Here is a 72,089-nt window from a genome sequence, read left to right on the forward strand (position 1 = left end):
CTCCTGCCTTCAAAGTGCCCTTGCTGCTAACACCTCACCTCTCACTTGGAGGCTTGCCCTAAGGGATTCTGGAGTGAGCCTCTCTATTCAATGAAGGAAGCAAGAAGCCCTGGGAATTTGTTCTCCTATGCAGCCTTTAAGCAATGACTGCTGGGCATATGGATATAACAGCCTCTGCTCCTTTGACTGTTGGGACAATTCCACAACTATAGTCCAGATTAGCCTATGTTGGGTTAAACAGAAGATAACTTCTGTTGGACTTGAGACTGAATCCTTACTCCCTAGTTTCTCATGGAAGCATTTTTTCTTTTCTAAAAATGATTCATTTATTTTTATTTTACATGTATGTATACATATGTAGATTATTTGCATGCCTATGCCTAGGGAGGCCAGAAGAGGGCACCAGATCCCCTGGAACCAGAATCACAGCCATTTGTGAGCTTCCCCGTGGGTGCTGGAAACTGAATCTGGGTCCTTTGCAAGCACAGCAAGTGCTCTTAACTGCTAAGTCATCTCTATGATTCCAAGAAACCTTTTTAAAATTTTTAATTGTGATACTTTCATGTATGAGTACTATTTACATCGTTTCTACCTTTCCCTCTACCCTCTAACCCTCCTGTGTCCTCAGCAATCCCTCTCAACTTCATGACCTATTCCTACAATTATTGATATATCAATAATATACTATATAAAGTATATGGTATATATGCAGGACACACACTCATATATATTATATTTTGAGGCCATCTAGTGTTGCTTGTATGTATTTGTGTTTAGGGGTGACAATTTGGGATTAGATAATCTGAGGTAGACTGACTTTTCTTTTCTCTGCAGCCATTGATTGCTCGTCATTTAGGGGTGGGGCCTTGTGCAATTTCCCCCTCTTAAGTTGGCATGACATCTGGCATTGTCATTATACAGGTCCTATTAGGCAACCATGGTGTTGAGATTTCATAAGTGCAGCATGCCTGTTATATCTAGAAGACACTCTCTCATAGCACCTACCCTGGTCTTCTGGCTTTAGAATCTTTCTTCCCATTCTTCTTCCATAGTGTTCTCTGAGCTTTAAGTATAAGGGTAACCAGACCCAGAAAGACAAATATCATATGTACTCACTCATAAGTGACTTTTAGACATAAAGCAAAGAAAAACCAGCCTACAATTCACAATCCCGGAGAACCTAGACAACAATGAGGACCCTAAGAGAGACATACATGGATCTTATCTACATGGGAAGTAGAAAAAGACAAGATCTCCTGAGTAAACTGGGAGAGTAGGGACTGTGGGAAAGGGTTGAAGAGGAGGGGAGAGGCAGGGAGCAGAGTGGACAAAAATGTATAATAGCGCAATAAAAATAATTTAAAAAATTAGGGGGCTGGAGAGATGGCTCAGCAGTTAAGAGCACTGACTGTTCTTCCAGGGGTACTGAGTTCAATTCCTAGCAACCACATGGTGACTCTCAACTACCTGTAATAAGATCTGGTGCCCTCGTCTGGCCTGCAGGGACACATGCAGGCAGAACACTGTATACATCATAAATAAATAAATCTTTAAAAAATTCTTAAAAATGTTCTTAATGTCCAATAAAAAAAGAAAAAGGAAGTCAAACATAAAAAAATATAAGGGTAGCATTGTAGGTACATCATTTAGAGCTGGGCACCCCATGGTCACTTATTCTTTGCATTTTGATCAGCTGTGGATCTCTGCGAAAAGAAGTTTCTTTGATGAGGGTTGAGTACTGCACTTATCTGCGGGTATAAGGATAACTATTTAAAGGTAAAATTAGAAAATATACTGGTTTAGGAACATGGCAGTGGTCTAGGGTCTATGGCCTCTCCAGCTCCAGATATAGGTAGTTTCCAGTATTGGGCATTACAGTAATGGGCACCTGTTGAGCAAACAGTGATTCCAAATCGACAACTGTTTGTTACCCCTCTGATAAAATGCCACTATTGCACTATTGCTATATAATAATTTCTTATATTTTTGGTTGTGAGTCTAACTTTTAATGGCTGAGCCATCTCTCCAGTCCATGAAACAGAGTCTGGGGACCCCATATCCGCTTCAAGGGCATTTTTCCAATGATTTAACTTCCTGCCTTTCCTAGGCTCACATCTTTAAGAGTCAGACCCTTCTGCGCTAGGCTGCATCTAGGGGTATCCCACCTTTGATAGTATGACCTGATATCGTAGTCTATAAATATGCTTGGTCCATTCATAGCTATTCTGGGATGCATGTGGCCTGCAGGCTGAGGGTTAGACACACCTGCTAGATCAAACCTAAATTTAACACATGGACCTTTGGAGACATTCCAGACCCAAACTACAGCAGAGCTTCATAAACTTTGTGTCGCCTGCCTTCCTAGCTCAGCTTTTTAACCGGAAGAAAGCACATCTATTTTTGCCTTTAGAGGCTGTATTTCAGTCCTTCCTCTATGTTTTACTTCTTATTGACCTCCTCTTGACCTTTCCCACTTTCCTCAATCTGGCTTAAACCAAACATTAGTGGTGCTCAGATGGGTATTACATATACCTACCCCCACACATATATTGGATAGCGCCAAACATAGTAATAACTTCACTCCCTTCTTTCTCTGTTTTCTTAAAAGTTACTGAACTTATTTATTTATTGTATATGTGTTTATGTGTGAATGCACGCATGCCATGGTACCCATGAAGAGATCAGAAGACAATGTTGAGAATGAGTTTTCTCCCACCATATAGGTCCCGGGAATCGAACCAGGGTTTTTAAGGCTTGGCTAGAAGTGCCCTTACCTTTTGATCCATCTTGCCAGCCCTCTCTCGGGCTTTTGCTTTTAAGACAGGTTTCAGGGTCTCATGCATCTCCTCAGGCTTGCCTCCCATTTGCTCTGTAGCTGAGGATGACCTCGGCCTCCTGATTCTCCTCCACGGTCTGCGTGTCGTGAATAGAGGTATGTCCTATTGTGTGAGGCTTTTTATTTTTTATTTATTTATTTATTTTTTTGCTTAAGACAAGCTCTTGCTATATAGCCTAAGGTCTCCTCAAATTTGTAATCCTCCTCCATCAGCCTCCTGACTACGGTACTGTAACCGGTCCTCTTACTTTCTTCTTAATCAAGGGTGTCACGAGAGCTGTTTCTACATGTTGCTTCAGTTCTTTAATCACACTGAGTGTGTGTGTGTGTGTGTGTGTGTGTGTGTGTGTGTATGCATGCTCGTGTATGGAGGCTAGAGATCAACCTTGGGTATTGTTCCTCAGGAGCTATTTACCTCAGTTTTTTTCCATCAGGGTCTCTCACAGAACCTAGACTTCACCAATTTAACTAGGCTGACTGGTTAGCAAGTTCCCGGGATCCCCTGGCTCTACCTTCCTTGCACTGGGACTCCAGGATGTGCTAACCATGCCTAGTTTTTTCCCCATGGGTACCGTGTGTGTGTGTGTGTGTGTGTGTGTGTGTGTATGTGTGTGTCTGTCTGTCTCAGGTCCTCATGCTTCCTCAGCGACACTTTCCTAATTGTGCGGCCCTCCCAGCCATGGCCTCGCTTTCAAGCAGCACCCATGATCTATTGACACTTTTATCTCTCTGAGCTTAACAGTGGCATTTTCTGTTTTCATTTCTGCAAGGAAAATCTAACTCCAACTCGCATTCAGATTTTGCCAGTACATATTAACAATACAGATAGCTTCTGGGACCTCAAAAATGCGTGGGGTTTGCTCACCACCAAAAAGCAAGCCGTTCTGAAGTGGATGCCAACTGAGTGTCTGTCTTCTGGTTAGTTTAGTTCTGACACCGTATACTTGGAGATACATCAGAGCCCGTGGGTCGAAGGTTCAGTTCCCATGATCCCCACTCCATCTACTTTAGATGTTTTTACCCGGGTTTCTGACCATGAGATATGAATCAGAATGCTCACCCCCTATACTTGTTTAATTTGTTTGAATGTCTCACAGGTCTCAGGGCAAATGCACTTACTGACTTTGGGTACAGATGATGCCAGGCATAGTGGAAGGTGTGGGAAGAGAGCAGAGCTTCCGTGTCCTCCCTGGGAACCCCACACGTTGAGCTAGCTGGAAGTGCAGCAAACCTTAACCTTTGGAGTTTTTCTGAAGACTTCATTGCAAATTCCTGCTTGATAGGAGGCCGACGAGGGAAACCCAATAAAGCCTGTCTGTTCAGGTTCTCCTCAGCCTTTGTTTGTAGCCACCTCCCTCCAGGTTCTGGGGCAAGATTGCTCTGGAGAGAACAGGGTCTTCTGATCCAACATGAGACAAGGTAGATCAAAGGAGGTAGGTTGAGCCAGAATCCACGGTCTGTTATCTTAATGTCCTAGAATAAGAGCATGCTGTGTGCCAGATCTGATGTCAAGTATGCTCACATTATGGTTACTGCTCTCTTCACACCTCCTCCCCTGTACCGGTTCCTTGAAGTCTCATGACCCAAGCTTTTGATCCAGGTTCAGGAGACACTTGTCTTTGGCATTCTACCACATCTAGTCTGTTGACAAGAGATCATCTTTTTAAAAATTAGAAAAAAAAATCATGTGTATGGGTGTTTGGTGCCCACAGAGGCCTGAAAATGGCATCAGCTTCCACGAAAATAGAATCACAGGTGGCTACGAACTGGCCATGTGCATGCTGGGAATTGAATCTGTGTCCTCTGGAAGAGCATTTAGTGATCTTAAGCACCGGGTCGTCACTTCTGCCTTATAAGACATCTTTTGAGTGTATACCTAGGGCACATTTTTAATTCTCTGCTCCTCTTCCTTCAGCTTACCATCACCTGCAGCCTTTCCATCATTCTCTATTCCCATACCCACAGAGTTTTCTATATAGTAATAGCAGCAATGGTGAACTTATTAAGGCTCAAGCCAAGGCAAGTCTGCTACCTGAAACCTTCTAAGGGTTCCCAGTGCACTAAAAAAAAAAGAAAAAAGAAAAAAAACAACCCAAAAACCTAGCATCTTTTGCCAAAATAGCCTACAAAAGCCCACTAGTCCCTGCCTACCCTTCTGACTTCATCTCATGCCAATCTCCCGTATGTTTAGGCTTTGTGTCCTGGGGTCATATATTCCTATCCCAGGGCTTTGACAGACATGCTCACGGCCCTCTGGAATGTTGTTTTTCTTGGCCCCTTCTCGCCTTATCAATTTAATTTCTTAAAGAGATGCTTGTCCCACCATCCCTCCCCTCATTCTCTTCTTCAGGTTTTGTTTTTTATAAATGATTGAAGAGGATTTATTAATTCCAGTTTGTTTGCTTAGCTCTGAGGGCCGACGGTGGTGAGCAAGCTATTCGGTCTTGTACCTTGTCCCCTACCCCAAGAGTGGGGAAGGAAGAATGGTGACACTTGGTAGACATTCAGGATATTCAGCTGTAACTTTCCCCCCTTGTAAAGCCCTTATCCTTTGGGTGTGAGCATCAGGGCACTTTCCTATGAACTCTATAGCAGTTTGTGTGGTCAGTTTTCCCAGAGCACATGAAACCTACAACTAGGTTGTTATTCGTCTTCTCTACAAGACTGGTGAACAGGTTCAGAGAAGCATATCTTCCTCATTTCTAAGTCCTCAACTTTTAGAACAGTTCCAGGATCACAACAAACAACATTAATACAAGCGATGAGTGAATGAAGTTATTCTTCTGTTAAAAGGTGACTTGGGGCTAGGAAGGTAGCTCAGTGCTTGTGTGATACAAGATGGCTTGTATCCTATCACTGAATTCCGCAAGGGAGGTGGAGACCCAACTCCTGAGAGATGTTCTGTATCTTCCACATGAACTCTGTGGCATGTGTCCTTGCATACACCCACATACATATATACACAAAATTAATAAAAAATTAAAAGATAACTTAGTTAAAAGCACAGGACAACTGAGAGTTGGTTGTTAGTCATTTCTTTAAGGACAGAAGGCAAGGTAGTGTGTTTTTGGAGATGAAAATCTGAATCCCCTTCTGAGGCAGAATACTCATTTATTACATAAGGAGAATATTTTGGGGACGCCAGTTGTCAAATTCTATAAGGATAAAGCAAACATTCCTTTTGCAAATAGATTTTGGAGGAAGGAGATGCTCAAGTTCTGTGCAAAACTACATGAAAAGCATTTTGCTTGTGAGTGCAGTTCCAATTCTACACATTGCTTCTTTCTAAAAGAAAGGTTTCCTCTTTGTGGGTGCTTGTGGAATGAAGCTAAGGTCTAAGGAGAGAGACTACATACGGCCACTGAACAAAACCAGGAGCTAAGGGAAGAAGTGGATTGGCTCACAGTGTCCCTGACAAGATCCAGTTTCCACTTCCTGTCGGCCTTGGCATTTGATTCTCTACCATTTTTTCCAAATCATCCATTAGTTTTTGATGAATATTATAATTTCATTTGTGTTTTGACTCAGCCACACTCTAGGAATTTGACCGGAACTTTTTCAGTGCATTCTGTCACTTACAAAATGGAAATGAATACACAGCATTTTATACACGTGCAGAATTCTGAAATTAAATTATTATATACTTTGGAAAATTGGTTATTTAAACATTTTTATTACATTTATTTATTTATTTGTGGGGGACATGTGGAGGTTAGATGGCATGTTTGTGGGGTTGATTCTTTCCTGCTGCCATGTGAGTCTCAGGGACCAAACTCAGGTCATTAGGCTTGACAGCAAGTTATTTTACCCACTGACCTATCCGGCTGGCTCTGGATACTCAGATATTTGTATATCTTCCTTTTGAAGGTTTATTTTTAAGTGTGTGTGTGTGTGTGTGTGTGTGTGTGTGTGTGTGTGTGAGAGAGAGAGAGAGAGAGAGAGAGAGAGAGAGAGAGAGAGAGAGAGGAGAGATTTGCACACATGAGTGCAGTACTCATAAGGACCAGAAGAGGGCACAGGATCCAGAACTAGAGTTAAAGGCTCTTGTGAGTTGCCAAACTTGGATTCTCTGCAAGAGTGGTATGAACTCTTAAACTCTTAGCCATCTTTTCAATCCTTTGTGGTCCATATCCAAGTTTAGCATTGCTTTTCCTCTTGATTAGAAAGCATGTTTTATATAAACAGGTTAATTCTATGACAAATGTGCATACAGAAAATGTACTTATTTTATTATTCTACACAGGCCCTTTAAATTTTTATTTGGAAAGGGTATCAGTATTTATTCTATGGACCCATTTTTTAGTGCTAATAGTATACTTTAAAATCTGTTCCATATTTCAATATTCCTTATATTATTATTAGAATTAAAGCTATGCATTGGGACTGGAGAGGTGCCTAGCAGTTAAGGGCTCATACATCTCTTGCAAAGGACCTGACTTGGAATCATGGTTCCCATGGTAGGCAGCTCACAGCTATCTTTAATTCCAGTGCTAGGTAATCTGACACTTTCTTCTGGCTTCCATAGGTATGTAGGTGCACACACGTGATGAGACAATATAATACATCTTCAAACAAAACAAAACAGCAACAACTACAGCAAAAACCCTATGTCTTTAAGTTATGTGTGATTCATTCTTGTATATCCTGTGAAGTGTGATTCTAGAGTTTTTACACTGACTTTTTCCCCTTCATATTTATTTTAAAAATATGTTGCCACTTACAAAATACACATTTGTTTTGTAAGGTGGTGCATATTGCATGAGGTCATGTGTAGGAAAGTACACTTATATGAAGCCTTTTATATGTGTGCAGACCTTATCTACATCACTAGCATTCTGTCTCTTCATTGCTAAGGGCATGCCAGTTTGTAGGATGTTTGATTTTTGTTATCATTTCTACTTCATTCACCTTTGTCATTTATTTATTATCTATCTATCTATCTATCTATCTATCTATCTATCTATCTATCTATCTATCATCTACCTATCTATCTATCTATCTATCTATCTATCTATCTATCTATCTATCTCCTTTGCAGCTATTGCACCCATTATCATTTTGTTTGTTTGTTTTAAAGATGTAAGGGTAAGTTGGTTTGGAGAACTGAGAAAGCATTTTCTTTTGTGGGAGAATAAAAGCCTCATTTTCTGCAGCCACCGCTCCTCCCCCTTTCTGCAGCCACCGCTCCTCCCCTTTTCTGCAGCCACCGCTCCTCCTCCTTGTTTGGATGTACGTGACAGATCCTGATTCTTGGAGTTATGGTTGTCATATTGAGACCTTGCTGATAAAATACTGACTTGTTCAGGGCGGCAAGGTGACTGAACTTGAAAGAGCCTGGGTCTTTCGACATAATAGAATTTCTGCATGAGCCCGGAATTGCATCTCTTCACTAGTGCGCAAGGATGTTTCCTAACCAGGTGCTGTACTTACACGCGCCTATGTGGAGGTGCACACGTGAGCCTGCTTCCTTGAGGTGCTTTTGTATACTAGGAAAGAATTTGAGAGTTGAAAGTTAGGAATAGGCTAAAGGTGTGGAACGCACCATTAATTCCAGCACTTGGGAGGCAGAGGCAGGCAGATTTCAATGGCTTTGAGCTCAACATGGTCGACTTAGTGAGTTCCAGGCCAGCCAGATCTGCCTGAGACCTTGTCTAAAAACTAAAAGTTAGGAAAACTGACTGAGTCAGTAGAATGAGTTGTCGCCTGCTTTTTTCCTACGATAAGCACAATGGCACTAAACTCACAGAAGAATTGAAAGGACTCAATAAAATGATTCCAGAGAAAGCACTTTTAGCTGAACAAGGGATTTGCACATGTATTGTGTTGTTAGATAGCCTGCAATTCCTGGACTGTAATGTGTGTGTGTGTTGGGGTGGGAGAGGTGAATGTATGCAGGTAAAAAGGACTTTGGCGAACTGTGTTTTTGTGAACAACGCCGTTCCCTTCTCCTCTTAAGTAATTTTTACTGAAATACGCCCCAAAGTCTTATGCTTTCCCTTCAATGTCTAGTGCCCTCTGGCTTCGCATTTTCCACACTTTGAGCGAGACCCATTGTCTCATTTACCTAGTCCTCATCTTGACTGTCCCCGTCAGAAATAGACAAATCTCATTCCCTGTCTCCTTGCACCTCCTCCTTAACTGTCACTCATCACCCCAGTGGGTGCTTGAGTGTGCCAGTGGGCAGCTGCGGACTTTGACGGGAGCCTCGAGCTGACAGGAGGCCTGGGAATTTGAAGGGTCGTGGTATGAGGTCAAGTAAGGTGCTTGTCTTCTTCGTGCTTCTGAGAGGCCCCAGCTGGGACTGATGGTCAGGTGACAACTACTCTCCACTCCACAAGTTTGGACCCCGTTGATGTCCACCATGCTTGGTGACTTCACCCCTGGCCAGGAGGGGGTGGTTGACTCAGAACATTTGAAGCTTCTCTTCCTCACATAGCAAGAATGGTTGTTGTTGCTGCTGAGAATGCCCTGTCTCCGTGGTCCCAAGTGGGCTCACCCAGGGGCTGGGGTTTAAGTCTATTTACTCGGTTGAGTATTTCTACCAAAGGGAAGTTGTTTTGGGTTCTATTTTGTTTCGGAGGCTTTTTGTTTGTTTGTTTTGGGTTTTTGTTGTTGTTGGCTTTTATTTTATTTTATTTTTTGAGGCAGGATCTCTTTTCATAATCCTGGCTGCTTGGAACTCACTACGCAGACTAGACTGAGCTTGAACTCACAGTGATACATCTGCCTCTGCCTCTTGAGTTCTGGGATTAAAGGTGTGATTTATATGAGTTTAATTTCAGACACTGAAGAAGTTCAACAACAGAGCCATGTTCAAAACAGTGACCGTGAGCCTTCGGATTTGAAAAATGTTCCTCCAGGTTCCTAATCTTGGCCCTTGCCAAACCTAAAAGTAGACATCTCCCTTCTTTTTGTTCTCTTCTGTGTGCCAAGATCTAAGGTCAATGCATCAATAAAAGCAGTAGAGCCAAGTTAGCAAGGACTCTGAGCCCGGCAGCCATGCCAGCCCATCCATTTTTAACCATGTTCGACCTACAAGCTAGGACGGTGTCCTATAGTTTGCTGTAATGGTATAATTCTATTATTTGGTGACTGCTTACCGAGTGCCAATTATTAAATAACTTTAACAGCTCCCAAGCGACCAAGCTTGGATTCAAGCAATGTCTGATATCAGCACCCCTGCTTCCCCCGGTTTTTAATGAACCTTTTCTCATTTTCTGGCCTCTAGATAATACAGCTAAAGATAGACTTCTACGTTTTGAAGTTCGTTACACCCCTCAAAAAATGTGAGAGAATGCAGCCAGCCTCCTCAGGAAGATTAGGAGGTCAGTAAGATAACACAGCCACCTCCAGGCTGATATCTGAGCCCTGCTTTCTACACGGACAAGCCTTTCGGAGGCAGCCAGCCTATGGCTTGTATCAAACTCTATATTTAGGAAGAACAACTGTGAGCTATGACAGGAATTCTCTTTAACACTTAGCCTTAAACCGAGTTCCCCTCTAGCCCCAAGCCAGGAGCGGCTCTCAGGACCGGAGAGACACAGAGCACTCCAGCTATTCCAGCCACCTGAAAAGCACTGGAATTGAGATCGCAGCTCAGACGACACCGGGAGTCCCTTCTACCCTCTAAAGAGCTTTGTGTTTTTGCACCTGACTGCCTGCGACTGCCCTTAGGCAGTAAACAAATCCAGAGAGCAGGTAAGCAGAAGGACCCAGCATTGGCTCTTAGCTTTCTAGAGGAAATTTCTTCAATCCCTCATAACTTTGTAGTTTGCTAAGTACTGGCTGTAGCTTCTTTGTCAATTGCCCACTCACTGGTGGTCACCCTGATTCTATAAAGTAAATGTGTGTGTGTACGTGTATGTGTGTGTGTGTGCATGCGTGTGTGTATTGAACTAAAGGGGTTTTCATTGACAGGCATGTTAAGAAAACGTCCACAATCCAGATATGATAACTGTGACCTTGAGGCTTTGCTGGGTAGTGTTACAGTCAGCTGCAGACTGCTAACAGGCTCTGAGAATTAATCAGAGCTGTGGGCAGAGGAAAGCTGGAATGTTAGCTTTTTGTGTGTTTGTTTGCCAAATGAAAACCACTGTGAAAGAGTTAGACGGCGCTAGTTTAGAATCCTTTCCTCTTTTCCTTAAATGCCGGGCTTGGTCTCAACAACAAACTTGTGTAGACAGAATCATCCTTTCGAGACCTTTGCTTTCGTCCCTGTTTTCCTGTACCCGGCAGGGTAGAGGGCAGCACTCAGTGTCCTTATCTCTGTGGGCACCAGCTTCCAAGGTATGGAACTGCCGACTCTCTATTCCCTCCCAGCGTAGTGAAGTGGTCAGAGCATCGTTCTCCCCACTCCTTGAGAATTATTTTTAGCTTCAGGATAGAAGATAAATACCTTTGAGATAGAGCTTTACTCATTTTCCTGACCTTTCAAAAGAACACACACAGCTCTTCTTTCCAAACAGCGATTGATTTCCCCTTAATCTCTTCTTGTGAAATTAGTGATATTAATGTTCACCAGTTTTAAAAAGTTGAAGGGTTTTATTTAGAAGCTAGATATTAGGTGCTGCCCAATCAAAAGCAAAAGGGGGGGGGTGTCTAGCATCCATGACTCAGCAAACAGACCATTAAAAGTTCCCACAGACTGTCAGGGAAACTTACCTGTGTCCAGTTGGCAAGCCTCACCAGCTTATTAAAGTCAATATATGCCTTGTCAAACTCGCAGTGTTTCAAATTTTTTAGCCAGATCCGGGAGACAGACATAGCAAGTGCATGTTGTAAAGAGGACCTATTTGGATAAGAAGCACTGGCCCTGAAGTGGGTGGTGATGGGCTGAGTTTAGAGGGCATCGCTTGCCATTCCCATCCATGCAAGGAGCATGCGGATGTCGAGGGAAGGTACACTCCACTCCGCATCCTGACGGAGGTGAATGCTCGACCAGGGAAACAGTCAGGGAACACTGTCTATTTTTATTCCCCCCTCTGCTTTGCCCTGGTTTCACTGCAAATAATGAGGACAGCAGCAGCTGCTGCTGAACTGATTTATACAAATATTCTCTAGCCTGATGGTGAGAAATGAGAGCAAGAAGTGAACTGACTTTCTGGCGATGTCTCTACCAAAGAGGGACAAAGATATTAAGAAGAGATGCACACACAAATGAGAATATGCCAAAGCTGGAGAGGGGAGACAAGGTTCATGCGTTTGTTAGGCTCCGGGCATCCCAGGAAATATTGCAATCCAGTAGTTAGTGCAAACTGTCTGTGAAAAAAATAAGTCCCAGACAAAAATCAATGTAATCTAAGTAAAACCCCTCATTGTTCGCTGCCTTGCATTTCAACTTAATACTGTAATCACATAAGGGCATTTCCTAATCCTCATGATTTAAATGAATATATAGTAACTTAAACAAAAAAAAAACAAAACAATGTTGCCAGGTGGCGGTGCACTTGGGAGGCAGAGGCAGGCAGATCTCTGTGAGTTCGAGGCCAGCCTGGTGGACAGAGTGAGTTCTAGAACAGCCAAGGCTACAACAGTAAAACCCTGTCTCAAAAATATGTTAATTCAAGTCTAATTGTGTTGTACACATAGTGACCACTGGTCAGGCCCTTAAAGTCTTAGAATAATAATTATTTTTGCATTATTTTTCTTAACTTTGCCAAGTGGAAACCTCAAAAATGAAGCTATTCTAAGCATATCATTTTGGGTTTGAGCTGTGGACCCTAGAATGAACGACAAATTAGAATGTTCTTCACGTCTCTTTGATGCTGAGTGGAAGGTAGCAGCCAACTTAAAACCCATCATAGAGAAAATGATCCTTGATTGTTCAATCTGTTGTTCTTACTTAATTTTTAACTTTGTTAAAATCGGTTTTTCCTGGACCCTTATTGTGGAAGAAATACCTATATCCTAGCAAAACATTTAGATGAAACTTTAAAAGTGCTGCTGTTTTCCTGATCATATCTCCCAAGCCTATATATTGACATACAATAATTGTAGATATTTTAAAAATAAAAATACACTTATTTATCTTCATAGCATGGAAGCTAAGATCTAAAATAAAAACACCTGCATTTTTGCCAAAGTTCTCTGGTCATTCATTTCTCTGTTGAAGAGCATCCTTCGCTTCTTCTCTATACTTAAGGCTGCAGATGAGCATAACGCCCAGAAGTCATCAGCTGTGGCCATTGGCAACAATGCAGCAACACACAGTCACACCATGCTTCAGCGTTCAGGAAGCCTTGCTGGAGGCATTGTGGCACTCAAATATTCCCATCAGCTGTGAAGGGGGGCCATTTTAAGGAAGAAGAAATATGTCTAGAAACATTGAATGACATTGTCCAAGCTTCAGGTGCCTTGTGTGAAGCAATAGTACTGCTTCCTGTGTTCATTCCGCCACATGTCAGCACATACATATACATAGCTCCCAGCAGATTCAGTTAATTCACTTAAGCTTTGGAACAGAGAATGTTTTGAATTCAATGAGTTTTTAACTTTTTACTTGGTCTAGTTGATGTTTAACGACAGTTATAAAAAACCGGCCAGAACTGGGTTCACTGTTATTCTTTGTTCTTTTGGCTCCAGCAAAGCATAGCCCACATCCCTAGATGGGCTTTGGTTCCAGTGCTCAAAGTTAGGTTTCACACGTTTAAAGAAGGTTGGGGAATGCAGGGTGGTAGTGGCACACGCCTTTAATCCTAGCACTAGGGAGGCAGAGGCAGATGGATCTCTGTGAGTTTGAGGCCAGCCTGGTCTACAGAGCAAGTTCCAGGATAGCTAGGGCTGTTACACAGAGAAACCATATCTAGAAAAAAGAAAAAGGAAGAAAGAAAGAAAGAAAGAAAGAAAGAAAGAAAGAAAGAAAGAAAGAAAGAGAGGGGAAGAAAGCACTTCTACATTTGTGAGGTCCAATATGTAGTCAGTTCTACTTGTCTTCTAAGATAGTTCTACTGAAAGAAGACAGTTCTAGAACATTCTCATTTCTAGAACCTAGGCTTTAGGCTTGCTGGGAATGTTAGGAAGGATACATGTGAGGATTAATCAACTCAGTTCTTCAGAGTCTCCAGGAGAAGAGACATTTCTATAGCCAAGAGAGGGCATTTGGAAGTGGAGACATCTTTGAGTAGCCTACTGAGAATACCTGCTCCTGGGGAACTGAGTAGCTGCCCCGGTAACAATGAGTACAGATCAAAAGTTCAGTTTCAAGCCGAGAGCCTCTGAGGCCGAACAAAGGTGTTTTATTCCCACCACCTCTTCGGTTTGCTGTTCTTGGCAGAAGGTCAAGAGGGCAGGGAAAGAGATGATAGGGCCTTTCAAGTTTCTCTTCACCTATCATTTGCATCAGGGGCAAGGCGTCTCAGTGTATCTCCTTCTGAATGATTTATCAAGGTGCGCTAGTGTTCGCTCTCCCTGAGGCATTACGAAGGAAAGTCTCCAAGTAACTGCAGAAACTGAGACTGAAAGAATATATGGCCAGTGAAAGGGGCAACTGCTCAGTTGAATCATGAGTTAAAACTCTAATTTATCAAGACCTTGAATCTGAAGGCTGCCACCTCTAACAGTGTCTTATTTTTTTTTTAGGGATAAGATCTTGTGAATATGTCGAAACAGCCAGTTTCCAACGTCAGAGCCATCCAGGTAAGTAGGTATATTTATGCTTTACCATCAACTTTGTGGCTTCTGGTCTGATTCCTTAACAAGTCACACCAACTGCGATTGTTCATCTCTAACTGATTATTAGCTTTAAGAAGAAAAGGAAAATCCCCCTTTATAAGACTTAGGGGGCAGAATCGACAAAGGGCTTTAAGACTGAAAAGGTATAACTAAGAGCCGGAGCTACTTTTGATTGCTCTGAATTGTAAGACAATCTGAGTTTATAAATGAGAATTGCAATCTGCAAAAGGCACTAGCTTCCCAATATCTTATTCTATCCTTTATGAAGAACCAGATAGAGACCCCAGAAGGCTCCAAAATAACAAGGCATAGAAAACACTACTTAATCTGATCTGACCAGTATATCTGGTATGCATGTATTAAATATACTACTAAAATAAGGATATATAGCTATTAAAAGTTAATTAAAATATATTATGCTTGTCTATATGGTATTTTTATATGCTCATTGATAGAGAATAGAGTATCCAATTTTCACTTTTATAATCAACTGATCTACAGATCTAACAATAGGTCACAGTATGCTTGACTCATTTGTTTCAAATGCATCTTTGGGAGCAGGAGGTTTAGCTCAATAGTAGAGCACACAAACAGTATGCGTAAGGCTCTGAATTCAATTCCCAGTACTAATAAAATAAAACAAATCTTTCTTTAAACAATAACCTTTTAAAGCCAAGTGTTCTTCTAAAACCTTGTGAGTTTAAGTTCCTATGTTATTCATTTTCCCCATGCCATTCAAACAAACTCTTGGGTTGCTTAAACTGACTTAAGTGCCATCCACAAAGAGGACACAGAGAAGCAGGCATTTTGCAATGTAGATACAATATGAAAATATCTTCCAGGATTTTTTTTCACTCAAGACTTAATCTGCTATTTCTTTCGAGGGCTTTGAGTTTTGACTCTCAAATAGCTCCCACCCTGAGACTCTGGGCACAATACTTTACTGTCAAATTCTATTTGCCTTTTGTCAGCACAGAATCTAGCTGTGCCTCCTCTGAAGAAACCTCTCTTCCCTTCCTGGACTTTGCTGAATGCTACCAGGCCTGCGATGGCTCTTGAGTATTGTAATTCTAATGCACCAAATACAGCATAAACACAATCAGGAAAGGCTGACTGAGCTTTGACGCGGCAGTGAATGTTTGGCCAGGCTGAGAACAGGTCATTGAAGGTTTAAGAAATCCTAGTATACAGCAGTGAAGGGTACTGGAGAGACAGACCATCACTGGTCATGCCTAATGCATCCCCCTAAACTGATGGAGTTCTTGAGTGGCAGGATGTATACCAGTGTCTGGAAACCTGTCACTGAGCAACTCAAGGAGGGGCCAGCGCCTGTGGCAAGGATTGCCTTCCACTTGTTGACATCCAACATTTTGGTAGCTCTGTCTAGTGAGTTTTTCATGTATGCTGACATTGCCAGTGGGCATCGCTTTGTTGCCTGGACCTGTGAACCTTGAGCCTTTGAATCTTCTCTTTTACATGGTATTCAAATTGTAGCATGGACTCTGAAACAGCCTGCAGCCCTGAATCCATCTTGTGCTGCTGCAGAAACATGGACAAGGACTTTCTACTTTTTTACCCCTCTGGACCTCCATTTCCAGCCTGTGAAATGGAGCTAATAGTAGTTTTGTTTAGGAATTAACAAACAAGACCCCAAAAACACCACAGTAAGCTGTCATTTGGAACAGCCACTATTCTATTTCTGATCTCAATGGTAGTTGGTATCAGAGTTTTGATCACTGCACTCCAAGCTCTTGAAGAGCTACACAAAAATTTCCCTTTTTATTTTTCAAAACACTATCAAGCTGCCTTCTCATCCCTTCCTTTTAAATCTGAAAGTGTATTGATTTTTCTTCCTTAGTGCCCTCTGGCTCACACCAGTCTCTGCTGAAAATTCACTAGCATTTTATTTACTAAATTTGACCTTGATGTATTTTAAGGTCTGAAACATTCAAAAAGCTCCTATTGACCCTTTTCTATGGCTTTTATTATGCCGCATTAAGGAAAATCCATCCACTTTACCAACAAGGGCAATCAGTGGTTCCTTATGGCTGTGATGTTGTCTCTTTCCATATATTCGGTATTTCACTGAAAGACCTATTTTAATGCACTTTCAGATGAAAGATTTTTTTTGTTGTGGCTAAATAGTGCCGCACTATCTGATATTTTTCTATCATCTTCACATTAACCTTAAACCGGCACATAAAAACCAAATATGAAAGTGGTGACACAATACAAAATGGTTCATAGTAGGAATATTGCATTGTGATTTTCTCTGGCGCAAACACAAAAACGGATGAGAAAACACTCTGATTGTGTAAATATCATTGGATGCTCTTAGATGGTCTAATCAATACACTTCAGTCACTTCAAATTCTTTAAAAATTACTTTCTTTTTATGTGTGTGGATGCTTTGCCTGGGTGTATGTACGGGCACAACATGTACCTGGTGCCCAGTGCCCACAGAACCCAGAAGAGGGACTCACACCCACCATGTGAGTACTGGGAATGGAACCTGAGTCTTCGGAAAGAGCAGCCCGTCTAGTGTAACTTTTTTTTTATTATACTCATCTCCAATCTATTCAAGTGCCATTTTCAGGGGGCATGGTATGCGCCAGGAGGAGGGTGCACAACAATTGGTTGATACCTCACTGCTATACTTGATAAGCTCCTAGCCTGCAGTACTTACTAACTACATGACTTTAGGCAAATAGTTCATCCTCTTTGTCTTTCATCTTTTGGTTTATCTGTTAATGGAGTGAGTTGCAGGACTTGTTTTACAGTGTTTCTGCAACTATGAAATGAATTTAATCCACGTAGATGCTAGCCTAGAACGATAGTATTGCTTAATAAATGGCTGTGACACTTAATAAATGGCTATTATGATCAGTCATCATCATCACTATTTTTATCAATTACCAAAGTGTATGCCATAGGATACCCTAAGTTTCATGGGATATTGATAATTTGATTAAGGGTTTCCATAACTGGCTGGGCAGTGGTGGCACATGCCTTTAATCCCAGTATTCTGGAGGCAGAGGCAGGCAGATCTCTGAGTTTGAGACTAGCCTGGTCTACAGAGTGAAATTCAGGGCAGCCAGGGCTACACAGAGAAGTCCTTTCTTGAAAAACCAAACCAAAACAACAACCAAACAATAAAAGGAGTTTTCATAACTGTTTGGGAAACTTTTTCAGAGTTTATTACTTCTTAACAGCATCTAATTCTTCTCATGAAGATAGAGCTCTCCGAGCATTTTCAACTTTTCCCTGAGCAGTCTTGCAGAACAGTGATTTACAGTGTAAATTTCTAATAGCTTAGATTGAGATCTCTATTTCATCTGGGCTGACTGACTGGAGCCACTGTGAACTGCTTCTCATAGGAGGCAATTTTAAGCGTAGGGCAGAAAATATAGAGTCAAGTAGTTAACAAACCTCTGTGACTTTAATTGTCCTTAGTTTACTTTCCCATGGAAATAGGAACAAGTACTACTACATAACAGGGTCTGTTACAATGAATAAGCTAGACAGTTTATGACAAATCCCTGACTTCTCGTACACACACCCATTTAAAGATACGTCTTCGGTCTATGCCTTGTAAGGAACTCCATTTCCCCCAATGTGCCAGAGTAACAGGGAGGTTAGACTTCAGTTCATCCTTATAGAAGGTAGGTTATCTTTCATGTCAAACATATCTTTCATGTTTGCTGAAGATGACCATTGAACTATCCCAAGAAACCAGTTGACTTTTCCCAAGACTACAGAGAACTCTTCAAGGCGTTTGTAAAGTTCTCTATTAGATGTTGGCAAAACATTTTCTAGAAAGGACCAGATAGACACTAAAATATATTAGATTTTGAACTATTTGGTCGGCTTCAACTGTCATGTCTGCTCTTATTCCCTGAAGCAGCAACAGGGCCCTAAGTGTATGAATGTGCCTGTTTCCTGATCCTTGTTTAAAATTGAAGTGGGGGGTTGCATTTGTCCTGTGGATTGCAATTTGACAATCCCATTGTTGATTGTAACGGAGCTGCAACCAAGGCGACATCAGCACACTCTGTACACTGGGTCTGTTCCCTTCAGTTGAAGGGATGTGACATGACAGGTGGCAGGGAAAGTTAGAACTGCTGAGAAATCTAATGCCGTCAGCCATCTGTGCAGTGGCTTTCTCTAATGAGACCAAATGATACCACAACCATTGGCTGCCTCTTCTGGCCCTCCTGAGCACACCAATTTTGGGAGTCCTCACAGGCCTCTCCAGGGCTTCAGCTCACACAGAACCAGTCATCTCCGGGTTGACATTGATCCATTCTTTCTGATACTTGTTCTCTCCCTTGAGATCTAAGCATGTCATGACTAACTAGAAACGTGTCTGACGCCCTGGTTGTGGCTGTGCTATGTGATTTGACTAGAATGGTCCTCATGGTTTGTAACTAGAAGATGTTGTGCGAAATGACCTTTAAGAGCCCGGCCAGTCTCTAATAGCCCATGAATCTCTTGTGAATAGCTTTTAGGGCTTAGCTTTTGTATGACAACATTAGTTACAGTGATTCAACAGTTGTGTACCTGCTGCAGTGCAGTGTAACTTTCATCCATCACCAGTTAGGATTGGAAAAATTAACTGATGTCCCTAGGGATTACCTAGGGCTGAGTCACATGACTCAGGCATTTACTGTGATCCTAAGATTCAGTGTCCTATGGTCTTATTGCTAATTTTCTCCACCCTTTATATAGAGATGAATGACTGTGGATCGTTTCAAGGATAAAACCACAAGTGCCAAGGTCACCTGAGATGTAATACTTTTTCATGGATGACTTATGTTTTTCTCTTAAAGAATTCAACTCACATTCATAAATGCTGTCTTTGGAATGAAGATGCTGATAGCCACTTACAATCATATTAAAAGCAAGTTGGTTTGAAGTGAAAAGCACAAAGAAAAATAATTCCATGATGAATGTGGTCTTGAAATATAAGCAAGTATGGCCACTGTAATGCCTCTGGCTTAACTGACTTAATCAAGCTTCATGTGATCCTAAATCTAAGCCCTTTATCACACATTCAAAGGAATGATTGTCTGAGCCCTGCCTTGTTAGGGACGTGTGGTACCTTATTATGGGAAAGGTTCCCTTGTTATGCATTCCACATGCAGAATGGAATATTTCCACACCACACATTTTAGTACTTCTTTATTTTACCCACCCGTTATCATAGCTCTCTTACTTTCTATAGCCCAGGGCATTAAGGCCCCGTGGAAGCAGAAAGCAGCTTCTGTCAAAGCAAAGGCTGTGTATAGACAGGTCTTGTAGATTGTTTTTCCTGGGTTGGATTTCCAGTTTAAGAAAAGGATTCCAAGTGTATGGCAGTCCTTACTACAAAGGAGCAGACTACCAACCTGCATGGCTGGTCAGCTAATCATTGATTAAGCTCAAAATCTTAACAAGGACACATACTTTCCTTCATATTTTCTTAAGTTTAAAACAAAAAGTTGACTTTCATTTGATGTTTGTTTTACTCTTGAGGCAAGCCCTTTTCTTTGATCATAGATATATTGTTTCTTTCTCACATAAACCATAAACATAAACATGCGGTTTATGATTTCCAATGCTGGTTTCTTTAAAGTGCAACAAGAACTTGAATATAGCAGTCTAACTCCCAAGTGGGTTTGGTGTTTCTCCAGCCAATGCTCTCTGATGCTTTGATGAAGGCTCCAACATTGTGACATGAGGCAAGTAGTCATACCCTGACTACAAGATGTCATGGTTTGAATTTACGAGTGTTCCAGAAACACAGCCCGCTTCCCCGAGCACTTCTGCACACTGTCTTCAGAGCTGTACGGGACATTCTTGAAAGCTGCTTTACCATGGCTGATGAGATTACTGTTGAGTCACGCAGGAAATTACTGAAGAGAACAAGAAATGTTGAGAACAGAGTGTTTGGGTGGAGCCCTTGCAGAATGAAACAGTATGGGTGAAGAGCAGTGGCTGCGTGGGAGTTTCTCGAAACTGTTGAGTGGGAAAGTTTGGTGTTTTGAATCAATTCCACATTTCAAAAGTCCCTAGGCCTTTCTGCATTCTACAGCTGGAGAATTTTATTTTAAAGCCTATCAACTGTCTTCTAGTTGGTAGAGGTGGGTTTCTTCTCTCCGCTTAGTTTAGGCTAATATAGCAAAAAAAAAAAATTATCTCATTTTCTAGTCTAAAAGCACACTTCTTTCTGCACCTCTTCAGCAAAGATGCCATAAACCTCACAGTGCCATGTTGTACTTCATGGAGAGAAGGCCAAAGCCCGAGAACAGGACAGAGCCGAAAGAAATTCTGAAATATCTAAACCGACAGGATTTCCTGTCTGCCGCAGGAGAATGGCACGCAGGAGGCCACTGATACTGGCAGGACGTGCTGGGACATTTGAAAGCGAAAGATAGAATCAGTGAGTGTGGGAGTCCTTGCAAAACACACAATGTTCAGATAAATCACAGTAGTTTCTGTAAACGAGCTAGTGAGTGGGGGACGAGAAAGGAGGGGTGGATAGATCAGTGGCCGTGGAATGAGGTTTAGTAGAAATTGCCAGAATCCTGTGAGCAGCAGCTATCAAGATCTAACCCATTGGGGAAAGAAGATGTCAACCCACTGTAAGTCACGACTCAGGGGGGAATATTGTTTCCAGAATCCTCCTGGCTCAAAGCCTAGAGCCAAGGAAGGAGAACAATACAAATAATTAAGGGAGTGGTGGAGTTAACTTACAGGGAATTCTTTCTACTTTTCTTCACCTGGTGAGATCAAGGGCAGTATTAAATTCACATCAGATAGGTCTTATATCAGGAAACAGTATCCTGCTCTAGCCAGAATGACCTGTTAGATTTTTTTCCATTCCCAATTTGTAGAATGTAACCAATTATGTATGGCTTCGGAAGGTGATGACCCAGGTCTACTGCATCAGGGGCATATTTCAAGATATGTGACATGCATAAACTTCAGAAAGGAACAAGGAATAAGAGTAGCAAGCTTGGAGGTGGTGGCACACACCTTTAGTCCCAGCTCTCGGGGGGCAGAGGCAGGGAATCTCTGAGTTTGAGGCCAGCCTGGTCAACAGAGCAAGTTCCAGCACAGCCAGGAGCACACAAGAACAACTCTGTTTCGAAAAACAAAAGAAAGAAAGAAACAAACATAAAAGAAATAAGAGTCGCATTGCAAAAGGAAACAAAAATCCCAAGGACCCTCTTCCTTTGGACTTATAGAGATTGTACATAAATTCACACCTTAATATTCATTTTGGTTTATTCATGTCAAGCCTTTTCTGTGTTTGTTTGTTCTATTATAAAAAAAAAACTATAGCTAGCCAGGTGGTGGTGGTGCATGCCTTTAATTCCAGCACTCGGGATGCAGGGGCAAGTGGATCTCTGAGTTCAAGGCTAGCCTGGTCTACATTGTGAGTTCCAGAACAGTCAGGGGTACACAGAGTAAACCCTGTCTCAAGAAACAAAAACCCGAAACTATAGCTTACAGTGGCAGCATGGGTTTTGACATCACTGTGGCCCAGGTGGCAGCACAGGTCATCCACATCAGTGTGCTCCCCCTCCCCATGGTAGAGTTGCCCACGAATATCAACATGGCTTCAGACTGTAGTACAGATCACAGACGTCTGTGTGAGCTTTGGTGATAGCATGGTCACATAAATCAATACAGACCTGGCCACAGTAAGACCAGGGGTCCATGGTCTTACTGCATCTGGGGTCTGTGTTGATACCCTTGGCCTGTGTTGTCACTGAAAGCCAACCAGATGTCCATGATCTATGCTGCAGCTTGAAGGCAAATTGATTGCCCATTGTCCCTGGCTGAATCTGGAGGCCTTGTCTAAGTCCGTGGCCCTGGTTCAACCATGAGCCCTGTTTGTGATCTGTGCTGACACCAGAAACGGTGTGGAGACCATGATTCATGCTTTGACAATGATATCGATGAGTGCAGATGCTCAGAGGAGAAATAAGGACATGGATGACTTCCGTGATGATCCCTTCCTCTACCCGAACCTCCCCCTCCCTGCCCACACCAACAAAGGAAATAGTAACAGCCGAAATAGGAAGCCATGGAAGAGAACTCGTAAAAACTGTGATAGGATGCTAAGTGTTGCCCTCCACAATAGATGGCTTTTGGCCGGTGTGTGGCAGAGGAACAACTCAGTTCTATTTAAGGAAAAGGCCACTGAGAGTTTGACCATGGTCCAGTGGGTATATATCTAACATAAACTGCACATTTTTATGCTGGGGGAAGGTCACAAGGGTGGGAGGAGGTATGAGCAGGGACGTACTGGAAAGCAAACGTGATGGGGGTATATGATGTGAAATCCCCAAAGAATCAATAAAAATATTATGTTGAAAAAAAATAAAAAGTTCAAAAAAGTTTAGCTTGCATTATACACAATTTGAAGAGCAAACACCACACCCAGTTTGCAGATGGAAGTACTGAGTGATTGAAAAGGTATTTTATTTATATTTAGCCATAGAGTGGGGCAGTGAAAAGGCAAGAATGTAACCCAATTTTCTGGATGACAAATAAAAGAATGATCTACAGGTCTACATTTTCCCACCAAATTCAAGTTATAAGGATTTTTTTCCTCTGGCTCTAATGTAGCCTATAATTTGTCACTCAGATATCACTGCCCTACAATTATAATAATGAAGCCTCTTTAATTATCTTATTACTAGTGTAGTGCATGGCACAGTTGACAAAGCATTCCTCTTACACTCCCCTATTGATGCACAGGGGTGATTGGACGCTCAACATGGTTTCAGGCTGCTTTCATTCCCATCAATATTTGCTGTTCTCAAAACCCATTTAGGTTCCTGATTTCTTGAGTGATGCCTTCAAGAAGAAAAAGTGTCATGCCACCGAGTTAATGGCTCATTTTTCAATGCAGCTTTGGGTTTGGCATCTATTCTAGAAGTATGCCTTTTGTGTTCTCCTTTTCAAAGGTCACTCTTGGAGTACGCCTGCGATTTTAGAGCTGGTTAGAGCTAACTTTAGCCAAGGGAAAAGAACTCTTAGGAGACTAGATTGGTACAGCGGAAAGGTTAACTCAAAGAGTTTGCTTTGGCAATCTGGCCTTTGTTTGTTGTACTGTTTATGTGACCTTGATCATAAACTCCAAACTCTTTGAGGTTTAATCTGTTTATCAGTCAAACAAAGATGATGATCTTTTTTTTAAAAATAAGAATATCAGCTTTTATTAAATCCTATTATACCTTCTCTGGCCACTTGAACATTTATTTCTTAAAGAAAGACCAGTTTTATCATCTTCAATGCACTGTCTATGTTCCATAATTTAAAAATTATTATATTTATCAAAGATGCACCAGTTCTTTCTTTTGCATTTTATCCATTTAGCCATACAGCATCAATGCAATGGTATTTCAAAATAAAAGCTGATGGTCTTAACTCCACAAGGCTGAGTGTTGTGAAGAAAAGGTTATGAACCCTCCTTGTCTGCCTGTTTTGCACTTAACCTTTCATTAGGTAATATGTGTTTTAATTTTTTGAAATTCAAATGTAATTACATAATTTCTCTCCTTTCCTCTCCTCTCTTCAACCTTTGATCCCCCTCAAATCCATGGCGTTTGTTCTTTAATTGCTGTTGTTGTATATCTATAAATATATAAATATAGCTGGTTGAGTCCAGTTTAGTGTTACTTGTATATATATATATATATATATATATATATATATATATATATATATAATTTCAGGGCTGGGCAGTTGGTATCACATAACCAACTAGGGAGCTCATTCTTAGGGAAGACTATTTCCCCCAGTCTGAGATTCCTTACTTGCCTGTAGTCATTTGTCTAGGGCTGGGACTCTGAGATTTCCTTCAGTGTTAGCATGGCTATTGGTGTTGTCCTTGTTTAGGTTTTCTTTAGACAGCCATATTGCTGAGGTATCCTGCACGAAGCTTCCCTGCCATCTCTAAGAGATACAACCTAACAGCAGATTTCCTGGTCCTTTGGCTCTTACAAACTTTCTTCACTCTCCTTTGTGATATCTGAGCCTTAGGTGCAGGCGTCGTATTGTAGATGTATCGGTAAGAACTGGACACCCTATGATCAGTTGTCCTCTGCGTTTTGACTACTTGTGCTTTTCTGTAATGGCCTCTGTCTGTGGCAAAGAGAAGCTTCTTTGATGAATACTATCTCGTATTTTAGATATCCCTGCATTGTTTTACTTGAAGGAAGGGTTCTATGGTTAAAAATCATGAAGGAGCCCATTATTTCTACTACAAATGTGGATACCGAGGCGCAGGACAGCTATCTCTTTTACAATTAGAAAGAATCTATAGCAACTACCAGCTCTGCTTCACTCTTTGAAACCACCTATGGAAGGGCTACAAGAGGTTCTAGAATTAATCTTCAAATAAGAAAATGATGTCACCCCATAACATCACCTTTGCATGTCTCCTTTCTGAAAACTACATTTGATTACAGAGCTTGATCAAATGACTTAAAAGCCAAATCTTCCAGAAACAGGATTTTAACTACCAGGAAGATATCTTCTATAGATTCATAATAAATGGGTTGAATGTGGCACTCTAAATAAACTTCTTTTTCAGGATAGGGGAGTTGAGGGTCTTTCTTTGTAGCCCAGGATGGTTCCAAACTCACAATCCTTTTGACTCAGCCACCAAGTGCTAGTATTTCAGGCCTGTGCCACCACACATGGCTCTAACTGAAATTTTAATTTATTAATCTTCTCTCAAATAGTTACTGACTTGACCCTTTTCTTCTTTCATCCAAATTGTAGTGGAGAAAGTAGTCTGTTGGTCCAATATAGATCATCTTCTCCGAGTCTGTTCACATTGTTTTGGTCTTATTTCAAGCCTGATGTATGTCATTCAACCTAAATACTGTCAAAGGTGAAATACTGTTCCTGAATTTTATTCAGTTTTGCCTCTTTGTGGTGCTGGATCTAATTGAGAGTCTCAGGCGTCCTGAGTGGGCATTCTATCGCTGAGACACACCCCTAGTGAATAGCATCAATGGCACAATCAAAACAAAGGAATTGTGCCAATTGAAATTGTGAGATGACCTGGAGAGATGATGCCTTCCTGAAATTCCAATTATTGGAGAAGCCGAAGCTGAAGGATCACTTGAGTGTAGGAGTTTGAGGCCAGCCTGGGCCACAGAGTAAAATTATGATCTCTTGAGATTGATAAACATTTGCTCCATATTTTCTAGGCCATGAGATCCATCTTTCACTCCATCTTATGTGTCTCTCTTATGATACATGATGATAAAAAATAATTCTTGGAATCAAAATGATGTACCGTTCTTGCTATTTGCCGCTAACACTTTGTAATTTGTTTCCTTTCTGTGGGATAAGCGTTATTCTAGCACAAGGGAGAGTTTGCAAACCCGCTCTCCTTGGAGGCCACATCATGTGAGCAATGACACTGGCTATTTCCTCTGCTATAGGTTAATCATTACCCTGGCGAGAGAGCATATACCAGGTCCTCCAAATGTTCTTCTTCATTTCATTTGGGGTGGTACCCAAATCATCCACTGTGTCAAAAGTCAGCAAACACATTTTGCTTCTTTTGCTTTGGCATCGTTTTCACTCATATCAACATGAAATTTAACCTTTTAAAGCCCATATATCCAATTACTTCTAAAGCAACATTTTATCTGCAGTGGAAAAGTGCATTCTAGTTTTTAAAACTGTTTAAAACATGTTTTATTTGAGTGATACCACTGTTTGAAGACATTTTTGGTATGTGTTAAATCTTTTCACCTTTTGATGTCTGGAGAAATATGGGTAAAATTTAAATTTACATACTATCTTCTCAAGCTCAAATTAGTGTGTCAACATATTCTTACGTATTTTAGTGTTTGAAGTAGTTCATGTTTACAAGAAGGTATTTTATGCTTGCTACTGAAGGAGATTAGTATTTTATTTGAATAAAGGATAATAATTGAATTTTTATTAAAAAAAGGAATTGATTTTATAGCTCTGTTCTTTTTCTTTACTGTCCCACACATGATAGTGTTGGGGAGAAGCTAGAAGAACATCCACTCAGAGGCCTGAGGTGCTACCAGAACAGTGCCAGGATGCTACAGGAAGGAGGTAGAGCCTCAGGAAATGTGAAAGCATCCTCATCACTGTACATAGAAAGGAAACTGATGAAGGACTAAATGTGGTATCGCTTCTGTGGATGCTCTTTGCCACTTTGCTATCATTATGTGCAAATTCCTCATCACCGAAAGGGGAAAAATAATATGCGCCACAGGAGGGCAACGGCCAGAACAGACTGTCTTCAAAAATTCTTCCATCCAGTAAGGAATTATAAAATCACTGCAGAGATACAAGGATGAATACAGGAAGGTGTAATAAATGGAAGGGAAATTTTCTGTTGCATATTTTTGTGCTGTTGTTACAGCAATTTTCCTTAGATAAAAAGCACTGAGGATGTACTTTTCAGAAGCGTTTTCCTCACGATGATTGCTGTCTTAGAATGTCACTGCAATTTCTTCCTATTCTTAAGCTAAATTTCCCATTTTCTCTTTTAGGCAAATATCAATATTCCAATGGGAGCCTTCCGACCAGGAGCTGGTCAGCCCCCCAGAAGGAAAGAGTGCACTCCTGAAGCAGAGGAGGTGAGGAAGATAGCTAAAAGAGATAAGCAAGGCCTGGTTCTTCCAGAGTCTTCCCAGAGGCGAGGTTTCTCAGTTAGCAGGGACATTCTGGGCCTTCTTTCCATTTCAGCCAGTGTTAAGTGTCTGACAAAGTTGTTTGAAGATGCCAAGCTTGACTTCAGTTGCTGACTGATTTTGTACACAGGTGCTTCGGGGTTAGCGCTAGTCTCTTGCTTGGTAAGTTTTTATTTAGGGTCTATGATTAAACGGAGCAGGCTGTGTGTGGTGTGGCTTCTGAGGGGAGAGTAACCTCAATGAGAGCCCAGTAAGAAAGCACATTAAGTTACTTTCAAGTTCAGTCATCTTGATCTTCCTTTGAAAAGAAGGCTTTCCAAGGGAGTCTGTCTAGTCTCCCTCCTTGAATTTCCCTGTTCTCTACTCCCTGCCCAATTCAGATATCATGCAATAGAGACGAAAATGAACAAATGCAGCAAGCAGAAACAAGTGCCCTCCTGAGGGAGGTGGGATTAAAGGTTTAGATGATTTCATTAGTACAAAAATCAGAGCATTTTAAAGGGTAAGGATTTTTATGGCTTTTATATCTGGCCCACTGCCTCAAACTTTCCTAAAATGATATGCATTTTCCTGATCATGATCTTACCTCCTCGGCTTTAGCCTCTGATCAAGAGATTTTTTTTTTGAGTAAGAAGGGGGAGTATTTGAATAAAATTACCAAATTTTGAAATTTCAGCTACTAATTCTGTCTGGGACTTGGGTCAAGTGCATGAGTTTGGGTTAGTCAAACAGGGTCTCCTCCATCCCTCAGAGGGTTGCTGTCAGGAATGAATGAGTGAAAGAAAGGACACAGTATAAACTGAATACGCAGTTCTTTAGAAATCTCCCCGGTTATCCAATGTTAATGAAAGACTCCAGAGCTCCTGTTCTGCTTTTAAGAGAGAGAGGCATGGGGAGTTTAAAGGGATGACCATGGCACTCTGTCCTCGCCTCCATTAATTTGCTATTGGACATTTTTTCTTCCTCACCTTTCTTTTAAGCTCTCTGTCACTATGACAACAAATAGTCAGAAAGTAGCTTGGTCCTTTTCTCCGTGAAACTGGCTGATACCACAGCTGTGCCGGGCTCAGGTCTTCTCTTCCATCAGTGGAGCGGGCAGCATTGGGTTCTTCCCTGCACAACACGAGCCTCTCAGTTAGGACGCTAGGGAAGCACTTGTCTATCAGTCTGTTCTTGTCCCTAATTTGATGGTTTAGACACATTGTATAAAACTACCAAGGGCCTATATCATTTGGTTTGTAACAGTATGCTTTCTAAGCACTCATGTGTTCAAATGGCCGGTTGATATTCCTCCCAGGGTAGAGAGAAGGAGATATTCACAGAGATCCCGAGACTGTAGAGGTGGTCTATGCATTGTGCCACTCCTCGATCTTGGGGTTCAACGGGTAGAGCAGAGAGCTAAGGCTGTTCCTTATCCAATACAAGCAGGGACTTTTAGGGCTTGTGGGGTTTGAGGGAAGAAGTGACATCATGGCTCAAATTCTGACTTGGGCCTCTGAATAATTTTCCCAGAGAAACGTCACAAGGGTATTTGGGTATTTTGTCATAGCTACAAGGTGCATTAAATAGGATTTCTGTGGGCTGACTTGAGGCCCCAGCTACCTTCAGTGGCATTATAACGAGTGAGGAACTTGAATGTGAATTCACAATTCCTCCCATATCCACATTTATTAGTGAATCTGTATTTGCAAACTAAGAATTGTTCACAATCAGAGACTGAAGATTTGTTGCTGAGCTCCATGCTAACAGAATTATAGTAGAATATGTGATTTGTAGCACACCATCAGCAACCAGAACAGCTCACCTCTATCCTAGCTAGCTAGAACCCCAGGTAAACTCAGAAGGTATTTGGATCTTGACATCCTCTAAGAAGTGCACAAAGGGTTGCATCCCATTAAAAACAGACCCGGAGTCATTGGCTCTCTGATAAGGTCTGTGACCGCTGGCTGTCTCTTGTGTACCCGTGGCTTCTGACCAGCCCTTTGCCTTGCCTACAAACGTGGATTGCACCTTCTATACTTGGCTTGGTAGACATAAGCATGCACGGGGTCCCATGGGTCTTCTATCCAAATCCTTTTGCACAAGAAAAGCAGTTGCTTGTTTGAAGTAATCCGAGGGTTCTGGTGAGCTATTTTTAAGTCTCCCATTCACTCTTTAACTCAAATATCATTATCCTCATTATGTTACACATTGGGACTTTCTTTTCAATATTTCCTTTTTATCTTGTCCCTTCCCAAGATCCAAACATACTATTTAATTCTAGTCTCATCACTTACGAGTTCTGAGGCTTTGAGCAATGTTTTATTTTCCATACCTCAGTCTCAGTGGTGAGGTAGGGATAAAAGCAAATGTGTAGCGTTGGCGTGAGAATTAAATAATTTAGCACATGCACTTAGAACAGCTAGTAGTGTTTGCTGATAGCAGTGAGTTTTTAGTTTTGAACTTGAATGAGTAAGCCAAGCTCTATAGCGTTAGTAAGAGCCTTGGGAAAAACTCAGGAGGGTATCTGGTAGTAAAGAATGGCAGGGATGGGGTAGCCTGGAAAGGCTTCTCCATGCTGCAGCATTTGGCAACTCCTCTGTGATCCTCAAGGCAGACAGACACTTCCCTTCACAGAGCTCTCACCGAAGTGGGGGATGTCGCTGGGGTTGGTAAGGTTTCCCTCATACTCTCTTTGGTTGTATGGAAGAATCAATAGCCTCTAGCTGTCTGCTGGCTTGAGATATCCTTCATTATTCAAGTAGAAGCCTCTTTATTCATGCTCTAGTTTACTGTAATTCTTATAATAAGTTCACAGAAGTAGAGGAATATGATTTCCATTATGTTTTTAAAGGTGGTAGAACTTCAATATAAAAATGCATCCTGAATAATATCATACTATCGCATTCTTAATCATGACAATTTCCATTCTATGCCACCTCACTAAATCAAATGTCAAGCCTTATCTTAATAAAAAATGAAAAAAAACCCCAGTCCATTGAGGTATTAATAATGTAAGGAAGATGCCTAGCATTAAATATTCCTTTATTAGTCTGTGTAAGTTCACCTTATAAATCCGGCCCAGACACATAAGCATAGATATTGGCTGTTTGTGTTAAATGTGCCAGCAGTGGAGACGACTTACCTAGGAACTTAGCAGAAGGATCTGGAAACATTTTTCTCTTTGCGCTTCTTTAAGATTTGCCCACCTCCAACCATAGGAGCATTTCTCAGTGCTGAAGCGTTTTTCACTTCACTGCTATGCATATTAAAGAAGAAGAAGCAACCCTTTATAGCCTTGTTAAAAATCCCTTCCCGAAAGCCCAGCAAACAACAGTCTGGAATACCTGCTTCTTCAAGTGGGTGTTTTACAGTTTTAATGACCTTTTGTGTATCAACACTTGTAAGTGATGGATGTGTTTGTGTGGAGAACGGAAACCAGGCTTACGGCTCTGTGCCTGGACCTATGGAAACATTATCTCCCAGGGATTTGCAACAGATACATCCTCATCGAGTTACTTTATCATTTCGTGGGGGTGACATATTAGCTGTTTAATCAGCACTGTACCAACTACACAGAAAATAACTACAGGAAGTCCCGTTAGCCCTTACAAGAGGAATAACACCTCACTCTTTTATGCCTACTCATCCTCCCCAATAAACAATTTAAAAACATATCTATAAGGGACACATCCACCTAGTGATTTGTCAGAGTTCGGGGAAGCTTGGACATTCTTCCTCTAGGTGCTAACCCATTCGAGAAGGAGACACAGGCAGGCACTAGACCTGGACTATTAGCTTTAACACTGTCTCCATGGGAGGCAAATACGCAGTTTCTTATCCTTCACACACACACACACACACACACACACACACACACACACACACACACACACACACACAATTGGTTTACCCAATTCTTGGTTGAGCAGATGGAGCTATGGACAGTTCTGCACGGGGAACTATATTAGTTGGAGTTTTCTAACAAATAGACATTTAAGGTACAAAGTATTTATTAGGGGAAACACTTGTACAGGAGAGTTGCTGAGGCCTAGATGCAGGGGAAGAAGACAGAAGGGCTTGGTGGGAGAAATACAGACCTCAGTGTGACTCGAAGCCCAGCTCTCCCCCCTAAATTTCTCCCGGGTGGAGTTCCTGTCTGCCACGTATGCCATCACTTTAGGGATGCTGCTCTACTCAATCATTTGTTGCCAGCAGATCTGGTAAATGTGACCTCTGCATGGAGATGGATGGATTTTACTGACAAGGAGTTAGGGCAGTCACTCAGTTACCCCTGAAGTAATCTGATCCAAGGGATGATACCTTGGCTGTTAGGGTGATCAAATGTTCTCCAATATCTTCCTTTCAGGCAAGTAGGAAGAACAGGCTTAGCATGCAGTTTTCGTCTCTTGTAACTAGATGGAGCTACACACAGTAGCTGATCGCAATGCTTTATAGTCCTTTTCTGTATGTGCTAGGTGCACACACATAGAGGTGTAGGTTGATTATGGGATAAACCAGTTAAATACAAAGCATCAAGTATACATTCGAGCCTCTGTCCTCAGGTACTCGAGGAGCCACACACAAAAAGAAAAGGCTGTATGTCCCTCCCTAGAACTGAGATTCCTTTGATGATATGAAATTGAAACTATTCAAAGCAGCAGGCAAAGGTTGGCCTCTGGCCTTCCCTCCCATATTCAGAGATGTTTTCTTTCCTTCTGAGCTTGTTTCCTAAAGGAACCATAGGACAAAAGGCTGACAGGCACCATACTCTGAGCAAACTTTTGCAGACTCCTGGACTCATTGGGGCTAGTTGTGCGCTGACTTTTTACAGATTTCTGCCATCAGGTGTCTGAGGATGGTATGATACTAAACCAGAGTCGCTTTTAGAATATGCTTTCGTGAGAAGCTCAGCCCCTTCTAACTGTTGGCAGTGTTTATTAGTTACCAGACACTCAACTATTGCTTAATGTGTCCTCAGACATATGGAAAGGACTTTCCCCCTTACATTATTTCACAGTTCTGTACAAATTGCAGGGATTTTGTTGAAACTCTAAGGCTATCTGAAACAGGTACGAATTGCAGGGATTTTGTTGAAACTCTAAGGCTATCTGAAACAGGTACGAATTGCAGGGATTTTGTTGAAACTCTAAGGCTATCTGAAACAGGTACGAATTGCAGGGATTTTGTTGAAACTCTAAGGCTATCTGAAACAGGTACGAATTGCAGGGATTTTGTTGAAACTCTAAGGAGAAAGTCCCCATGCTAGAATCACACTCTGACGTTCTCTTTTGATATGTGTTTTCCTGCTCTATGCCATGAGCCAGAGAGATGAAATATCCTGGATTTTGGTTTCTCTCCTTTTTGTTCAGGGGGCTCCTCCCACTTCGGAGGAAGAGAAGAAGCCAATTCCTGGAGCAAAGAAACTCCCAGGACCTGCTGTCAATCTATCGGAGATCCAGAATATTAAAAGTGAACTGAAATATGTCCCCAAAACGGAACAGTAGTTCAAAGGGGGAAAAGGTGAGTGGAAAACTAGTCTCTTTATCTGAAAATGACCATTATCAAGAGGAGGAAGCTCCACGAGGAGCGTTCAATGGAGACAGCATTTTGTGTATGGTTTGCAGGGAAAGCCATGCCTTTGGGTTTGTCTTATTCCATTACTGCTTGGAGAACTAGTGGGGCTGTTTGCCCATTGGTCTCTTTCTGACCATTCTTCTAGTTAGGGGAGGTTGAAGTTAGGTGAGGGCAGGTCGTGGCACATGTTTTTCCCTATTATATACCATAAAGAACAATGAACTATTGCTTTGGCAAGAGGATCTGACAAACAAGTAGCTGTGCAGATTTGGAAGTGAGAGGAGGCAACACTCTGCGTATTCGGGCGTCAAAAAAGAAAGAAAGACAGACAGACAGACAGAAAAGAAAAAAAGAAAAGAAATCACCAGAATATGTGTGAGGCAGACCAAGAAGCCCTGGGTCAGACGTAAAAAGAGTAGGTTCAAAGCTGTGCAGGCTGTTCCAACAAGGCACTTAAAATACTTATTTTCATTTTAATTGTTCAGTAATGATCCCCTTGTAAGAACACAACCAACTGTCTGTCTGCAGATCTGGTTCCTATTAACTGGAATAGAAAATTCTGCCAACAGATGGGTTCACCAAGTCATGGCTCTTTCTCCTAGGAGATGCTAGGAGCAAACCTGTCCTTTACCAGCAGTATTAAACACCGGACATGACCTTCTCCATCCCTTAAACACAAGTCTGGAGGGAATCTGCATGGGAACATGCAATAGGCATTTTGTCTCATTGGCTGTCCAGTCATTCATTTATCCATCCCTTTAATCAAGACTTGTGGATTGCAGTAATATTCGTCACTTGCCACTATGTAAAGAACATTATATCCACTCCCCCCCCCCCAAGACAGGGTCTTAATTCAAAGCTGAAGCTGGGCTGTAACTCTCTGCAACCTAGGCTAGCCTCAAACTCATGGCAATCCTCCTACCTCAGCCACTCTAGTGCTGGAATTAGAGGCATGGGCCACTATGCTTGGCTCCTATGTTTCTTATAAGCTTCATAATACTGAATTATCACCTTCAATTTTTTTTTTGAGACAGGGTTTCTCTGTGTAACAGCCCTCATTGTCCTGGAATTAGCTCTTGTATGCCAGGCTGGCCTCAAACTCACAAAGATCCACCTATCTGCCTCCAGAGTGCTGGGATTAAAGGCGTGCGCCACCACTGCCCGGCTGACCTTCATTCCGCCCTGCTGACTTTCATTCTTGGAGTGAGTCCTAGGGAAACTGATTCTGCCAGTTATCTACTTGTCAGACTGCTTTAAGTCCCACATCTCACCACACCATACATATTGATTGCACACAGTCTTCTCGCACTGGAGTTGAATATTGACTTTCTAGATAGCACTAACAGGATGTTTGTGAGGCAGTCCATTGGGTTGTCCTGACGTCATTTATGGCATACTTACATAGACCTTCTACAGATATTTTCAAACTAGTTTGGTTGAAAAGATTTCCTAGAGAAGAGAGGAGTTGGCCACCTACCTTCCCTTGACCCCCCTCCTCTCCTCTCCTCTTTTTTTTTAAAAAAATTAAGACAGATTCTCACTATATTGCTTTGGTTGGCCTCAAACTTACTATCCTCACGCCTCATCGTATCAAGTACTGGGATAGGAGAAATGTATCATGATGCTCATCTTAGAATCTGTTTTGAGTTAAAGTAAAATGACAACATGTAGTGTCTTAGCCCCATTATAAAACGGAAGGAAGGGGTGAGAATGAAACAAATTATATTTCATGGCCACAGTATAAAGCTCAGGGACCTGGACGGGGACAAAACATCAGAGAGGAACAATGGAAATATTACGGTGGCAACACTACAGCAATTACAAGAAGAGAAATGATTTAGAGGGGTAAAACCTAAAAATTCTACAATTAGGCAAAGGAACAAGAGAGCAGCAATTGAAAACCCTGGCGCTGACAAAACTCTAGAGAGAAAACATTCTGAGATCGAAGGCATTCTGCTACTCAGTGTGGCCACAGGCTTTGTGGCTGGCAGACTTCACACATTATTATACATATTAAGCTAGAGACTCTGGGAAATTTTTGTCCTTTATCTTTTTTTTCCGAGACAGGGTTTTTCTGTGTAGCTTTGGAACCTGTTCTGGAACTAGCTCTTGTAGATCAGGCTGGCCTCGAACTCTCTGCCTCCCAAGTGCTGGGGTTAAACGCATACTCCAGCATTGCCTGGGTGTGGCTTGTCATTTTTAAATCAATGCATATATGTTTATTTATGATGTATGATGTGCGAATCACCATATCCTTAAATGCTTATACTTTTTGTGCTGGGAGACTTCACATTCTTGCTCTGTATGCCATATTTAATAGACTGTTGAGGAAGTGTGGCCATTCATCTATGCTGAAGCATGCCAGAACCCATTACTCTCATACAACTGAGCTTAGTTATCTATTATACAACCCTTCTCTAGTCCACCTTCCTCCTACTCTCCCTAATCTCTGGCAACCATTACTCAATGATCAAGTTCTATGAAACAAATATTTTTAGCTTCCACATAAGAGTAAGAACCATGTGTCTTTGCTTGTAAAACACTTAACATAAAGTTCTCCATCTCTATCCATATTGCTTTAAATCACATAGATTTTCACTTTTTTATGGCCAAATACTATTCCACTGTGTCTATATGTCACGTTTTCTTTGTATATCCATCCATCACTACACACATCATTTCATTTTAAAAATGTAACCTAGGGGCTGGAGAGATGACTCAGTAGTTAAGAGCACCTGCTCTTCCTGCCTAGGATCTTGGTGCTCCCAGCACCTACACAGCAGCTCACAGTGGTCTGCAACTCCAGTTCCAGGGGTGGGCCTCTTCTGCCCTCTTCCTTTGGCATGTGTATGGTGCACATATGTACATGCAGGGAAAACATTTATAAAATAAGAATAAATGTTTTTTAGAACTGAAGACTTTTTGTAATTGTTAGTAATTCACTTCATGGATTTTGGTAATGTATGAAAGTAATAATTTGCAGAATTAATCCCATTTGTAATTACCAACTAAGGAAGACACTTTCAGTTTTACTAATGCAAACATATGTATATTTGCAGGGTTTTTTGAGAAGGGTTTCTCTGTAGCTTTGGAGCCTGTCCTGGAACTAGCTCTTGTAGAACAGGCTGGTCTCGAACTCACAGACATCCACCTGCCTCTGCCTCCCGAGTGCTGGGATTATAGGAGCGTACCACCATTACCCGACTGCAAATATATTTACTATATACATATGTAACAAAATATACAAAATCAAAGAAAATTTAATTTTCAGCAACTTGTTGGCTTTAGTTTTCAAAGTGCATTTATATCTAGACAAGACATATTTGCTAACCAGTCAACCAGAGATATGTCATCTCCCGAAAAGGAGAACATAAGGTACTCATTACTCTTAAATGTTAAACATTCTGCCTCGCTGTCACTCCTGTTTATTCAAGTGCTAACTGTGAGAGTGTTGACAGGAGGGTAAATGGATGGACCCACAAGCTTGATAAGAAGTACACTTAGCACTTAACAACAGACCCCCAAAATGCATGAAGCCGAAGCTGTCAGAATTGAGCTGAGCAACAGACATTTAATAAACATAATAACTGGGGACTTCAATTCCCCGTGTGCATTAATAGGTGGGTATGGTGACTCACGTCCATCATCCCAGCACTAAGGAAGCCGAGGAAGGAAGATTACCATGAATCCAAAGCCATTGTGGACTACACAGTGAGCTCCAGGGCAGCTTCAGAGTAAAACCCTGCCTCAAAGAAATCCCACTTTTAGTAAAAGAGTAACAGGAAATAGAAGATGTGAACAGCAAAGCAAATCAACTAGACTTTATAGGCACACCTAGAGCACTGTACTGAACAAGAGTATGTATCCTTCTCGAGTACATAAGGAACATTGTCTACCATGTACTTTTGGTTGAACATAGAACTAGTCTTAATAAATGAATAAGGATTGAAGTCATGCATGATGGATCAAATTATTTAAAATTATGACTCAATAACAGAGTCAAGTTTAGAAAGTCACAAATTTGTGGAACTCCAAAACATATTTCAAAATGACTAATGAATCAACCAAAATATCACAAAAGAAATTAGAACCCCTTTTAGATTAAAGGAAAAAAATCTGCAACTTACTTAAAAGTCTGGGATGCAGCGAAATCAGAGCTTACAGAGAGATATTCCATGTAGACACGGTTAAAAACGAGGGTCTTACATCAACAACCAAATCAATAATATCTCTATATTTGGGAAATGTGATTAATATTAATTTGTGAATGGAAACAACCCTGTCAAATGCAAAAACAATAGGTTTTAAAATCTACATAGACCCTAAAACAAAGCCTGGTGGCTCATACCTATAATATCAACACTTAGGAGACTGTGAGACTGGAGAATTATTGTGATCTCCTCCAGGTCACCTTGGGCTAAAGAGTGCAAGTTTGCCTTAAAACCCAGAACAAGCAAGCAAATTTTATATGTAAAAAAACCATCCCCCAAGAACCTCCAGAAATAATCGAATCTGGGGAGTAAAAGGTAATTGCACCAAACAATGGCCCCTCTTAGTAGGATACTTGGATCTCTTTCCTCTCGCTCTCTACTTGTAAATAGGGAGTAGTTTATAGCCAAGTTGCTAACAATATGGTCATAAAGATATGGTCTTGTTTCCTTCCACCTTTGCAAGGCTGAGTTAAATGCCTCTTTTGTTAATTTTATAATGAGTGGAAAACAGTATACCCTGTATGTGGTAGCTTTGAACATAGGGGCTGCTTCTAGAAAAGGATATGTAAGCACAATGCCTGAGCTAGGCAATGACTCATGCAGCAAGAACGGGTTCTTGCAGCCTCTTTTTCCGGACATGCCATCATTCATCACATTTCGAGTTTTGCATATTGCTTTTCCCACCATACAGTTTATCATAAGAGTGATTGTTTTCATGTTGCTTTGCAGCCTCCAGGACTAACATGATTCATTTTTCATAGTCTGACTTATGATTTCAGAACCTAGTCCCTCTGCCAGAAAACAGGGGACTGATTTATTGATTTATGTAGAACTGTATGTTAAAAAAAAAAAAGGAAAACAAAACCTAAAAGCTTCCCCTAATGTCGTCTCTGTAGTTTGCTGGGCATTTTTCTTTTTTGTCCTCAATTTTGATGTGTTCTCGGCTTTGACCCAATTACATAGGCTCTATTCTCTTTCTAAAGGAAATGGTTGGAGAAGGATTTTTTTTTTAACTCTTTAGTGAAGCCGCCTCTCTTTTGATTTGTAATTCTCCTTTTGCTACTCCGCACTTGGAGAAAGGTAGTTTCCTCAGTGGTCCTGAACCACATCAGAGTTTCGGTCATTTGTTTTGTTGTCTCACGAAACTTTTGTGCTAGGACCTTTATGCAGGTGTCTACAACCTGCATAAAAACAGTTGGCTCAGGACCAGATTCTGCAGATCTGTGTAAGCTGGCATATATCTTTTCCTGGGCCCAAGGGCAATCATGACGGGCATGTGTTTTGCTTTCAGTACTGTAGAATGCTTGTCTCCGTCCTAAGGTGTGGTTTACAAGCTAGGATACATGAGTGGTGTGTGTGTGTGTGTGGGGGGGGGGTGGTCCTTAAGAGGTCATTTGGTAATATCTGGACACACTGACGTGCAGGGTAGGGAGGAAGACAAGGATGTTGTTAAACATCCCATAATGTCCAGAACAGTCCCTACAACAAAGAATTATCCAGCCTCAAATGTCAGTAGTGCTAGCAAAGAATAAACCCAATTTTCTACTTGCGAAATTAATGTCTCATCTCGCAAACTTCCCTTTCTAAGCAGTCTATCCAATGCATTTTATAAAAATTAAGATGACAAGAAAAAGGAGTATAGTATAGGAATTAACTACCTAATATGTATAGTTTTAAACATAATTAGATTTGTAGAAACAAGACACTCAGATACACTTTTTTTTACCCATCAGTAAATTAGATATTTATAATTGTATATACCTACCTGGGTTATAGTATTTATCTCAACAGTTCTCCAAACTTTTAAAAATCAATGTTAAGTATTAGTAACAAATATCTGTGCCAATAGCACCATTACGGTTTCCTCATCACCAGGAGCAGCCCCATTTATTATATGCTTGGGAATGGCCGATGAAGCATCCTGTGTTTTACATATATGTTTTATTTACCTCTTGTCTTGACTGCGAGGGATGGCCAGTTTGTTTATGCAGAGTCAAAGCTAAGGTTACTCAGTTCTACTAGAGTCACCCAGCTTGTAAGTCGCTCCAGCATCTGCTGTACTCTCCACCCAGTCCTTTGAATCATGGTCACCTGCTGCATTCTGGGAAAGAGCGTCCTTCTAGTCAGCTATAGTTCTTTCGAATATTTTACTATGCCAGCTCTGAGTGAAACAAGCAAAGGCTACGAGACATCAGAAACTGCTCCCTCCCACCAAGAGGGTACTGAGCCACAAGTCTCATGCTAGCTTGTTTGTTTCTTTGCTTGTCTGTTTACCCATTCATTCATTCAATCCGTCAGCAACGCAGTAACTGTAAAGAATTCCCTGGGCTCAGAGACCATCGAGTACTGCGGGTCAGAGCATGTAGCCCGGTTTACCGGTTAATAGGTGAAAAATTGCGTGACAACACAGAGAATTTGCTCTCCCTTAAAGGTCTTAGGAGAAGGAAATGTAATGTTAATGCCTATAAAACATGAGAGAAAGCAGGAAAGAAAGAGACCGGAAGGTAAAGAAAGCAAGGAAAGGAAGTGCAGGGGGAGGAGAAGAGACAGAGTAGTATAAGATTGTGACCAGAGGGACATGGTGTGGTCCCTGACTAGGTTCAACACAGCTGCTGAGGAGAAAATCCTGACCTCTGCCGTTGCTGCCTTTACTCCCAGCATAAGCAAGGGCTTGTCAGGCGGGGCAGTGTTGTTCTCAACTGTAGCTGTCTTCCAGCCATGAAGCCTTTTCTCTCATCCCCTCTCACGCTGTGTGCAGCCCACGCAGAAAACTAGGAAAGTGAATTTTGGGCTGTCTAATCAGCCTTGGCTGCATCGTGACAACGCGGCTCGCTGCTCGTTTCAACTCCCCGCACATGCTGTGGCGGTTGAGAAGGAGGATTCACGAGGAGCAAAGCAAGACCTGCAGATTTACTTATGCTCCCTTGCCAGGGTCCCCTGCCTGGGAACTCCTCAGTCCACATGCTCTGGTTTATAGCTTTATGCAAATGGTGAGGGGGTAGCTGGTTTAATCCCAGGCGGGGATGGTCAATTGGCTTCCCACTGAGTGAATTTTCTATTAAGCAGTCGACAAATTAGAGTTTCTTTCATCCAGGCAGGTGGCAGCAAGGCAGCTCAGAACAATTCCTCTTGACTGCTAAAAACCATCATTTCTGCAAGCATGCTCTATTGCCAGAAAGCCCCAGGGGGCCTCCTGTTAGAGGGTCAGTGGTACTTCTTTCCATGTCAGAAGATCTGCCTTGAAATGCAGCAGGGACAACTGAGCCCGGACAAGCAAGCACTACACCTCTTCCATCAGATGCTACTTGTTCTGGAAAGCATGGGACACACTTGTGCTGTATTGTGATGCCGTGACCAGTCTGAGCTGAATCTATGAACAGGAATCCACATGGTGGAACCCGAAGGCCAGGGAGGTGTTTCAGGTGGGCCACTGAAGACAAACAAGCGTAGAGGAAACATTTCTTCCTTTTGCTGTCCCTGCACTCTGTCTCTCGCTTCCAAAGCTGAGATTTGTTTCGCTTTTAAATAACATACCCTCTAAAGAGTAGCTCAGCCTATTTCTGTAGAGATCGGGAAGAAAGTGTGCTGAAAATGAAAAAGCACTAATTATCTGTGACTAATCTGAGCTCACCCAGAGGCTCCTAAGCATCCCAGAGGACCTGTGTCTCAGGCACCACCTACTTTGTTCTGCCAGAGCTTCTGTTGTCTGTGAGTAGATTTTCAGGCTGCAAGGGTCCTCTTTTTCCTGGAGGAGGCAGTGCAGCTCCAGGTTTGAAAGGCTGCTTGGCGGCAGTGTTCCAAAGCCCTTTCTTCCAGAAGGCAGCGCCAGGATTTCTTTAGAGCACTTTCATTTTCTAGTGGGAACTTCAAGGGATTTTTTTTTTCTTCTCTTCTCCCAGTTTTCCACGAGTAAATGGCCTGTAGTTTCTGGACTTTCCTCCAAAGAGAATCCGTGCTAGGAACATTGGGCGATCGAGCTGCTGTTTCTCCGATGTCAAAGAAAAGCTGCTGAGTTTCCTTTACTCCTTGTTGTGCTTTTTCGAATAGGCCTAGAAGAACAGAAAGAGGCATCTCACCTATTAGAGTAATCTCTCATGCACAGACTATGCACTACTGAAGTCTGGTCCTGGGAATAAAATGAGAACCATGTCAGTCTGAACACCCAGACAGACCCTGGTGGTTTTCTCTATTACATCCTGCTCTAACCTTACGCCCTACTCACACCCAATTAGTACTCCACAGGAGGGTTTCCTCTCTCTTTCTGCATTTCTGAATTTGGCAGTTAAGTGATAGTTCCATTACAGTAAAAGGGAGACAGGCAGGCAGGCAGCCACTAACAAATACACGTGCTAAATAGTATGAAAACCTACAGACTTTGCAAAATGTCTGCTTAAAGGGGCACCATAAGCAGGCAATAAACACAGCAGACAATGAGGACTACTGAGAACTCAAGAACAATGGCAATGGGTTTCTGATCCTACTGCACGTACTGGCTTTGTGGGAGCCTAGGCAGTTTGGATGCTCACCTTACTAGACCTGGATGGAGGTGGGTGGTCCTTGGACTTCCCACAGGGCAGGGAACCCTGATCGCTCTCTTCGAGCTGATGAGGGAGGGGGACTTGATTGGAGGAGGAGGAGGGAAATGGGAAGCGGTGGCGGGGAAGAGACAGAAATCTTTAATAAATAAATAAATTAAAAAAAAGAAAAAGAGGGTTTTTTTGCGGGGGGGGGACTTGTAGAAAAAACCCTTCATCTTTTAACTGGGGCCTAGCAGTAGGAATGACATTAGCAAGTCTCCAGACTAGATTCTGAGAATTCAAAAGTATTCCCATGTTCATTCCATTTCAAGCCGCTCATCAGCACTGTGAGCGCAGTCAGACAGGAATTAGATCTGCAATTCATTCTTATGTGACTTCCAACTTCACAGGGTGGAGGACTGTGGGATGTGTTGTCATTTCCCATCAGTGGAAGGGAATTTTAAGACTGGTTATGAAGTACATCTATTTTAAGTCCCCATGCAATAGGGGATAATAATCCTTTCTAACCAATAATGATGTGTCATGACAGATGTATTTCAAAAGAAATGTACCATATCCATTTCTCCCCATATTTAGTGTTTATTTGCTTCCTGTGTCTAGTACTGGCTCTTAAACACAGGACTTTGCACATGCTAATGCTCTACCACTGGGCTGCAGACCCTGATGTTTAAATTAAAAAGAGCTATACTCGGGCCAGGGAGATGGCTCAGTGGATAAAGGTGCTTGCCACCAAGCCTGCCAGCTTGAGTTCAGTCCCCAGGACCTACACGGTAGGAGAGAACAGAGTTCCCTAAAGCTGCTTTTCAGCTGCCACATGTGAGCTGCGGTCTAGTCACATGCATATGTACAAATAAATGTAAAAACATCATAATTCAGTACAACATTTACTCACATGCAAGCAGCAAAGCATCACACACACACACACACACACACTGACACAAAACATCCAGGATTATGGAAATTAGGTGAATGTCTTAAAATCAGAAGTACTATGTAGAAAACAATAGCGCGCAGGGGTGGGAGGGAGATTTACTTCAAAATGCCCTAAATCGCCATTCTAAAAGTGAATTCTGCTGTAAAGCTTTCCAGCAGCAGCAGCAGCAGCAACAGCAGCAGCAGCAGCAGCAGCAGCAAAGACAGGTATCTTCGATTCCCCGCAGCATCATATACAAAGCTTGCTGCTTATTACCTGTCAGGAAGCAGAGAGCCTGGAAGTCATTTTGTGCCAAATCCAATCCAATAATGAGCCAATTATAGGCCTGCTTCCACTGCCAGGAGCACGCCACTCCACCAGCCCAGCTGGATTCAGAGCCCCTGGTGGGCAGGAAGAGGAGCTCATGGCCCAAATGAGTCCAAATTGTGACAATGCTCTAGAGCAGTGGTCCTCAACTTTCCCAAGGCTTCGACCCTTTACTACAGTTCCTCATGTGGTGGGGACCCCCAGCCAGAAAATTATTTCTATTGCTACTTCATAACTGTAATTTTGAATGATAATATAATTATCTGTGTTTTCTGATGGTCTTAGTGACCCCGTGAAAGTGCAATTTGACCACCTCCAAATGGGGGGGTCATGATTCACAGGATGAGAACCTCTGACCAATGGGAATGGCAAATGCAACTACAGCACACTGCTTCTGGAAGCCCTTAATACAGCCTGCGGCTGTCATCTCTTTAGCTGAAGCTACACTCAGTTTTCTCTCCTGGGGAACACTCTTTCTCACTAGGCAGTCAAATTCCGACCTATCAAGCGGTAGTCACCAGGGCTTCACCTCTTGAACCACAGGTCAGCTTTGCATAATCTGTTGCAATTCTGCAGCCTTCACCACGGTATGTTCTAAGGCCACAGAGCTCACAGCGCAGCCATGCTACGACAACCCTTCTGCACACATAGGCGGTAAAATGCCAAGAAACTTGAGTTACATGAAATATAAAGCTGTCTCCATTAAAAATCCAAACAGCGCTGTGAATTTTGGCAGACACTTCCAACCTGCCGAGATCATTGCAGGGTTAGATTCTAGAATCCAATGGTGTAGTTATTCTTCCTGGCTGACTTTGCATGGCTGGGCTGCCAATTCAAGAAGCAAGCCCTTTCCTATTTTTAACTGAGATCTTGAGGAGACTGGGGACCATAGCAGCACCAAGGACAGAATTCTTGGTAGTGGTCTTGGGGTATGAAGAAAACTCTGAGATGAGAACGATGATTTTCAATTAAAAACTATTTTTTTTTTACTTAGCACACAAAATCATGGGTTTCCATACATATTCAATATTGTGCTTAGATCACATTTTCTCCTTACTCCCTTCCCACAGATGCCCTCTGCTCATACATAAGTCTCCTTCCTTTCCCCAAACAGTCCCTTAACATTTAATGTTAAAATCATCTGGAGGGATTGCCGAGTCTCAGACTTCCAGGCTACCCACCCCCCATTCCTGATTCAGTAGGTCTGGAATGGGTCCCAGAAAGTGTTTTTGCGACAAGTTTTCATGGTGGCCACTGTTACTGCTACTGGTGGTTTGGGGATTCCACTTTGAGAGCCACTGATATGCAGCATGCCTGGCCCTTCACCCACTTCACTTTTATAGCCAAGATTCAAATACATAGTAAGAGACGTAGTCAGACTTCTTCACTGAAATTCAGTAAAGCAGGGATCACAAATTCTTGTTATAGTATTTCTAGTGAGTGACCAGGCACTAAGGACCTGTGAGACTCAAATTATAAAAAAAATGTGTGTAAGGATGGCATTGTATAAATGAGAAAACAGGGACAGAGCAGGAACACGTTTTCTCCCAACATGGCACATCTAGACAGTGGGGCAGCCGGGATCCAGGCTGTGCAACACTCAGTCATACCCTAAGCAGGTTTTCCATGTGCCAGATAGGACAGTCCCCATTTTTTTTTCAGATTTCACCTTTTCTCCCCATGTGGTTTAATAGACTTTGTATATCCCAAGAGACAATCCTCATGTAAATAATAAGGACTTCTACCAATGTTATAGATTTATCTGCCAGCCACTTAGACTCATAGATACAATCTTAATTTCTACAAACAGTGTTCTAGATCAGAGGTGGGCAAGCCAGGGCTCAGTGTGCCACTGACTCTTCTTTCTAAAATTCTCAAGAGTGTTCTAGATTGATATATAAGAAACAACACAGACAAATCCCTGGATAAAATGACAGAGAAGACGAGAAATCAGTTTTACAAACCTCTGTGAAAATAATTCTTTAATTTTGCAGGTGTGGTGTTTGTATGGGTGTGTGCGAATACCTTCGACCCGGAGCTCATTCATGAAGCTAGGCTGTCTGGACAATGAGCTGGAAGGGTCTACCTGCTCTCTCCTTCCCTCAATGCTGGGGTTACACCTATGCCAGTCTTTTACGAGGGCACTGGGCATCTTGGGCCCTCAGACTTGTGAAGCAGACACCATGATGACTAAGTCATCTCCCTGCCCTATGTGAAAATGTGTCTAATGAAGGCTTTGTTGAGTTCCAGGTATACAATAATACAAAGGAGTTGGGTGTGATAATCTTTGTTCAAACATTCTTTTATGAATGTCCAACTAGTGGAAGTAAAACATAAAAGAGGTTCTAAATTTGAACACTTTTCATGTCCAAGAGCAGACAGAACCAAAGGATCTCAGCTACTTGGACAAATGATAACCAGCTTTATAGTTTATTTAAAAATATTATGACTTAAGAACTGAAGCTGATTTCTGAGCAATTGAGTTGTCCAGGCTTGGGCTCTGGGCAAGAATCACTTATTTTTATTCTAATTATTTTCACATCAGAGCAAAATGCTAGATACAGCCAGAGCCTTTATCTGTGGTACTGACTGCACATTAGAACCATGGGGATCTGCCTGGTTACCAACCACCTCTTTAAGGAAAAGTAGACTTGGTCATCAAAAGGTGATTTTGATGCTTGTCTGAGAAAAACTGAGTTAGAAGTTGTTTATCACATTCTCTCCTGACAAACAGACTGAGATCATTCTGGATTTGGAAAGTGCTTCTTTGGCTAAATACTAAGGCTGTTGGGATGAAAGTCTCCAAATGTGAAAAACAACCACACTTTCCTGGTATAGATGTAAACTTTGTATACAGTGACTCATTGGTGAGCCTGGCTTATTCTTGGGATAAGACACAGAGGAAGATATTGAGGCATCCAGATTGACATAGGAGTCCAAACAATAGCCAGATTGTGCTGAAAGGGAGCTGAAGTCATCCGAGTTCCACAGCATGCTGTGCTTCATCCGCATTCTGTCACATGTCCATCCATGTATCCATCCACACAGTCTCATAGGTCAGAAGACCACCAGTGCCATTTCTTCCAACCAAAGCCCAAGACCAGACCTATGCTGAGGTCTGCTCTATACTCTCTGCTTTCCAGATCATGTCCCTTACTCTGGAGAATCACTTGAGTCTCACCACAAATCTGGCAACCTTTAAGCCTTATCAAAACTTATTTCCCTCTAACAAAGGTTAGTCAGTTGGGTTGGCTTGCTTTTATAAGGTTAAACTTTTCAGTTCTCAGAATTGTGGCTCTGTAAAATTTGACTGTGTCTTTCTTCCATCCCTTCAAAAAGTGCCCAAAGCCGTTAGATTCTATCCTGCAACTAGGATTATATTTCTGACCTTCAGGTGTAACATTAGCTTTTCATGATTCTTATCAAGAATTACCTATTCAGTGACCGAATATAACAACTGAACTTAGTTAAGCCAACGATATTAGCTATTGCTGCGCAACAAGGAGCTCCCAACATAGCAACTTCTGAGAACGATGCTTATTACCTCATTCAGAAGGGGCTAAGGGAAGTGATTCCAGTCTTGGCTCCTCCTCAAATGCTATAGTCAAGATATCAGCTGGAACAAAGTCTTGACAGAACCAGATGGTCCGGTTTCAGGGTGGCTCAATCACATTGCTGGCTAGCTGGCAATGATTGTTTATCAGTAGGTTATGGTGCCTTCGTTGGGGGACCTCACCCATTGGGCTACTTTCCTGCCATGGCAGCTTGCTTGCCGCAGAGCACGTGATCCAAGCATGGGAAGTCTGTTGTGGTCTAGTGCTGCAAGTCACACTCTGCCACTTTTATAATGCATAATTGATTTTCACAAGTCAGTCCTGTTTTGTGTTGAAGGGAACTTCATAGGGGTGTGAACTCCAAGAGCAAGGATCACTGGGGGCTATTTGGGGGCGTGTTTCCTTTTAGAGGTGACAAAACTGAGTTCCAGAGAAGTTTTCCCAAAGCCATATAGATGTTTGTCGTATCTTAGATACACACAGTAACGTCTTTGCTGTATTTTTATCTCTATATAATCCTTTATCACTGCCAACTTCACCAAGGACTATTTGTTCCCCTTCCTCCTCCTCTTTATCCTCCCCTTGTCCCCTTTCCTCATCCTTATCCCCACTCTCTTCTCCTTTCTCCTCCCCTCCTCCTCCCTCCTTCTACTCCTCCTCCATTCTCCTTCTGGCTCCTGTTTCTTCTTCCTCTTCATTTTCCTCCCTTCTCCTTCCCCACTCCTCCTCTTTCTCCTTTCGTGATAGGGTATCTCTCTATAGTCCTGAGTTTTATGTTGAAACTATGACCAGCTATGACGACCAGGTCAGTCTCTAACTGTGCTGATCCTTTTGTCTCTTCTTCTGCCTCTGAAGTCCCAGGATTATAGGCATGAATCATCACGTCTGGCTTACTACTTCATATATGTATTTCAAACACTAAATTCTGTTTATCTTTATGAAGATGGGAAAGATTTTTTTTTTTTTGTTTTCGAGACAGAATTTCTCTGTAGCTCTGGAGCCTATTCTGGAACTCACTCTTGTAGACCAGGCTGGCCTCGAACTCACAGAGATCTGCCTACCTCTGCCTCCCGAGTGCTGGAATTAAAGGCATGTGCCACCACTGTCCAGTGGGAAAGATTATTTTTAAGCATGAAGCTGCTGTCCCTGATGCTTCTAGCAGATGACAGCAGTATAAACCATATCCAAACAAAGTGCAGACTCTGAACAGTAGGGGATATGATTTCATCACTCATATGAATCTTTAGGGAGCAGGAGAGAGAGGGGGGAGAAAGAGAGGGAGAAAGAGAAGAGAGAGAAGAGAGCACGTTTGCGGGACAGCTGAGTCATCTTGACGGCTGTCAAGCCCTCGTTACCTCCCTTCAATTCTCCTCTCAGTACATTTAGATCTCTCCCGACCATCAGCACCACTAAAGGCAGGAAAATAAGATGACACAGATTGAAAGCCTTGCTTGGAAGACAGAGGAAGGATGTGCTGATTTATAAGCTTTGTGTGGGTCTTTGAGAAGATTGGCACAGTTCGCACTAGGTGGGAGGCCGTCTGCTAAACGCTTTAATGCGTTATCCTCACGACTGTCATATGAGCTTGACACTATTATTTTTCTATCATTAAAAAAATTGGAGCTCACAAGGTTAGGTAACTTGTCCAAGGTGCACAGGTAGAAGGCAGGAGAGCTGGGATGTGAAGGCTTGGCATGGTCTCCATAACAGATACGCAGAAAACACGACCAAATCTATAGTCAGGAGCTCATTTGGTACTCAGCTGGGAGGCAGTTTGGGCTAAGGATGTTGAAGCAGTTTCTCTGATGCACTGATTACAGGCACTAATCAAAGCTTCATTTCAGAGTTTCTTAAAGAGGCTTCAGAAACCCTGTTCAAATGTTGGAATAAGAAAAAAAATGGGACTAGTAAACATTGTGAGCCCAGGTACAAGTGATCATTAAACTCTGTTACAAGGCAGAGCAGGTAAATCTAATTTCCCAGAAGGGACTCTTAATCTCATTAAGTTTATCAGAAAATCTTTCAGGTTTTACTGGCAGTGCTTCCCAGAAGAAAGCTTTTATTACACCAGAGACCAAACGTTCTGTTCTGGCTCAAGTTTGGAAGCATTTTCTTTCACCAGAAACAGCTCTCTCTAGATCTGGGTTTCTCTTCTTCCATCCTGTTAACTCTGGGGCCAGAGAACTCTGCTCAAAGACACTTGCTTATGCCACAGACACTTCTTCCTACTGTTTGTAATCACTAAATATGTCTTCACACATTGTCACGTGTCTGTGGTACCAAGCCCTGTTGAGAATCACTTCTCGAGTCCCCTTTGGTTTCCAAGGATGGTCCATGGAACAACAGCTATGTATGTCCCCTAGGAAGGTGGGGGACACACACAAACTCAAGCTCCACCCTCAGACTCTACAAAGTCTAAACCCTCAGTTTAATAAGATCCCTAGGGCATCTGGACATTGAAGTGCGAGGAGCCCTTTTAGACCTGTGGTTGTCAACCTTGGCTTCACATCAGAGTACCTGGGAAACTGTAAAAACTACTGATTGCACCCCTAGAGATGCTGATGTAATTGCTCAAGGGCAATCTGGGCTTTGGGATTGCAAATAAATCTCCAGGTGATTCTCCTGCACAGCTCTTTGATATCCTGTTTTGAGTTTAAAAATGAGCACAGTTTAGGAGTGATTTACAACAGCCTGTAAGACCCTTTAAGATATGATTCTTTTCCTTTCCATAAGCATCTTTTTCTGACCCTTTAACTAATAAAATTATGTACTTAAAATATTTTGGTGAAGTCGGGCATAGTGGCACATGCTTTAATCCCAACAGCCAGACAGTAGAGGCAGGTGGATCTCTGAGAGATTTTTTCCATTTCTTGTTCATCATATCACTGTATCTCTTATATCTCCTCAAGTGGTTGTACCAGTTTGCTTAATATTGGATTGACTTCTTAATGTTTTTCAAAGGCCTAAAAGCAAACAATTATTTTATACTATTGTATATTAAAACCCAGCCACTGTAATTTGGAGATTATACATAAATTAAGAAAAGTCTTATCAAGAGGGAGGGGTGTAAGTTAATGGCAGTTGATGTGTTTATCTGGTGCATGGCCCTGTGTTCAACCTTTAACCTCAAGAAAACAAAAAGTGTCATGAGAATAAACAAGTAGAAGGCCCCATCAAACCATTAACTCGGTATTTGTTTATTTGTACTGTTTTAAGAACACAGCTAAACTATGAGAAGGCAAGAAACTTATTCATTAAATATATTAGTATTCATTAGAACAAGTACAAGAATATTGAAGTAAAAAATTTTAAAGTTCGATGTATGTGAGTGTGTGTGTGTGTGCGTGCGTGTGCGTGCATGTGTGCATGTGCAAGCATACCTGCAGAAGCCAGAAGAGAGCACTGGATTCCTCTGGAACTGCAGTTAATAGGCAGTTGAGGGCTTTCTGATATGGGTGCTGAGAACCCAACTCAGGTCCTCACAACCGAACCTATGTCCCCTGGAAGGGCAGCAAACACTCTTAACCATGAAGCCATCTCTCCAGGCCTGTTAGTCAAAGTCTTGATACACTGCAGATATGTTTCTTTATTATTCATACAAACATATGCATTTCTTTGTGCCTGTTGTTCCATGACTGCACTGATGAACGTACAACAGCCTGTATAATCTGTACTGGTTACTTATTCCCATTTTATGAAAAATAATTTAGTGTAGGGAAAAGGATTCTTAGCTGTTAACTAGCTACAACTCAACCAGTTTTGATTTAAATTTTCTAATTTTCAAAAAATGAGTCATTCCCCCAGTCCCATTGCCTTCAAGCCCTACTTTTTATTTGAATGCTGAGACTTTGAACAGCTCGTTATGCACATTGTCACTGTACAGTCCCTCAGTTTTAAGGTGATTTCTAGGACAACATGGTTTTCAACTGTGCACTATTAAATAAATGCAGGGAGTCCTGTATTTTTGAAAAGTATTTTCCATTGGTTATATGTCAGGACATTGGCAATCCATTTGGCTTTTTCTCGAGTCTACAGCTGCCACAGACCATTGCTTGGCAGCTGTAAGAACATTCTGGGTACTTTTGATATAAACACCTTTGTCTCTAGGCCTAGGATGTTAAGACATACATAGGATACAAGGCTTTCTTCATCATTTGGAAAAAAAATCTTTCTTGAGACTGCAGCCCCCTCAACTTACCACTTTGTCCCCCACTAGAGGTCACTGAGCTCTGCTTTGGTGGAGAAGGTTTTTGTCACATACTTTAGTAAAATACTTCTAAAATTTGACTTAGGATTTTGTTTCAGATTTTATTTTCTTTCTTTCTTTTTTTATTGAAAATTTCCACCTCCTCCCCTCCTCTCCTCCCACTCTCCCTCCCTCTCCAGTCCAAGGAGCAGTCAGGATTCCCTACCCTATTGAAGTCCAAGGTCCTCCCTGCTACCCCCAGGTCCAGGAAGGTGAGCATCCAAACAGACTAGGCTCCCACAAAGCCCATCCATGCAGTAGAATCAAAACCCAGCACCATTGTCCTTGGCTTCTCCATCAGCCTCCACAGTCAGCCACATTCATTGAGTCCGGTTTGATCCCATGCTCCATCAGTTCCAGTCCAACTGGCCTTGGTGATCTCCCATCAGATCAGTCCCGCCGTCTCAGTGGGTGGATGCATCCCTCGCGGTCCTGACTTCCTTGCTCTTGTTCTCCCTCCTTCAGCTCTTCATTTGGACCTTGGGAGCTCAGTCTCGTGCTCCAATGTGGGTCTCTGTCTCTATCTCCGTCCATCGCCAGATGAGGTTCTATGGTGATATGCAAGATATTCATCAGTGTGGTTATAGGATAAGGCCAGTTCAGGCACCCTCTCCTTTGCTGCCCAAGGAACAAGCTGGGGACATCTCCTTGGACACCTGGGAACTCCTCCAGATTCAAGTCTCTTGCCAATCCTAAAATGGCTCCCTTAATTAAGATATTTAATTCCCTGCTCCCACATCCACCCCTCCTCCATCCCAACCATCCGATTCCCTCAGGCTCTCCCCATCCTTCCCTTCTCCCTTCTCTCTCCCCATCTCCCCTTATCCCCACCTACCCCCACCCCCATGCTCCCAACCCCTGTCCGGCAATCTTGTCTACTTCCAATATCCAGGAGGATAACTATATGTTATTCTTTGGGTTCACCTTCTTATTTAGCTTCTCTAGGATCACGAATTCGTTGTTTCAGATTTTAAAAGATTACGGGGCTTCGGGTTGCCTGGACAGAGTTCTAAGTGGCACATGCCTTCTTCTCTCATTGTGGGTCTATGATGTTTCTTCCGTGCTGTTGCTATAAGCTTGCACTACCAACCTCACGGCGTGATCATGATGCCTCCGTAGGACAATGTGTGCGAGTGCCTTGCAGACTTTAGAAGACTCCACAGATGCCAGGACCTTGCTTTACTCTGCTAACCTCTAGTGAACTCGAGGGCTTGAACCGGTGTGCTCCGAGGGTAGTTGGCCATTGCAAATGAAACTGGAGCACAAGGCCCTGCCTTTCTCTGAGTGTCACTACTCCTGAGTGTCATCGTGTTTATGGCTGTATGATTTGGCACCCCATAGGAGGCAGTAATTGCTGCAGCACCCGCCGAGTGTGCGGCTAAAGCGGCTAAAGGAACAAACGCAGACAAGTGTTGAGTGGACTCCATTTCTCCTATGATGTGTGTGGGACCACAGTGACTATGAGTAAGACCGCTATAAATGGGTCATGGGGAGGCATAAACATCACATGATCCTCAGCCTGGACTTAGAGTGGCACAGGGGAGGTCTTTGGTATATTTCTTATACTAGCCAAAATGGGCCCTGGCCAAAGGGAAATTGGAGGATGGGTGTCTGGCTTCTCAAATTTAGGGGAGAGAAGTGTTGGGTAGCTAGCTGTCAAGTGACTTTTCATCGGGGTATTTCACCTTCCTGTCCTGAGGCTAGGGCACAGCAGAGTCACTGACGACTGTTTTCTAGGTGGTGAAGCATCATGGCCCTGGTGATTGCCCAACACACTTGTATTCCAACACCCTGACAAACAAGTGTGCTTTACAGCAAGGGCAGTTTTAGCTCTGGCTAGCTTCCCACTGATTCCATTTCTAAATTAGAGCCCTGACTCAGAGAACAGAGTGCTGGGCTCTGGATTCCTGGCTTTTTGTATTCTGGTATCAGCCAGGGATTCTCAGCACACAGTGAGTCCCATGAGACCAGCGAGACAGACTCCACTCCTCTGGGGCTTTGAAGTCCAGGGGAGATTATATTTGACTTCATCCGTGAGCAGAGTTCTGTGCCCGGGCTCACTTAAATTCTATGGGAAAGGGAACAGGGTGGGCTACCGGGTGATTTCTAAGGCAATTGGGGTGTTTCCACCGTCCTATTACTTCCTGCCTGGCTCCTATACGAACAACCAGGCTCAATCTGTAGATAGAGGGGAGTAACTGGAGTGCCTAGCACATAATAGGTAACAAAAACCGGTAGCATCACCATCAGCTCTTTGTCTTTTTCCATTGAAATACAGGCTTATGGCACAGACCCAGAATCCCCCTCTTTAACCAGGGTTTTGCAGACTGCTTTGGCTCTTAGGCACAGTGACTGAGGAGAAGGATTCTACTTCCTTTAAGGCTAGGGCCATCTAAATAATATTTCTCAGGAAAGCCATGATTCCACGTAGCTGGGAAGATGCCGAGTGTTCACAGTCGGCATCAAGCCTGTCATATAAATGGTACCGACTCTGGGCTGTAGACAGTGCTTCACTGTCTGGACATTTCTCAGAGAGAAATCACACTTTACAGAATATGCCTCAGTGACAATTTGATATGGATCACCACCCCTTTTATGCTGTTCAGAGCTTAAAGTCCAAGGAATGTCTTAGCTTCAAGGTCAGCTTGTTATGGACTCTCACTTAGCCAGAAAGGCTGGCCATATGTCACCCAACACAGCGCTCACTGCAATAAATTGAATATAGCACACTCTAGTCATGATGGGACTCCATCTGGGGTCTAGAGAAGAACTGACAGCACAGCGGGGACATAGCACATCAAATCATCAGTCTTGGTTTATTAAATCTACGACCCCTTGCTCATTCCTGCCATCTCACATTGGAGACTGTGAGGCTATCTGTAACTCCAACTCAATTATCATTTCTCCAGTGGTCCCTATTCATCAGTCCCGAGGCTTCTGTGTCAGGTGCAGTTGAGAGGCCAGCGGATGGGAATGGAAATGGATAGGGCATGTGCAAATCCTTCAGAAAGTTCTAGCCCATGGCAGGAGAGTTCTAGTGGGAAATGCAAGGGGATGAAGATGAGGCATAGCAGCAGACTTACCCTATTCAGGGGCCACCCGGAGCAGAATGGAGAGGTGGGGTGACAATCTCAATGTGTTAGCAAGGGACAAGAAGTTTGATGGCCTTGCCATGTTGCAGAAGCAGTGCATGTGTGATTTGGTGAGCTCAGAGGGCTGAAGTATAAGAGAGGATGGTTACAGACAGGACCGGCATGGTGCCCAGTGTGGGGACGTGAGGCAGCCAGTCAGTGATCTCCATCTCATCTAGAAACCCAGGACAGGGACAAATGTGGCATCTTACTTACTCTTGGTGACTTTTGAAAACTGTTAGAAAAAAAAAACCCTTAACTATATAACAGTGCAATGGATAAATAACATGTACTGTTAATATACAAGGCAATTCTATCCAGCCTAGAATTTCTGCACTACAGGTCATGGATGAACTGGGCAGCATTATACAAAGTGAAACATACTACTCACAGAAAGGCATACAGTATCTGATTTCATTTATATGATATCCCTAACTAGTCAAACCCATAAAAGCCAAGATTCTTGCTAGGGGCAGGTGGCAGGAAGAAATAAAGGGTTATACACCAGTGGATATAAAATTTCAGTTAAACAAGATGAATTATCTGTAGGGATCTACTATACATTTTACCCAAGCCAACAATAACATATTTTACACTTAAATGTTTGTTGAAAGTAGATCTCATGTTGTGGTCTTACTACAATTCAAAAATCAAATTCTCTAAAAATTCAAGAGGTCATTTCAGTTTACAACCATAATGGCCTCCTGCTTTTCCCTCTAGTTCAAAGAGCCATCCAAATCATCCTTGTTAGTAGACTGGAAAAAGCCTCAGAGTCCGGACACCTAAGTTAAAATCCGGGTTTTTTTTTTCCATTTAGAAGAGGTGAGGCTTTGAGCAAGATCCCTTTGCTTTTGGAAGCTCTCTGCATTTCATCTCAGCAAGGAGAGCAGTACAGCCTACATCCCGGCCATGTTACAAATGTTCAGAGCCACGTAGGGCTCTGTGAGCTCTACAGATGCATACTGTGAAGCAAAGCTTTCCAAAAGATGTCAGCTGTTCACTTCTCCTCAGGGCTCACGGGCCATATCTGGGCTCTGCGACTCCCACTAGCTATGAGAGAGATGGAGAAATAGAGCATTTGGCTTGCCAGCGTTTGAAGTGGAGAAGAAAGCAAGGGCTGCGGAGAGAACCCAAGTCTTAGTTTTTGCCCCAGCAGTCATGTCACCTTTGCCTGCAGATTGTTTTTTTTAAAATCCTGCCATTGGTAATAAAAAAGCCTTTTATTCTACTTAGAAACAATCTGCCCATTCACATGAGTAAGGCACACAAAGAATGGCACTAAAGACTAATGGGAAACAAATGTGTCAATAATGTGTGAGACTTGCTGAGGAAGAACTCTGGAAAGAAACGGCACCGTGTTATTAGCTATCGCTGCATAATGAATGGCTTCCAAATCCAATGATGAAAACAAAAGATGTTTTCATTCTGGCTCATGTGTTTTGTGTTTAGCTGATCTTGGCTGTTACTCACGTAGGAGTCTTCAAGTCTTTTAGCTCTTTGCTACAGGTTTCTCATTCTTTAGGGGGTCAAAAGGCTTGCCTGGGCTTACTCATGTTATGGCATTAACAGAGGAACAAACAAACAAGCGAAATCATGTAATACATGTAAAGACACTTCCGTTTCATTTCCTTGGCCAAAGAAAATCACACGTTCAAACCCAGGCATTAGGGCTTCCACCCTACCTACAACTGTAGGAAACTATAGTCACATGGCAGTGGAAATGCATAGAGAAAGGGCTGAATTAGACTCACGAATGGAAATTTCTACCAGGCTAGGTTTTGCCAAGTCATAGTTTTAAATTCTGCATGCATTTTTAATTCTTTCAAGGAGCACCATCCTAATTTCGTCCACAGTTACTTAAATCGCTAGAACCAAAGTTGATGGCTATACTATACTTTTTCCGCAGTTCACATTGCATACTTAGAATTGAGAGATGCATTTGTAAGTCAAAATGAGGTCTTATACCTCATTTAACTTGTGCTAATCATTTTGGTATATAAGGTGTTCCTAAAAATATCACATGAAAACTAAATTAGTGAACTTGGCCAGTGTATTAAGTGAACTAAGCTAGACAGAGAAAGAAGGCTGCTATATGACCTCACTTGTATGTGAAATCTAAATATTGAGTTTGCACAAACAGAGAAAATATAATGGTGGTTTCTATGGCGCTGAAGACATGTGAAAATGTTGAGAAGGCACAAAATGTCAGCTACACGCAGGAATGTTGTCCCGTATGGTGACTTCTGTTCATAAGGTAGTACATATTTGGAAATTGTTGAGAGTAGACTGTCAGTGTTCTAACCATAAAAAATGTGTGAGTTGTTATAGATGCTAATTAGCTTGATTTAATCACTTCATGGTGTATGCATATATCAAAACATCACATCACATTGTAAATATACAGTTTCTGTTTGTTAGTCATATCTTAATAAAATCAAGGAGGGAAAGAACCTAATGATATGTTTGCCTTTTCTTTTGCAGGGTTGATGTGAAGAACTAAGGAGAAAAAAATGGATTAAAATAAATGCACTCCTTAAAAATTTTATATATTTGTATGACGATTATGAACCTCCTGAATTCCCAAGACTCTAGAAAAAAATATCCTGTTTGTACATTTATATTTCTTCCTTCTAGTTGGCTGCATTTCTCACTTTAGCTACATTTTTGGCACCTTGCAGAGCAAATCAGCGCATGAATTCAGCAGCTGGGGAGCATGGTTTTGAGGAGAGATGTGCTTGTGTGCAGGGCTATGGCAATGTGCCTGCAGTGATCTGGATGTTAAGTTCTTGAAGTTGCTTCTCAGAGTCCCTTGGTCAATATTTGAGAGGTCTTTTAGTTCTTCACCTTTTAAATTACCTCAATTAACTTTTCATGAGTTCAAATAAATATTTGAGTAAATGTAAAATATGAATCTAGACTAAATGAATTTTCATACCTTCAGATAGCTACATGTTCCCTAAAGTGGAGAGAAATATGATGTACAAGGCAGTCAAGTTCCATATTGCCTAAGTGGGGCCTTCAGAATTATTAGGCACCACGGGAAACACTATGGCTGACTGATCATCGCATATGAGCTTAAATATTGCATGAGTAATTTTGTACTGCTGCTACCTCCCATCCGAGGAAGACATGGATGGTGAGTGCATATTAGATCCACGGGGGCTCAGAAATCTCCTATTCTAGAAGGAACAGAGTTCATTTTAATACCCAGTAAAGTAAAGCTGAGTGGTGAGATCAAAAGAGAGGGGTTGATCAGACGATAGCTGGGCAAAGGAGGCAAAATATGTATCTTTTCAAGATGGAGACTCATCCAGACAAAGGCCTGTGATACCAACACGTACAGGCTAAGGCAGCGTGATGACCAGGTCAAAGCCAGCCTGGGCTATAAATCAAGGTCCCATCTTGAGAGAGAGAGGGGGGGGGATAAATGTAATTAGTGATTAATACTATTATAACCTGAGAAGAAGCATTGAGCAACCATACAGTGAGGGACCAGATTATCCACCACTGGACTGTGTGAAAATCAAGTGTGTCCCCTACCTGGTATGACCAGGCCACAGCACTATGGCTGGAGCTCAAAGGTCTTTCTCGCTGCTCCAGAAGCAGTCATTGTCAAAAGCTCAAGTCATTGTCTGAAAGCCACAGGTGGGAAAGACTGGCTTGCTTTTCCCTTCTCCGGAGGTAGTTTTCTTAAGGTTGCCCGTTGTCTAATTGGCTTGGGCTCCCAGGTGTTTTTGCCAGACTGTGGCGTGAACCCCAATCAAGCTGTGCCCCTATCTTGGACTGTGATGCCTCAGGCCATCCGGTATGGTTGGATAGTGTGTTATCAAATTTACTCCAGTGCTCACTTCGTTTAAATATAGATTAGCATGTTCTGCTTCAAAATGAAGGTCTAGTTTAATGTTATAAAAACAGTCTCCACTTTTTAATAACTCTCCAAGGCACATTCACAGCATAATACTAAGTCAAGTCATGAGACAAATTCAGTGGATTTAGGAGAGTTTTGAATTTAATATGTATGTAATTTTGTTAAGGCTCAAATCCACTATCTATATGACATGGAAAGTTCCATATTGAATTAGTCATTGGATGGTACATATACTATAAGAAAAGAAGAATCCTTGCTTTCAATTAAGTTATCATTTTCAAAATTCACATATTTCACACTAAGTACTTTAAATATTCATCTTGAGCTGTGTGTGGTGTCTCAGTGGTAGAGCATTTGTCTGCTAGTGGGTTCTGTCCCCAGCAAAACAAACAAACAGAACTCCCACCTATACATCAACCTGATAGGGTGGGTGGCTTGTACCTGTAGTCCCAGCCACTGGGGAGACCGAGGCAGGAGGATTACTGGAGTCCAGTAGTTCAATACTACTCTGGGCAACATACTGAGACACCATCTCAAAACAGAAATCCCATATATCTTGTTGAATTGGGCTTATTCATGCCAAATATTTATAAGAAAAACACATCATGTATAAACCTTTTCCACGAAAGATAAACAAGGTTCAAGTAGTTGAAGGTTTTGTAGGAAAACAACTAGAAACAGCACTGTGTTCAGCAATGCAGGAGGCAGCATGCGCATTTGTTAGCACACATCTGCAATGGTGTGATTTCCATTAGAATATGAATACAGCATTCACTGAACCCGTTATCCTGGCTGTTCACCATGGGCCAGGGGAACTCTGTGCTGGGGGAAACAAATCCATCTACATGAGCACCTCGCATGAAACATCCTCCCACTTGCCCCTTTTCCTTCCTATGGTGCTTGAGACAGAATAAAAAGAGAAGGCCCAACAGGACCTAGAACTGCAAGGGACATATGGGAATTCTCTGTGGAGCAGCATCTGCCAAGATGGAAGAGTTACTTCCGCCCCTCATTTTGTATGCTCTTTACATTTTGACAGCGAAGACTGGAAGGTAATTATCTTTGTTTCCAAGGTTACTTCCTGAATACCTGACAGTGGTATTCTAGCAGCAAAGCCCAGGGCATAGGGGTGGGGTGGGGGTGGGTGACAATTACCCAAATGAATCCGTAGGTCTTGAACAGGAGTAGTTAGAGGATTTACAAAAAGCCTCCCATTATGAATAGGCCCGTGGAAAGAAGGCTATTAATTTGAATGTGCCATCTTGTGAAATAGACTCCCCTCCATTCTTCAGCTGACCTAGAATTAGGGTTTCTCCCTTGGGAATGAGAAGAGGACTCATTTGGATTCAAGGACTACAGACTGATCAATTAAAATGCGTTCCCTTTAAAGGCCTGCGGCATTATCCCATTGCTTTGTAATCTAGCTTGAAATAGAAACTGCATTTAACTTGCTAATTGGTGCCCCCTTGGGACTGTAACCTGATGCGGAATGTATGCATCAATGTGGCCCTTTGCTGTTCTTTGACTCACATGCCATTAATGAAATTTCTGTGCGCTTTTGAAGGAAGGGCTATATTATAACATTCAGACACAATCATGTATTCATTCACACACAGAGCATTCTCTAGAGGGGACTGCAAACCGCCAGCATATTGCCAGGCCAAGGGAACCCAGAGAGCTCGTGTACAGAGTTCTTTTCTTTCTCTAGGCAAAATGATCAAATTTGTATAGATCCTGTACTGAAAGCAAATGACACTGGCAAAGCAAAACAAAACCAAAACAAACCAAAAGCCCCACAGAACCCCATCTGATTATAACACAGGGCATTCAGCCTTAAAGTAAGATGGTAGACTTAACAGCATCATCACCTAAAGGTGTTCTGAAAAAGATAAACAGCCTCGATTAAGCAATCATTTTCAGATTCTGGGATGCTTTGGGCCTCACAACCTTCACCTCTGTGCTTGTTTATTAAAAGAGAAAGATCAATCCGTTAACATTTGACTTCTCCTCCTGGACAAAATAATTCTGGGACATGACTGACTGCGAGAAACCACACTAACAAGGCTCGTTTTTTATGACCAGCTCTAAGGGTTCAGTGAATGCTTTAAGATGCAGATACCAGAGAGAAAGACACTTTTCGCTAGGGCTTCAAATGCCTACAGTTGAGCTGCCAGGCACAGGCAGGCCTGCCCTCGGAAATCTCAGTTGCAAATAGGATTCTGAGTTCAGATGGGTAGGGAAGGCATGGGCAGGTTTTGTCCAGTCGTGTTGTGTGGGTGGCTAATGGGTCCAGGAATACAGAAACGGGAATATAGAATACACTTCTCTGGCAGTTATTCTTGCTTCTTATTGTCAAGGGAGACAGGGAAGGAGGCTCAGCTCCACTCTGTCATCTGCAACAGCCTGAGGAGTTCCCTTAGTCTTTTAGGGACCTAAATTCAGTCCAAACCTGGATCTGTGGTTTTGACAAAGCAAAATATTTGGGGACTAGGCAGTAGGAAACAGAGTTGGAGATCTTTTGAAAGATGCTTTATAATGGGCTTGTTGTTGTTTGTTACTCTTTGGGCTCTTTTGGCTCTTTCGGGGGAGGCACCACCCAGGTCCCAAATAAATACACATGAAAACTTATTATTACTTATAAATGCCCAACCTTAGCTTGGCTTATTTCTAGCCAGCTTTACTTTTTTTTTAAAATTGATTTTATTGAGCTATACATTTTTCTCTACTCCCCTCCCTTCGTCTTCCCTCCCCTCAACTGTCTCCCATAGTCCCCATGCTCCCAATTTACTCAGGAGATCTTGTCTTTTTCTACTTCCCATGTAGGTTAGATCCATGTATGTCTCTCATTATTGTCTAGGTTCTCTGGGATTGTGATTTGTAGGCTGGTTTTCTTTGCTTTATATTTAAAAATCATTTATAAGCGAGTACATAGGATATTTGTCTTTTTGGTTCTGGGTTACCTTGCTCAATGTGATGTTTTCTAGCTCCATCCATTTGCCTGCAAATTTCAAGATGTCATTATTTTTTTGTCTGCTGTGTAGTACTCCATTGTGTAAATGGACCACATTTTCCTTATCCATTCTTTGGTCGAGGGGCATTTAGGTTGTTTTCAGGTTCTCAGCCAACTTTTCTTAACTTAAATTATTCCCATCTATTTTTTGCTTCTGGGCTTTTATCTTTATTCTATATACCTTTCTTTACTTCTTACTCTGTGGCTCGCTATGTAGTTGGGTGGCTAGCTCCTGGAGTCCTCCTTCTCTTGCCCCTAGATCTCATTGCTTCATCTCCCTGCCCAGATTTCTCTTGCCTGCCAGCCCCTCCCCTTTTTCTCCTGCCTTGTTATTGGCCATTCAGTTCTCTAATCGATCAATCAAATGTTTTAGACAGGCAAAGTGACACAGCTTCACAGAGTTAAACAAACACAACATAAAAGAATGCACCACATCTTTGTATCATTAAAACAAATGTTCCACAGCATAAACAAATGTAACACATTTTCAAATAATATTCTACCACATGGGCTTGTCCACGAGGAGAAAGAGGCACTCAGAAAACAGGCGAAGTCATACTTAGGAGCATGATATGAACTTCTGTAAGATGTCATACTTCATTTTAATTTCACAATAGTCATATTAGGGCTTTGGGAGTTTTTGAAGCAATTATATTTAAACTACTCCTAAGAAAACTAAAGGAAAACTTAGGATGGCTCCGATGGGCACTTGACAGGATTACAATTGATAAGGTAACCATCTAGATCTCAGGGATGCAGGAAGGTAAAATACCTTCCCAGTAGGCAAGGTTCTCAGAGTGTCTGGAAAAAGGAATGAAACCCTGTCCACATTTCCACCTTAAGCCTGGTTTTTACTGCTTTTTCAATACACAGTAACTCTATGGACTGTAGTTTGGCAACCTTCACAACAAATGGTGCTGGAGTTCTTGCTTCTTGGTTAATGAAAGTCTCTAAGCTAGACATGGGGATGAGAGGCTCTTTTTTCTCTCCGGGTCCCCATAATTTTCTCTGTCTTTCTACTCTGACATCACTATTTGCTCATCTATATTAGTGCCCTAGGCAGAACACTGTTCTTTCCAACAGCATTGTAGAACACACTAATAATGCCGTGCTCCTCCTATACAAGCCACATCCCTTTGTCTCTAATGGCAGGCTTTTGAAAGAAACACAAGAAAATGCAACAAGGAAGACTTCACTATAGACTGACGATTTTGTTTTGCTTTGTTTGCTGCTGTGTTTGGACTCTGGCCACGCACAATAATTCTTGAGCTCAGATTGTGTTTTCCTGCATCTGGTAGGAGGTGATGAGCATCCAAAGAAGCCAAGGGAGACATTGCAACTTCCAGAAGGCTCAGCACTCAGCAAGACCTGGGAGCTTCTGTTTATTATTGAAAAGCAGGCCTTTGTTTAGTGTTTTAAAAATTATGTAGATGAATCCAATTTCACTGTAATTTTTTAAAAAAATAGCTTGCTGTGTTTATCTAAAATTGCAGTTGGAGAAATAGGAAGTAACATAATGGTCTCTAGTGATAAAATAACAATAATGCATAGATCAAGAATTTTTAAACCTCAAACAATCAAAACACCAAAAAAAAATCCTAACCCTCAAAATTAATGTTTTTCCACTGGCCATGGTGGGGCACACCTTTAATCTCAGCATTTGGGAGGTAGAGGCAGGTGGATCTCTGTGGGTTCAAGGCCAGCTTGGTCTACAGAGTGAGTTCCAGGACAGCCAGGGCTACACAGAAAAACCCTGTCTTGAAAAACCAAAATAATAATGATACTACGACGACTACTACTAATAACAAAATTGATATTTTTCCAAGTCTTGAAGTCATTGCAAGGCATCAGCTATGACAAATGGAGTGTCAGGCTGAAGGTGCCTCGTTACCACTATTCACATACCGATGGGTGGGGTTTTCTGGGCAGCGCTTAACCGGGAGAAATTACCTTTAGTTGGGGAACCAATGGACTCCTTGATCTGGAGCTAGGTCTTCTCCTGTATTTTCCCACCCATAGACTCTGCTTTTGTTTATTTTCCCCAGGTGTATTTGACTCATGACTGACAGGTCACATGTACCCCAGGAGGGCTCTGAGTACAGGCTAATGTAAAACCATAAACTGATTTAAACAATTTTTGTGTATGTGTGTGTGATTTGATTACACGGTTCTCAAGCGTGAATTTTAGGGGTGATAACACTGTGCGAAACTGTCAAAAGGTTACACATGCCTGCTAGACTTTTCCCAACATGTTTTCTTTACCAGCTTGGGCATGGAAACCATTTCCTCTAGGCCGAGTACCATTCATTTCCCCAGAAATTGTACTTCCACAAGAGGTTTTACCAATATCTGATACTCTAAGACTCACTCTATTTGGCCCTGGACACAAACAATAAAGCCCATTGCTGGCTGGAGAATAAACTGTGGGAACTGGCATATTTTCCAATATGAGGTCATTGAGGACGGTGTTGGCAGTGGTCCGCCATATCCCCCAGACCTTTCCTTTAGAGGCCAGATGAAGGCAATGATCTCTAACAAATGCACCATTAGGCAAGACCTACATCTAAAAGCTTTGTTGATTCAGACACTCAGTAATTAAGTCGTGGGCCAGTGAGCAAATTATTTGCAATCAAACGTGTCCCCGATCAGCAATTAGATGGGCAAACACATGACCTCATTGTCTCCACCAGAGGATGATTATGTAACAGTCTCTGGTCTTCAAATATTATGGTTATTTGCCAACTTTTGACCCCAGTGAATCAGATGAAATCACACGCTATGATTCTGGAAACCAGAGGCTTGGGACAGAAGACCCTTCCTTTGGATGCCTGATGTCTTGTCTCTGATTCCTTGTGTAGTGGAAACCCCAGCGATGGATGGCCAGACACAAGGCAGTTGTATCATAGGGAGGCACCAACTTTGAAGAATGACTGAGAAATAACAACAATGGCATGTTAAAAGAACAACATTTAAAAATATTTTTATTAATTTATTTTTTTAAAGGATCTTTTCTCATTTTGCATACCTATCCCAGTCCCTCCCCTCTTCTGCTTCCCTCACCTTCCCCCTACCCCAGCCCCATCCACTCCTCAGAGAGGGTAAGGCTTCCCATGGGGAGTCAACAAAGTCTAGCACATCACTTTGAGGCAGGACCAAGGCCTTCCTCCTCTATATTTAGGCTGAGCAAGGTATCTCTCCAAAAAGACTGGACTCTAAAAAGCTAATTGAAGCACTAGGGATAATTCCTGGTCTTACTACCAGTGGCTGCAAAGACTGCCCCAACCACACATCTGTCACCAACATTCAGAGGGCCTAGTTTGGTCCTCTGCATGTTCTTCTGCTGTCAGACCTGAGTCACTGAGCTCCTATTAACTCAGGTCAGTTGTTTCTGTGGGTATCACCATCATAGTCTTGACCCTTTTGCTCATATTATCACTCCTTCCTCTCTTGGACTGGTCTCCAGAAGCTCGGCCCAGTGCTTAGCTGTGGATCTCTGCGTCTGCCTTCATCAGTTGCTAGATGAAGGTTCTATGATGACAAGTAAGGTAGTCGTCAATCTGACTACAGGGCAAGGCCAGTTCAGACCTCTCCACTATTGCTTAGGGTCTTAGCTGGGGTCATCCTTGTGGGTTCCTGGGAATTTCTCTAGTGCCATCCTTGTGGATTCCTGGGAATTTCTCTAGTGCTAGCCCCATTACAGCTCCCTCAATCAAGTTATAACTTTCCTTGTTCTCCCTCTCTGTCCTTCCCCCATCTTGACCATCATGTTCCCTCAGGTTCTCTTCCTCCCCCACTTCTTCCCTCCTCTCCCCTTGTGCCCTCCCTTCTCCCCCTTCCCCATGCTTCCAATTTGCTCAGGAGATCTTGTCTATTTCTCCTTCCCCGGGGAGATCCATGGATGTCTCTCTTAGGGTTCTCCTTGTTCTCCAGTTTCTCTGGGGTTGTGGACTATAGGCTGATTATCCTTTGTTTTACATCTAATATCCACTTATGAGTGAATACATACCAAGTTTTTCTTTCTGGGTTACATCACTCAAATAGTTCCATCCATTTGCCTACAAAATTCAAGATGTCGTTTTTTTCCCCACTAAGTAGTATTCTAATGTGTAAATGTACCACATTTTCTTCATCCATTCTTCGGCTGAGGAGCATCTAGGTTTTTCCGGGTTCTGACTATTACAAATAATGCTGCTATGAACATAGTTGAACAAATGTCCTTGTAGTATAATTGAGTATCCTTTGAGTATATGCCCAAGAATGGAATTGCTGGGTCTTGAGGTAGGTTGATTCTCAATACTGATTTCCAAAGTGGCTGTACAAGTTTGCATTCCCACCAGCAATGGAGGAGTGTTCCACTTTCTCTGCCTTCTCTCCAGCATAAGCTGTCATCGGTGTTTTTGATCAGAGCCGTTCTGACTGGAAAACACCAGTTTTTTACATTGAAGTTGGCTTGCTGAAGAAGAGGCAGTAAGAAAAAGGCAAGTTACATGTGCTAGCCATGGCTGTAATTGGGAAGGCAGAGGCAAGGCAGGCTGTTCTGTTTGAAGCCAAGCCTTATCTAAACAATAAGCTTTAGACCAGCCAGGACTACATGGTGAGACCCTGCCAAAGAAAGAGAGTATGAGAGAAAGAAAGAAAAAGAAAAAGAAAAAAAGAGGTGGAGAGAACTGGAGAAGATGGAAGAAAGAATGAAATGGGAAAGAAGAGAGAGAATGACTAGCTCTTAGAGTCAGGGTTTTGGCTCATTGACCAAGATGGAATAGCTTCTTTTCAGGGTAGGAGAGTAGGAAAGCCTGTCTGTTTCATGCACCATTGAACACTCATCATCTATTTTTCTCCTGAAGGATAAGGAGAAGTCGGGAAAGCTTCCAAGTACAGGTTGTGAAGCCAAAAGAGGACTAGTGGATAATCTGTCTTGGGGTGACCTGGGACATCTAAATGTCACGTCCAGTCTAGAGGCACATGTGACCTGGAACTGCTCTGGGGTGACTCAGGCACCAGTCTTTCCTTAATCCTTTATTTGTGCTCTTTACTCCAGTGCGATGAGCACCGAGCCATCGGTCGCCAGCTGCTCTCAGCACCCGGTGGGTCAGTGTAGAGCAGAGCGGACTTTTTCAGCTCATTGGGCTGTGCTGACTGAAAAGAACAACAATCACTTAAAAATGGCTGCTGGTGTGCTCACAATTTTACGTGCAGCACAACCAGTAGCTTTTGAAAGAGTCCATCTGAGGAATCAAGAAGCTAAGGTGCTTACACACCAACTCCAACCCTTTGATTGAGGGCTCCCTTTCACACCAAGCAAAGTGTGCACTGCAGAGCTGGGAAAGCTCCTTAGACAAACGCATGCTCAGCATGCTGACTGGTTGGTAGCTGGATCATCTGTGCTTGGAATACAGAAGCCAGGAGAAGATGGAGGAGCCATAAAGCCCAATTAGACCACTATGCATTAGGGACTGAAAATAAAAGGTTCATTATTGTATAGTAGCAAAACACATTTTTCACTCAGATGTACCTAGCTAAATTTATACTAGGAGCACGTTGTGCACTTCTGTTCAGGAGGAAAACCAAAGTAAATCATTTCTTCTGAATTCCTGTTACGAATTCTTGAGAGGCATAGCACCTGCTGGTCAGGGAAACGGCACACCCAAGATTTTATTTCCATAGGTGCCTGTTTTGAAATGGTTCTGGTGGTGAAAACAATTTAAAAACTAAAACTTCTACAGAACATCCTGCATCACCTAATCTCACCCATATCCTTCTCTGTCTTCTATATTTTTCAAAACTACATTTTCATCTTCTAACACAGAGATAAAGTCATGGAAGTGACTATCACCTATGGGTTATATTTAAAGATAATATTATAGAATGTTACAAGCTCTCTAGATGTAATTAAGATACAGAATTATAACTGCTATGAAGGTTTTTTATTTTTAAACATGGATGTGTCACTAGACATACAGTTGATGAGACACAAACGTTTTCTTCCTATAAAAGCAGCATGTTTTCATCTCTCCGGATAATTTGAAAACTGCAGTAAAGCATCCTCCTGGAAGCCCATGGTCTCAAAGCCTCTCAGCCTGTCCTCCACTCTTATTTGTGTAAGCCATTCCAAAACTGTACATACTTTGGAGCCCAGGTATCAGTTCAATATGAATGTGTCCTTGGATAAACTGATGGAAAGAAGGGAAGTGCAAGAAGACTTGAGCATCATGTGCGATCGATGCAAGTGGGAAGAGAGCCAAATGGCAGTCTGATGGATTCTGTGGGGTAAATAGCAAATGAGGTAACAATGTCGCAAAGGACTTCAGAAAAGAAATAATCAGCAATGGAAATGTGCTTGAGTAGATTCTACCATGATGCCCTGGGAAGCTTCAAGGTCACGGGAAGGCATAGCAAGGCTTTTTAGTTGAAAGACTACCATGCTCGGTGGGATGGGGGAGAAGGGACCATGGGAAAGGTAGAAGGTAGTTTCACATCTGTAAAATTTGAAATCCATCTCTAGTTTAACAGAGCTAACTGTACCCCAGCACGCATTTTCCTCTTCTTTTCAGTACTATAGCCCATGAATTTTTCTTCTTAATAAATGTTTTAATTGAAATATAATTATATTACTTTCCTTTTCCTTCTTCCAGTCCTCCCCAGTTACCCTCCTTCAAACCCCTTCCATGCCCCCACTCTGAAGTTCACGGCCTCTTTTTCTTTGATTGTATTTGTTACATATATATATATATATATATATATATATATATATCTTGCTGAGTCTATTTTTGTTGTTTGTGTGCATATGGTTTCAAGGCTTATGACTCTCCATTGGACAACCAATAAAGGCTCATCCCTGGGAGAGGCTAATTCTCCTTCTTCCAGCAGTCAATATTTGCCTGTAGTTCTTTGTCTAGGGTGGGGACTCTGAAAATTGCTCTGTTCCATGTTAACATGTCCATCAATAGTGCCACTGTTCTGGTCTTTTTTACGCACTCATTCCTAGGAGAGCCTGTTTCACAGCAGACATCCTGGTATTCTAACTCTTATACTCTTCTCGTCTCCTCTTCAGAGATGCTCTTTGAGCTGTAGATGAAAGATATGTGAACAGGATGGGGTTGGGTTTCCCAAGATCTGTTGATCTCTTGTATTGTGTCTAGTTGTGCTTTTCTGTGATGCTCTTCATTTGCTGCAAAGAGAAACGTCTCCGACGAGGGGTGGTAGCTACATCTATCTTGGTGTAGGAGGCTCTTCTTTCTATGTGTTTCTTTCATTGGTCAAATAAAGAAACTGCCTTGGCCTTTTGATAGGGCAGAACTTAGATAGGTGGGGAAGATAGGACTGGCTGCTGGGAGGAAGAAGGGCATTGTGGCAGATGCCATAGTTCTGTCCAAGACAGACGCGGGTTAGACTTAATGCCGATAAGCCACAGTCAAGTGACGATACACATTAATGGAGATGGGTTAAACGAATATATATGAGTTAGCCAATAAGAGGTTAGAACTAATAAGCCAGGCAGTGTTTAAATGAATGCAATTTGTGTGTTGTTATTTTGGGATATAAGCTAGCCTGGTGGCCAGGCAGGACAGAGCCGCACTCCTCCTCCCTACAGCATATCTCTGTAACCCATGATTTTAACTAGCCACTGTCACTCCATTTGCAGCTTGGGATAGGCTGAGAATAAATTTTGGCAAATTTGTTAGGTCAAAACAGCAGTTACAATGTTTCTGGTAAGTAATAACTGAACCAGGAATGACCACTTTGCAGCATAAAGTATGAGTTGAGGGTTAATAGAAGCCTATGTCCAGAGGTTGACAATACTAGTTTAGATTATTAGAGTTTTTTTTGTGACAGGTAAACCTTGTTTTTAGTGGAAATGCTATTCTTGACAGTAAGTGAATGGAGGAGAGGTTCTGTACTGTAAGAATCAACCCTGCAAATACCTTCAGTACTTCTTCAGGTTTCCTTCTTGCTCTCATCAGTGAGAGTTTGCTGTGAGCCTCTATGGGTTATTATTAAATGTGGCTACCGGGAAAGGGGAAACACATATATCGTATGGGAATTATTGCATATTGGCTCCACGATAACCCTTATTCTTAATAACCCAGGAAGTTACAGTTGTATGGGGAGAAAAGATAAGTGAAGATTTGAGGAACCTGTGAAACCCAGCATCTACAACCCACATTCTTTCCTCACTTTCAGAAATTGGCTGTGGCAAGATCACAGTTTTCAAAAGTGATTTTCAGTACTCTTCTTTTCTTTTTCAGCTGGACATTTTTTGAATGTTATCTAGTGACTCCTCAGTGTGCTCATGAGAGAGAGAATCTGTTTTTCACCCATTTGAATCTGAGTGGTCCCTGAGATTGCTGTAATCAATAAAACAAGTGACACCATGTTTCTTCTTGGCCAAGCCGTACCTGGTTCTGGAATCACTGAAAAATGCCACCCTAAGAAGAGTAACTACCCTGAAAGTATCATGCTATGAGAAACCCAAGTCATATGGAGAAACTCTAGTATATGTGATGTAGTATTGATGATGAGATAAATTTGACTAATTGCCTTGCATTTGAGGCCAGGCTTTCCCATATAGATTATTTGGCTGATATTTTTCATAACTTGAATAAATTAAAGCATCAGTTTCCAACTTTTTCTTGTTTATTTTTTGAATCACGGTTTCTCTGTGTAGCCTTGGCTGTTCCAGAACTCACTCTGTAGAATTCATAGAAATCCACTTGCTTCTTCCTCCCAAATGCTGGGATTAAAGGTGTGCAACACCACTGTCTGGTTCGGGTCCCAATTTTTGATGAAAATATAATGTAAACATTTATTGAAACAAAAGTTGTAAAGATATTATGGTGATATATAGTTAATGGAAAGAATTTGATAAGCTTCCCAAGTATATCAGGCTAAACACGATGCCTGTTGGGAGAAAGTCTAACAAGTAAAAGTGATGCCTGTGTGGTAATGCCTTTTTATGTACTATTGAAATGTAGAAAATAAATGATGAAAAAACAGGCTTATTTCCCAAACCATACAGTTCTAATTCTTTATTTTCAATAAAATTGAATAATCTATAAGCTTAGAGTTGATGCATCATTAAAAGTACTATTTGTAAAGGTCATTGAGATGGCTCAGTGGTGAAGAACCTCTCTCCACCAGGGACCCACAGCTGCCAAACTAGGCTGGGACTCATGTAGTGACCATCTTCCTTCCCGTCTTCCATTCCAGTCTCTCCAGATTTACTCTTAGTACTTTGCATCCTGCCTGCTGAAGCCATCCTTCTAGCCTTCTTCTATCCTCTTGGAATTTGTCTTCTTAATCTATGGTCTCCTAGATTTTTTTTCTCCATGACCTCCCTCAGCCTTTCCTTCTAGCCCACTTTCATTTCTTTGTCACTCCCCACCAACTTGCAGAAACTAAGGGCCCTACAGCCACCACACTTGGCTAGAAGTCAGACTGGGCAATGGCAAGCAAAGAATAGAACATACACTCAACAAAGATGAGATCAGGTATATGCACCAAAGAACACTCCCAACATCATAACTCCAGATGCCTAACTCTAGATTTCCATGCAAAAACACAAACATGAACAATCAAAACAGTGTGCCTCTTCCAGAAGTCAGCAACCCTATTGCAAACCATCACCTCTGCCCCTCCCCCCACGAAAGGCAATTTACCCAGAGCACAAGACAATGACTTCAAAATAGCAATTATGAATATGTTCAAAGATGTTAAAGAGGATATGAATAAATCCTTAATGAAAACTGTGAAAACACAGACAGCTGGATGAAATAATTCAAGATATGAAAGAGAGATTTAACAAAGAAATAGAATCACCAAGGAAAACTCATACTGTTATAAAACCAGGAATGAAAAATTTAGGAATTAGAATAAAAACCTCACCAACAGAGTATAAAACATGGATGAGTGAATCTCAGGTGTTTAATACAAGGCAGAATGAATACATACCTTAGTAAAGGAAAATGATAAATCTAAAAAAACCTAGGCAGAAAACACCCCAGGAAATCTACAAAAAGATTAAATCTATAAATGATAGAAATGGAGGAAGGATATTATATACTCATTAGAAGAAAAATCCACCAAGAATATATTACAATTTTAAGCATTCATGCATCAACACAAGGGCACCCAAGTTCATAAAAGAAACACTGCTACAATCAAAATCACCTAGTAACCCTCACACGGGGATAGTGGGTGATTTTACAACCTGAGACACTGAGAAGAGAAAGTGATTATATATTCCAGCCAGAACTAAGTAGTCATTATAACTGATGCCTACTGGGAAAATGAAATCAGTTTTTCCAATGGAGTGTCACTGGATATATCAACCATACTCCAGGGCAGGTCCCATGTCCAGTGGTAGTTGGCTAACATAAAATAGATTTCATTTTTTGTTCAATATTTGTTTTGTTTTGATATTTTTTTATTGATTTTCTTTCTTTCTATTTTCTTTTTTCAACTTTGTTTGCATCTTAGGGTTTCTATTGCTGCAATCAAACATGATGACCAACAAGCAAGTTTGGGAGAAAAGGGTTTATTAGGCTTACACTTCAGCGTTGCTGTTCATCACTCAAGGAAGCCAGGACAGGAACTCAAACAGGGCAGGATCCCATAGGCAGGAGTTGATGCAGAGGCTGTGGAGGGGTGTTGCTTACGGGCTTGCTCTTCATGGCTTGCCAATCCCAACTCCTTATAGAACCCAGGACCAACAGCACAGGGATGGCGCCACCCACCATGTCCTGGGCCCTCCTTCATTGGTCACTAAATGAGAAAATGCCTTACAGATAGGTCCTGAGCCATTTCCTCAATTGAGGCTACTTGCTCTGATGACTCCAGCTTATGTCAAGTTGACACACAAAATCAACTAGTACAGTCAGTTTTGAGCTTTTTGTTTGTTGTTTTTCCTCTTTTTTTTTTTTTGAGAGAGAAAGAAAGTTGGGTGAGTAGGAAGGTGGAGAGGATCTGAGAGGAGTTGGGAGAGGGGAATATTAACAAAGACTATGATCAAAATATATTGTATGAAAATGTTTAATAAAAATAAAAGAACAAACTATCTCTAATTCCAGTCTAAAAATAGGCTCAGTGTATAAAGGTACCTGCAACCAGGCCCAGTGACCTGAGTTCATCTCCCTGGTATCTACATGATGGAAGAGAATCACCTCCTGCAGGTTGTCCTCTAACTTACACACATTCCATGGTACCTGCAGCTTGCCAAACAAAACAAATATTTAACGAACATATAAAACCATTGTAAAAAGTGTTTGGCAATAGATCACTATGTAACATTTAACATACGTTTGGAGAATATTGAGCAAATCGAGCAACATTGGTATAAAAAAACATGTCCATTTTAGGTACTTATTTATGTGGTCAAGTTTCTTGGTGCAGACAGCTTAGAATAAATGTTGCACTATTGTAAGTTTATTACTCAATGACCCTGTCTTGCTGTAGTCTTCTATAACCTCCAGCCCTTGCAGTCTTTCCACCCCTCTTTCATGATGATCTCTGGGTACATCTTAATTACAGTTTCTCTCCTCTGGGCA

At 42.0% G+C, this 72,089-nt stretch overlaps 1 protein-coding gene across 1 annotated transcript; it reads left to right on the top strand.

The window, feature by feature from the left end:
- The first annotated feature begins 10,260 nt into the window (after positions 1–10,260).
- Smpx (small muscle protein X-linked) lies at positions 10,261–56,213 on the top strand. Its single transcript, XM_075957133.1, has 5 exons — positions 10,261–10,534; positions 14,414–14,470; positions 27,052–27,138; positions 32,544–32,694; positions 56,150–56,213. Exons 2-4 carry the CDS (start codon positions 14,432–14,434, stop codon positions 32,676–32,678), a joined length of 261 nt encoding a protein of 86 aa, XP_075813248.1. The 5' UTR covers positions 10,261–10,534; positions 14,414–14,431; the 3' UTR covers positions 32,679–32,694; positions 56,150–56,213.
- The last annotated feature ends 15,876 nt before the right edge of the window (positions 56,214–72,089 follow it).

This window comes from Microtus pennsylvanicus, chromosome X (genome assembly GCF_037038515.1).
Source record: "Microtus pennsylvanicus isolate mMicPen1 chromosome X, mMicPen1.hap1, whole genome shotgun sequence".
In the NCBI taxonomy this organism is placed as follows: Eukaryota; Metazoa; Chordata; class Mammalia; order Rodentia; family Cricetidae; genus Microtus; species Microtus pennsylvanicus.

Coding starts and splice junctions, on each gene's coding strand:
- Smpx (XM_075957133.1), top strand. CDS start 14,432: ATGTCGAAACAGCCAGTTTCCAACGTCAGAGCCATCCAG. Junction 14,471..27,051: donor CCAACGTCAGAGCCATCCAG/GTAAGTAGGTAT, acceptor TTTCTCTTTTAG/GCAAATATCAATATTCCAAT. Junction 27,139..32,543: donor GCACTCCTGAAGCAGAGGAG/GTGAGGAAGATA, acceptor CTTTTTGTTCAG/GGGGCTCCTCCCACTTCGGA.